This window comes from Melanotaenia boesemani, chromosome 19 (assembly GCF_017639745.1).
Source record: "Melanotaenia boesemani isolate fMelBoe1 chromosome 19, fMelBoe1.pri, whole genome shotgun sequence".
NCBI classification, from domain to species: Eukaryota; Metazoa; Chordata; class Actinopteri; order Atheriniformes; family Melanotaeniidae; genus Melanotaenia; species Melanotaenia boesemani.
In genome coordinates this window covers 1,923,723-1,988,419 of record NC_055700.1, presented here as the reverse complement: position 1 = coordinate 1,988,419, position 64,697 = coordinate 1,923,723, and the positions used below count along the sequence as shown (strand labels likewise).

The 64,697-nt window shown below is 41.1% G+C and overlaps 2 protein-coding genes across 5 annotated transcripts; one reads left to right on the top strand and one right to left on the bottom strand.

Moving 5' to 3' along the window:
• The first annotated feature begins 4,355 nt into the window (after positions 1-4,355).
• LOC121630573 (beta-1,3-galactosyl-O-glycosyl-glycoprotein beta-1,6-N-acetylglucosaminyltransferase 4-like) lies at positions 4,356-9,978 on the top strand. 4 transcript variants are annotated; one of them, XM_041970944.1, is made up of 4 exons: positions 4,356-4,811; positions 4,907-4,967; positions 5,293-5,537; positions 7,200-9,978. In XM_041970944.1, the coding sequence occupies exons 3-4, from the start codon at positions 5,485-5,487 to the stop codon at positions 8,482-8,484; spliced, it is 1,338 nt and encodes a 445-aa protein (XP_041826878.1). In that variant the 5' UTR covers positions 4,356-4,811; positions 4,907-4,967; positions 5,293-5,484; the 3' UTR covers positions 8,485-9,978. The 4 variants fall into 4 exon arrangements, with proteins under 4 accessions (XP_041826878.1, XP_041826877.1, XP_041826880.1 ...); XM_041970943.1 differs by having other exon boundaries at positions 7,197-9,978; XM_041970946.1 differs by lacking the exon at positions 5,293-5,537 and having other exon boundaries at positions 4,357-4,811; positions 7,197-9,977.
• A 27,321-nt stretch (positions 9,979-37,299) lies between these two features.
• lhx5 (LIM homeobox 5) lies at positions 37,300-51,585 on the bottom strand. The gene is made up of 5 exons (XM_041969195.1): positions 50,659-51,585; positions 48,679-48,902; positions 47,618-47,895; positions 45,157-45,322; positions 37,300-39,021 (listed from the first exon to the last, which is right to left on the bottom strand). The coding sequence occupies exons 1-5, from the start codon at positions 50,829-50,831 to the stop codon at positions 38,672-38,674; spliced, it is 1,191 nt and encodes a 396-aa protein (XP_041825129.1). The 5' UTR covers positions 50,832-51,585; the 3' UTR covers positions 37,300-38,671.
• Between the last annotated feature and the right edge of the window lie 13,112 nt (positions 51,586-64,697).

Genomic DNA, 64,697 nt, shown 5'->3' with positions numbered 1-64,697 from the left:
ATGCATCTGGACCTTCAGCTGATCCATCTGCTGTTGGCTGAAGCCTCATTAGAAATGGTCTCCATGGAAACGTGGCTGTCAAGAAGCCGTTCTTAAGGAAGGGAAACAGGGAGAAAAGGCTGAGGTAGGTCACATGACACAAGAACTGGACTGAAGATCAATGGAAACAGGTCTGATGGAGGGACGGATCCTCCCCAGAACCAGACCTCAACATTAATGGAGCTGTGTGGGATCATCTGGACAAAGAACAGAACAAAGGGCAGAAACTAAACTCAAAATTTGAACAAGAACAAACACTGAACAAGATAAACTCACTTCAGCTCATAAAACTGTTTTTTTTTTTGTTTTTTTTTTGTGATATTGTAAAGTTGAAAAAACTCAGACACAACCTTCACTGCCTATAAAACATTTCCTTTTGTTTCAGCTGAATTCCTGAAAAGGAATGACATTTTCTAAAATCTAAAATGTCTCATTAGTTCATTTTTATTTTATAGAGTTTAATGTTTTTGCTAGAATATTTTTAAGCTTTTAGAGCAAGAGTGCAGCGAGTTGAGGTGTTACCACTGAGGGCAAAAACAACTTTATTTAAACATATAACGATAAATACACAGATTAATTGTGTTTAATGTAAAAAATGTGCAGGAGGAAGTTTTCCCAGTGGATCAACCTACGCTGGACCAGCGTCTCTGTGGAGAACAGTGGTCTGTATAAAGAAGAACATAGAGAACAAGTTAGTCTGTTAAAGCTTTTTAATGTTTGCAGCTCACACAGAAACAGAACAACTCCTCATGTCCGTGGAGTTACTGACTCACTAAAGCAGAAATAAAATGTTTTATCTGTGTTGCTGTTTGCATACGTGATGTCCAGTCAAACAGCCACACAGCTGAACTTTATCTCTACGTGTCTGGAACAAAACATGTTAATCTAAGATAAACAAGCCAACACTGTTTTTATATTGATATATCTGCTTCTGCCACAAAAACTGAACATGCATTTCACCTTCCTCCCCTTTTCCAAATATTTCTTTGTAATGACTAATGACTATAATAAATACTACTAACACGGGGCAAAGTCTGCACAAGAAAGCTGTTATAAATGTAGACTGCTCTGTTTGCTGATGCATCACACACCCTCAACAGCACATTAAAATGTATTTTATCCAGCAGTTATGAGAGGTGGTGACATGTAGCCAGGTTATAATCTCATTTATCTGTGACACAGTTTTCAGCTGAGTTTTAACGTGCTTAAAAGTTCAACAAAACAGGCCATGACTTCTATTTGACACCGTAGATTCAGATTCTCAGGAACCATGAAGAATACCAAGAACTGATGTGTGCTGACTTGCTTTCATCGTGCCCATTCAAGGAATCAATATCAGCTTATTTTACTGCCTCCATGGTCAAATATAAAGACAGGCTCCCTGAATATCAATCTCGAGTTATTAACTTCCGATGTTAACAGGCACAGAGAAGCTCTTTGACTCAACTTTATGGACAAACAGGTGTAATTTACATATACGAAATTTCACGGTGTTCACTGTTAACACAGAAACTCTCCTTTGACACAAAATGTGACCATCTTGCAAGGTTTAGTTCAGGTGCCACATACAGTGCAGTTTGATCACCAGTGGGCCGAATCACCTGTGGGCCGAATCACCAGTGGACCGAATCACCTGTGGACCAGATCACCAGTGGGCCGAATCACCAGTGGACCAGATCACCAGTGGGCCGAATCACCTGTGGACCAGATCACCAGTGGGCCGAATCACCAGTGGACCAGATCACCAGTGGGCCGAATCACCTGTGGACCAGATCACCAGTGGACCGGATCACCAGTGGACCGAATCACCTGTGGACCGGATCACCAGTGGACCGGATCACCAGTGGGCCGGATCACCAGTGGACCAGATCACCAGTGGGCCGAATCACCTGTGGACCGAATCACCTGTGGACCAGATCACCAGTGGACCGGATCACCAGTGGGCCGGATCACCAGTGGACCAGATCACCAGTGGGCCGAATCACCAGTGGGCCGAATCACCTGTGGGCCGAATCACCAGTGGACCGAATCACCTGTGGACCAGATCACCAGTGGGCCGAATCACCTGTGGACCAGATCACCAGTGGGCCGAATCACCAGTGGACCGAATCACCTGTGGACCAGATCACCAGTGGACCGAATCACCTGTGGACCAGATCACCAGTGGGCCGAATCACCAGTGGACCAGATCACCAGTGGGCCGAATCACCTGTGGGCCGAATCACCAGTGGACCGAATCACCTGTGGACCAGATCACCAGTGGGCCGAATCACCAGTGGACCAGATCACCAGTGGGCCGAATCACCTGTGGACCAGATCACCAGTGGGCCGAATCACCTGTGGACCAGATCACCAGTGGGCCGGATCACCAGTGAGCCGGACATACTCAATAATCAGTATGTCTCTGACTGTTCAAATCCTTGGGGACCCTGTGTTCCCCAGAACCCCAGGTTGGGAACCTACTAGAACACTGTTTTTACATTATACTTCACATTCATATTTGCACATGTGTGAATAAATCCTGTTCCTGTTTATCTGGAAATATGTGAGAGAAATGAGGCAGCATAATGGAGTTTAGCACAGGTCCTGTTACACGGATCTTTTTTGTTTAAATATGTCCACTGATCAGTCTGGCTCCTTGGAGAGAAATGAAAAAGAAATAAATTAGTTTTGCACAGAATTACATTGAAATGGACATAAAATTATAGAAAAGTTTTATTGACAGGTATCTCAGTATAGGATGCATTGTGATCTGGTGATAAGTAACATTAAGTAGTCATATTTACAAGTGTGATTTAAAGTGTCAAAGATTTTGCAGATTGTTTAACCCTTTATAGGGCACTCATTGAAATACTTAGAAATTAAAATTTTTCATTCTGGTATTTAACAAGACCTACAATCTGCGGTTACATTGTAAAAAATAAATTTCGTTTCATGCTGAAAATTAATTGTATTCTATTCTATTCTATTCTACAGTCATTTAGCAGACGCTTTTATCCAAAGTGACTTACATTTGAGAGTAAGAACAACACAAGCATGAATTCAAACAAGATGGGACGTTATAATTAAATGATAGTCAGACTGCTTTGAGTCCAGTTGGACCAGGTGCTGTCATGTAGTGCTAGAGGCAGTGCATATAATTTTTTTTTTATTTTTTTAAGTAATTTTATTTAAATACAAGATCACGATTTCATCACACAATATCAACTTGGGCATAAGTGCACACAGCTTCTTCAGTACTTGGTTGAGCCAAAGAGCTGGACAAATCTTTATAACTCATTTAGTTAAGCTAAGTTGTTTGTGTTTGACTTCATTAAATCAGCGAAATTACAGCGTGAAAAACAAAGTGATCATATTTGATCATACGCCCTAATCAGGTAAAGGACAAAGTGACTACTTTTAGTTGGTACAGTAAGCTTTATTTACCAGATTAAAAAATTTTAACTTCAGATAATATGTCACAATCTTGCCAAATGCTTGAAGGATATTTCACAATGATTTACTGAGAAATATCACCGCTTGCAGTTATAAAGCTAAAACAGTGAATAAGATGGGTTTTAGTTTTAGTAGAGTTTTTTTTAAAACTTATTTTATATCTAATTTGCGTTATTATTCTTTAACATGATTTTATTTTATTCATGATATCATTATCAATGCTTTTCAAGTATACAGTTTATTATCGTTCATGATTATGGTTATAGTAATATAACATATTAAACATTATATCAGTATTAATATATTTATTTAACATTTCTTTTGCAGGTCTCAGTGTAATTTTTCTATGGAAAGATGAAGAAGGTTCCTGTTGTTCCAGCCCATCTGACCATCAGTGACGATGATGAAAAAGAGGAAGATGAATCAGATATGGATCCTGCCAGCATATGTTTAACGTTTTAGAATATTTTACATTTTAAGTATTTTAGGTATTTAAATGTTTTTTATTATGTACTGGATTGTTATTAAATGTTTTCTGTTCTATGATGTTTTAAACTAATGTTTATTAAACTTGTTGATGTTTTCAACATTTTCTTCCATATACACTTTTTATATTTTTTTTGACCTGAATAGGACAAGTCACTAAGTTTCGTTTAATTTTCAGCATGAAGCGATTTTTTAAATGTACCAGCAGATTGTAGGTCTTGTTAAATACCAGAATTAAAAATGTTCATTTCAAAGTATTTCAGTGAGTGCCCTAAAAGGGTTACCTGAAGCCGCTTTTCTGGGAAACTGGTTTATTTACGGCTATCATATCAGTCTTCTTCGTTTAAAAGGCTGACATCAGAGCGCTTTCCCCCCACCCCGGGCTGTCTAACCCACGCAGAGTTTCCTGGCTGTCACGGTCCTCCGGAGCTCAGATGACTTCAGCCACGGGCTTTTCATTAAAGCCACTTCCATCAGCTGCGGCTCGCGCTTACCTGTTCACGAGGAACTTGTTTCTGCACAACTTCTCACTTTTCAGTCTGAGTTTCGATGGTGTAGAAAAAGGAAATCACTACGTAGAAAAGTCTAAAAACCATTTTCTGCTCAGTAATGCAAATTTGGTTCCTGAGCCCTCCTTCCTCTTTCCGGATTATTTTCACATCTCCGCGTCGACCTCATCTTGGAGAGCCTGTCCATGTTCTACGTCTCTCTCTTTCCTTCATCCCTTCTGATAATGTGAGGAATTAAATTTCGACCAGATATGGCGCAAAGCTGACGCTGGCAGCGGCTGTGCGTTAAAAGTGGAGCAGGCGGGAACATAAATGTCTCTTCTGATATTTCCTCGGACATGGGTAAGTTCCCGCTACAGCAACCGAGTTCTCATGGCAGTTTTACCCAGTTTCATTTAAAAAAACACTGAGTAACGGAACTTTGTACCAACTTTCAGGACGAGTTGATGAGACGTTTTGAAAGGCGCTCCGTGAACCAGAACCAGAGTCTGGATCCAGGTGAGTCTAACGCTTCAACCTCTTCCCACTAACAGCAAAGATGAAAGCAGAAAGCAACCATTTACTGAATATTTTACACGTTATTTATTTGAGAATGAATAAAAATAACCACATTACAATGGTTAAAACTGAGTTAGTGTTGTGGGTTTGAAGCCTGTTGGAGTACTTATGTGTGTGTATGTGTGTGTGTATGTTGAATGTTTGTTGTCTTGGTTATTAGGACGGATTGACGCTTGTTGCTTCTATCTACTGTATCTTTGTCTCCTCATCCTCTTTTTTTGTCTAATTTCCTTTTTACTTCTTTTTTCCTGTCCCCTCCATTCAGGTCCAGCAAGATTATATAAATGTCATAATTCACCACGTGCGTGTGGTGTTCATGATAAATGATACCTGCCGTCCACGTTCTGTTTCCGGAAAGGCCTTGCTCATTTCAGCCACTTTCAAACATGCACTGTTTTCTGAAAACTACTGTAAACCATTAGTCTTGCTGGATTAAACGTGACACTTCTCTTCACACATGAGATGGAACCTTAAAGGCTGCATCAGTCTGTTAAGTGAAGTTATTTTAGCGTAAGTCCCTTTTTCTTTATCTTCCTCATGCTTCACGTAGACATGAATGTCAAAGCAGATTCTGGTTTATTTTCCAGTAAGTGCAGACACACAAGAAATTTGACTTCCTCGTCTCCTTTTGTTCCATGATAAACACAAAGACAAACAGAACTGAGCTGTAGCACTAATCTAAAAAATAATTCTTTTTCCTTACTGCTTAGTCCAATTTAGGGTTGTGGTGAAGCTGGAGCCTGTCCCAGCAATTAGCAGATGAGAGGCAGATACACCTGGACAGGTCATCTTTTTATTGCAGTAATACTAAAAAAATACAAAAAAAAAAAGAGAAGGTTTTAGATTCATGCTTGACAGATTCAGGTGTTCATCAGAGTGATGGCTGTGCAGAGCAACTGCTCTTGTGTCTGATTGTGTTGGCTCACAGCGTTCTGTAGCGCCTGCCAGAGAGGGGGGAACTAGTTGTTTCTGGGGTGTGATGCGTCAGCATGATGACTGCTCTGGAGGTGTATGAAGGGCAGTTTTGCACCAGTGATTCTCTCTTTGTTCTTTTTCAGTCTGTACATGAGCAATATTCACCATTAGTACAGTATTGGATGATAAAGTTGGGTGAACTGTAAAGAGTCACATGTCTTATAACCATCAATATTAGCGAGCTTCCTTGTGAAGAAGCTATAGTGCTGTTGCTACTCATACTTCTTACGTACTTGATTATATGGTTGCTCAGACGTCTGTTTCTGAGCAAAGATCTGGAATGGACCACCCGTTCATGCCGTCTGATTGGTCTAATTCCTGGAGGCTTTCTGAGGGTCGGAATAAGGCATGACGGTGACATGTCAACATGCACCACTCCAGTGGTTGGTTAACAACTTACTGCAGCCCTTATTGAATGGATAACCTTACAAACATGCTTCGTTTTCAGAGAGCTAACAACCACAACAAAACTACAGCAAGGTGTCTTTGCTTAATACACTCATTACCTGCAGGGTTGGCAGCATGTGCCAGGAGGTTACAGTTGTAGAAGCAACAAATAGAGACTTTTGGTTCAGTTAAAAAAAAAAATCAACACCAAGTACTTTCAGTTCCCTTTGCTGCATTTTTGCTGTCCAAATCACTGCTGACCATGAAAAGAGGGAAAGTTAGTTAGGGCTAATCACCGCGACAGCATCTAGCAGTGTTTGGGCTCAATTTTGGCTCGGTTCTGTCCAGGTGGATGCCGGCTGAACTGACTCACCTCAGTACAAATGGAAGTCACATCTGTTAGGTCAGAAAGATAAAAAAAGATAAAAACAAGTTATTCCCCTGCCTTGGAAATGTTTTCCATTTAAACATGAAAAATGAAACATGACGTGGACAAAACAGGACTTATACTAATGTTTTATATCATTTTCAAATTTACCAAATTCAACCTGCAGGCCAGAATGCACCCTCTGGCAGGCCGGTTTTGCCCCCCAGGCCTTATGTTTGACACCCCAGGTTTAAATCATTATGCTAACGGTTGCTTTCTGTTTTTAACTTTCACACAGTGCTACTGATTGCCCGGTGTAGAACTCATTCATTAGTGTTTCCTCAGTTTCATTTTTCATGATCTGATTTTTTCTTTTTTAACTTCCTTTAAACCGACTCACTTTCAGGTTCTGTGAGTCAACTCTTTTCTTTCTTTCCCAGCAGAATGAATGTGAAATGTTCCCCATTGAGACTAAGAAAGAAGTTGTTTCCATCACTGCTGTCGCTGCTGACGTTGAGTGTCCTGCTGCTGGTGAGCATCAAGTACAACCAGACCCCAGAGTCTGCAGTGCTGTCGGCCCGTCAGCCAATTTACAGGCATGATGTCAACTGTGCAGCTATCTATTCCATGGACCCCGTGGAGGTGGGTAAATCCCTCAATATCAGAAGGACAAAGACGGAGGAGAACAAAGACGAAAGTCTGATCAGCCTCACAGGAAACTGCTCCTCATTCATCAAGATCAGAGGTTATGATAAAGTGTGTGTTTCTGACGAGGAGCGTGTGTTTCCTCTTGCATATTCTTTGGTTGTCCATAAATATGCCTGGATGGTAGAGAGACTCATCAGAGCTGCATACTCACCCAATAACATCTACTGCGTCCACTATGATCAGAAGTCTTCGGCTCAGTTCATGGCAGCCATGGAGGGTTTGGCCCGTTGCTTGCCCAACGTCTTCATCGCCAGCAAGCGAGAGTCCGTCTTCTATGCAAGCATCAGCCGGCTGAAAGCTGATCTCAACTGTCTGTCTGACCTGATGGGGTCGAAGGTCAGATGGAAGTATGTCATCAACCTGTGTGGCCAGGACTTCCCCCTCAAGTCCAACATTGAGCTGGTGTCAGAACTGAAGAGGTTAAACGGCTCCAACATGTTGGAGACGAGCCGACCGTCGGAGCTGAAGAAGCAGAGATTCTCCTTCCACTACGAGCTAAAAGACGCCAGCTTCGAGTATCAGAAACTTCCGGTGAAAACGGAGAAGCAGAAGGCGCCGCCACCACATGGTATAGAGATGTTCATCGGGAATGCATACTTCGTGTTGTCAAGGGAGTTTGTTGCACACTTGTACTCGTCGCCAGTGATGAAGGATTTCATAGACTGGTCGGAGGACACCTACTCTCCAGATGAACACTTCTGGGCCACACTGGTGCGACTGCCCGGTGTTCCCGGAGAGGTGCCCAGATCCCAGGCTGATATCACAGACCTGATGAGTAAGACCAGGCTGGTGAAGTGGCATTACCTGGAGGAGAGCCTTTACCCCCCGTGCACAGGGGAGCACGTCCGTAGCGTTTGTATTTTTGGTGCAGCTGAGATGAATTGGTTACTCAACTTCGGCCACTGGTTTGCCAACAAGTTTGATCCCAAAGTGGATCCAGTTCTGATTCAGTGCCTTGAGGAGAACCTGGAGGAGAAGCGGATTTTATTCCAATCAAGAACTTCCCTGACTTGTGTTTAGGGTTAGCTGGAAGCTACAGCATGCTGTAAGGAAGTCGACTAAATAAGATGAGTTGGATTCATTTCCAGTGAAATGTGCTGTTTTATCTTATGTCTCAGCAAGATGGTTGTTTCTGAGTTTTGAACAGTTTGTTGAACAAACCAAAACGTTAAAGGCGCTCTGTCATCGTGACTCTCAAAATGTTGTGATTAATCAGCTGTTTACAGTCAGAACTGGAAATAAATACACTATTATTCCTGAATTATTGTTCCTATTTGGATGTCCACTGGAGCTGTGTGTTTTTCTTTTTTTCTGTGTGTTTCCATTCGGACAGCTTCTTCTTCTACTGAACTACAACCACTTAGCCATGTAGCCTGTTGGTCAATGCCCAGTTTACTCACCTCACACCAGTTAACGGGAACGTGTTCAATACCTTGATTTAAAGAGAAATGTAACTTTACAGTTTTCTGGCACCTCTGGAGCAAAACATTTTGATAATTAATCAATAAGATAGTTGCCAGATGAATTAACATGAGCATGATCACTACTTTGAAGGCTCGGCTCACCCATGATGAAGGCATGTTGCACTGCTCCACATCTGTGGGATGGCTAAAGGAGTAATCGGTCATTAATCAGTCTTTAGTCTTTGTTAGCCTGTTAATGCATGCAGTACAGCGGAGAAATGCCGAGGATGAGAAAGTTTAACAGAAAACAAGACATTTTGAAGAGCATAGAGCTGCGTTATCTACCCAAGCTTTAATAAGGTTACAGTGGAAAACGTTGCTCCCATCAGACTTGAAGATTTCTGTTTCCCAGATTTTTGTTCTCCAAACAAATTAAACATAATTATAAGATCTGTATAAATGTTATCTCAAGATGATTATGAAACTTCATAGAAACATTTTTTATTGGTAACTTGTTCAGAAATTGAGTTAAAGGAAGTATTCCAATTTAATAATTTAATAGAAAAGGTAAAAATTAGACTTGGATTTTTTATTACCATTAATGATGGCTGTGAATGAGCTGCATGGTTCAACAAAATTGGTCAAAATTCTTAAAATGAAAGTTTTGGAGGATGGAGGGCTGACTCCAAGAGAAGATTCAATGCAGTCCACTAGTTTCCTTAGCTATGTGTTTATTGATTATTAGAAATTGAACTATTGTGAATCATGTAATGGATGTTTCAGCTGGATTATAATTGGACTAAATCTGTAAAGGTGCTTTGAGGGGACTTTGTTGTAAATTGGTGCCACACTAATAAAGCTGAATTGAATTGAATGTCAGGAAGTCTGAAACCTTTTTTGCATATGCAAAAATGGAGGAAAAAGGAAGTGGAGGATGAGCTGAAAGGGAGAGATGGAGGAAACACAGGGACGGTTGTCCCAGCCGGGCGATTCTCCGAAATCAGTTCACTTTGTGTCCCACAGATTTACCTCAAAGTTTTTCATATAAAGTAAACCATAAAATGCATTTTAAAACAGGAAATGGAAGGATCCATGTGTCTTTGTGTTATAGCAGGCAAACATATTTTGAAAATTATGTTATAAAAATTTCATGGGTTGCTGAGGCTTAGACGTCAGCCAAATGAGCATGTCCCCACGGACCAAAGTTACTTTTTAACTGAAAATAAAACCAATAAAAAGAGCCAGTAACTGCAAGTTTTTTTGCTAATATAATCATTTGCCTGTCCACTTTCACCTAAATAAAAGAAATATGAGAAAAATACATTATTTCTAAAAAGCACCATTTAATCATGTCCCTCAGTTCTGTTCGACCCCGTAACAGCCTACCAATCCCTCTCTTTTTAAAAGTAATCGTTCAGTCCAACTTCTTCAGCACCCAGGAAGTGACATCACTGAATATTTTCCCGCTCACACTGTAAAGAGAGGTAAATGTTAGCATTACTTACTTACCTATATTTCATTGTTTCTATTGTCAGATTGACATCGTCAAGCTCAACCTTTCAACTCTGTTACATGCATGAATTATATTTACTATAGTTTGGGTAAAAGCAAACAATTGTCTTGGAAAGATATATTAATTTATTGTTTTCCTCATGCTATATGGTGCTCCATATCCTAGCTACTGTAGACATGTGGCTACTTTTAGCTAAATCTTCAACCCCGTAACAAAAAAACACTGTTACGGGGTTGAATCATTGTTACAGGGTTGAAGGTTGGACTGTTCTTAAGTCCAGCCAGCCACATTTCAAAACATGTTATTTCATGTTCATTATTCTATGTTAGTGGAACCCAAGAGCCAATCTGCTTTACCTCCATTTGCCATCGAAGCACAAGAGTCCAGCTGCCATATGGGAGCATCTGAAACCTGTACGGGACTATGTGCAGACCACACACCCAGCAGTGTCTGTTGTACACTTTTTTAGTGATGGGCCCTGTATACGCAGTACAGACAGAAAGGGAACGTTTTTCTCTTCGGTACAGAGCTTGACAAGAGAGGACTGAGAGGGACCTGGAAGTTTTTCGAGTCGAGTCATGGCAAAGGAGCACCAGGTGGTGTTGGTGCTGCATTAAAGGGATCAGCAGACAACCTCATCAGCCATGGGCGGGACATCAAAAATGCTTATGAGCTCTTCAAGGCTCTTTCTGAGACAAACTCCTCGAGCAAACTGTATTTTATCATCGATGAAGCTGTAGAGCAGGCACTGCAAAGGATGCTATCCACCATTCCACCATTCCACCAGTCTCAGGAACCATGCACATCCATCAGGTCATCACTCTTGCTCGAGGGGAGATAACATTGCGAGATGTCAGCTGCATGTGCTCCACCTATGGAAAGCTTGAATGTGGATGCTGGAATACAAAGCATTTCAGCTTTGTTAGGAAGGTCCCAGCTACTGTGCCACAAGGGCAGATACAAATCAGTTGGGATGACCCAGAGGTAAAAGGGAAGTGGTGTGTGCTCACATACAATAAAACATTGTATCCAGCAATAATCTTACCACAGACAAAAACAATTTTCAAGTCAAATGCATTCACCACGCTGGAATAACCAAAAACAGGTTCTTTTGGCCTCTACTAGACAATGTACTGTGGTATCCATTTGATGATGTGCTTGAGCTCATCCCGCCTCCTCAGCCCGTGACAGGGCGTGATTCACGTCACGTGCAAATTCAGAAAGAGATCTGGGACAGACTGTCTGACTAAAATGATGAAAGAACTTTAAACAGCAGAAACAACAGATAAACATCAGATAAGAAGAGATCATCTACAATCATTTATCATTGGCTTATAATAATTCCCAGATTTTAGAGCAGACAGCATTGCAGTGTACTTTTTTTCTGATGACCCTACAGATGATTAATTTTAAATTATTTTAATGTTAACATTTATAGTTAAGATTGTGACTGTGTTGTGATGTCAGTCACTACATTGTTAAACTGATTCCAGCGAGACAGATTTTGCATTCAGGCTCTGCTGTCGTTCTTCATAGTTTCTTCCCATAGGACAGATACGTTTAATCTAAATGTCATGTTATTTTTAAACAATGTTAAACATTACATACTTAATGATATGTTTCATTCATTGTGTTTGTTTTATTGAATTCTTTTGTCAATTTCAGTTTGATTAAATGTTGTCATTCATTCAGCCATGTTACAGTGTGTTCAGCCCTGTTACTTGATACATTCTCATGCATTTTTTAATAATATTAACAAATATTGGATAAATGTTTGTTGAACTTTATGCAAATTTTAGCGGTCAAGTACAAAATATACAAAAGCCTAACGTAATGTTTATGTCAAAGTATATTTTCATCATTTATGAAGCCCACTTGTCCATTAAGTTGTCATATCTGTCTTGACAGTCAAATTATTATTATTTAGAATCAAATAAAATATACTTACGATTAGTTGTATTACACAAGGGACAGGTTATTACCAAGGAACTGGAAGAATTTATTTTAATATGTTTTAGAATTATAACCATACAGGAGTCAGATTGTCCCGTTACAGGTTGAATTTAAAACAACGTAAGTGACAAAATTATTTCTAATAATTTTTGGGACTTCATGCCTAAGGTGGGAAAACATATTTTCTCAGAGGTTCAAATAGTCCTTCATCAGATGCAATGTTAAGAAACACAATTTTTTGTTGTATATTTTTCAGTAACCAGAGAACCCAATGTGCACCGAATTCAGAGAATCACCCAGCCTGCAAGACAAAGGGCAACACATCATCTCCAACGCTAACATGTAGCATAGCAACATGACTAGCAGACAGCAGCAATGCTAACATGTAGCATAGCAACATGACTAGCAGACAGCAGCAATGCTAACATGTAGCATAGCAACCTGACTAGCAGGAAGCAGCAACGCTAACATGTAGCATAGCAACCTGACTAGCGGGAAGCAGCAAAGCTAACATGTAGCATAGCAACATGACTAGCAGACAGCAGCAATGCTAACATGTAGCATAGCAACCTGACTAGCAGGAAGCAGCAACGCTAACATGTAGCATAGCAACCTGACTAGCGGGAAGCAGCAACGCTAACATGTAGCATAGCAACATGACTAGCAGGAAGCAGCAATGCTAACATGTAGCATAGCAACATGACTAGCAGGAAGCAGCAACGCTAACATGTAGCATAGCAACATGACTAGCAGGAAGCAGCAACGCTAACATGTAGCATAGCAACATGACTAGCAGAGAGCAGCAATGCTAACATGTAGCATAGCAACCTGACTAGCAGGAAGCAGCAATGCTAACATGTAGCACAGCAACATGACTAGCAGGAAGCAGCAACGCTAACATGTAGCACAGCAACATGACTAGCAGGAAGCAGCAACGCTAACATGTAGCACAGCAACATGACTAGCAGGAAGCAGCAACGCTAACATGTAGCACAGCAACATGACTAGCAGGAAGCAGCAATGCTAACATGTAGCACAGCAACATGACTAGCAGGAAGCAGCAACGCTAACATGTAGCACAGCAACATGACTAGCAGGAAGCAGCAACGCTAACATGTAGCACAGCAACATGACTAGCAGGAAGCAGCAACGCTAACATGTAGCATAGCAACATGACTAGCAGGAAGCAGCAACGCTAACATGTAGCACAGCAACATGACTAGCAGGAAGCAGCAACGCTAACATGTAGCATAGCAACATGACTTGCAGGAAGCAGCAACGCTAACATGTAGCATAGCAACATGACTAGCAGGAAGCAGCAACGCTAACATGTAGCACAGCAACATGACTAGCAGGAAGCAGCAACGCTAACATGTAGCATAGCAACATGACTAGTAGGAAGCAGCAACGCTAACATGTAACATAGCAACATGACTAGCAGGAAGCAGCAACGTTAACATGTAACATAGCAACATGACTAGCAGGAAGCAGCAACGCTAACATGTAACATAGCAACATGACTAGCAGGAAGCAGCAACGCTAACATGTAACATAGCAACATGACAAGCAGGAAGCAGCAACGCTAACATGTAGCATAGCAACATGACTAGCAGTAGGCAGCAACGCTAACTCAGCATAGCAACATGACTAGCAGGAAGCAGCAACGCTAACATGTAGCATAGCAACGGGAGAATCTCAGCTAAAAGACTCCACCATCCAGCATCGGCATCCAAACCAAACACAGTCCAAACTCCAAGCAGTTCTATGTGAATGTAGAAAACATGAGAACAGCTCTGTCCACTTTAGAGCTTCTGCTAATTTCTCCACACAAACCAGGAGTCACATGACAGCAGAGACTCTGCTGGTTACAAAGACGTCTGTCTCATCACTGTGGGACAGAAACTCTGGAGCTAGCAGCCAGAACCAGAATCATGTCTTACTTTTGCTGTTTGTGGAGAAAAGTTTGATTCCAGCTCTAAAAACTCTGCTAATGTGTTCTCCTATGACTCTGTCATTGGTTGACATGAACCATAAAGGTCCTGCTGGTTTCCATGGAGATGAAGGAGGTTTTATAGTGAAGGGTTCACTCTTCCTATCATAGACTGCCTTGGCCTTCACTTCTTTCTGGATCCTCATGGTGTTTCTAAGGTGAATGCCGGGTTTATCCCTGGATCCATCATCCAGAGGTGTCCATCATCATCATCATCATCATCATCATCAGCCAATAGCTTCCTGAGATATTTACCTACGTAACACCTGGAAACCTTCTCAGGTTCAGTTGTTACCTTCTGCTGTAGCACAGTTCCTCCTCAGATATTATTTTACTCATTCCTAGGACCACTTTACTCATTCTTAGGACTACTTTACTAATTCCTAGGACTACTTTACTAATTCCTGGGACTACTTTACTAATTCCTGGGACTACTTTACTTGTTCCTAGGATCAGTCTCAGACTGAGGAGCTGAAACTTGAGTATTCCTGTTGGTTTACCAGTGATCACAAACTGTCTCCTCTCTTTACTACAGAAGTTACACAACACTACACTGCAGTAACGAGGGCTTATTAAGTTCCAGTAAATTATTAATGTTATCAGATGTTTTGTTTTTGTGTGCATGTGTGAGGGTGTAAAATGACCTGGCGTGAGAACGCTACACCTGTGTGCAGCAGAGGACGTATCAGGTGTGTGATCAAGGTGAATAAGCTGCACCAAGAGTCGTATCTCCCACAAACGTAAGGCACCACACGGAGCAGGTCTACATCACTGTTCCTAACTCCTCAGTATGAAAGGTAGCTACTGGCTGTCTTAAAAGTCGCTAATTAGCATAATCAGCCTGGTACATATAGTTGTAGTGGTTGCAGCTGAAAGGCAAAAATTTATGAAAAGACAACCTAAAAATGTTTAGAACAGATAAATAAATATATAATTAAATAAATCTGTCAATATTTTCTTTATTTTTTAGTTCAGTTTTTCAAATGTATTTTGTTTTTTTAATTAGAAGTCTGGAACATGTCACAATACTTTTAACTTTTTAAATATTTTATCCACACTCTTCATTAACAGACGTTACTGTGACGGTAAACCAGCAGGATTCTCCAGCAGCAGCTTTGTACGTTTCATTTTCAGCCTGGTCATGAAACAGAGCTGAACGTCGTCTGAATGCAGCTGGGAGCTCCCCTGTGCAGGGAGGGGTCTGCACAGCACCTGCTCCTCATTGGGAAGAGTAAACTACGTTTATTCACGCCAGTCTCCAAAAGTCTCCAATAATACCAGAAAGAGTCGCTAGATTTGTCGCTAGTCGCCAGCTTAAAGGTGCATTCAGAGGACTCAGTTAAAAGTTTTATTTCTAATATGTTCCCATTTTGTCTTGCAAATAGATTAATTGTGAAATGAATCCCCATTTTATATTGGTGACGGTCCAAAGGAAAGACCGACTCAGCTGTAAATGTGGGAAAAACCCGCACCCTGATCAACCTTTCACACAGAAACTTACAGTTTCTAGTTCTGGCTGGTCATCAATGCAGAAGGTGTGGTCATTCAGAGATTCTTGGTCCTACTTGTGCACCAAAGCTAATTAAATTGTGCTTTTTGTAAATTTGTTGGGGCAATAAAATCACTCTGAGGCGTCTTTTCCAGGGTTGAGAAAATCCATAATTTTAATCAGAGAAGGAACAGAAATCCAGTTTGTTGTAATCCAGTTTAGTCAAGCCCGGACCTGTTCACTGCCGCTGTATGAACACCACTCCAGCTCATGGAAAATTTCTCTTATCAAATCTTGGCCTCAGCTGAAGCCCACGCCCTGAGCATGCTGGCAGGTGTTAATAAAGATGAAGACTTCCTGACTCAGGAATGAAAACCGGTTCAGGGTGGAGAAGACAAACACTCTAGAGACACAAAAAGGAGACAAATGGAAAGTTTAGACAAGGAAGGCTCAGATCCCTACACAGAGAGAAAATAAAGGATAAAGGATGAGGGGTGCACGATGGGAGGCCGAGCAGGACTAACAGACAGTCCAGGGTCACCTGAGCCATGTAAAAGGAAGGTTTGATCCCAATTTGAAAGACAGAGAAGCTGAAAGCCCTGATGATGTCATCGCAGCAGGTTGACCTCAATAAAACAGAAACATCACAGACGCTGCAGGAAAATTCACCAGTTTGTCTCAGACTGAGGGTGGGACGTTTGGAAGCTTCAGCAGACCCAGAACAAATAGCTGCAACTCCATCTTACATCTACAACCATGTGTTACATCACATGACCCACCCTTAGAAACAGCTTAGAAAAGTCTGAGGATCCAGGACTGAGGGATTTTTTAAAGATTTATAATCACTTCGTGGTTTTTCATGAACAGTGTGTTTTACCTCCTGTTCTCCATAACCCTCCTAAAAATGATTCAAGTTTTTTATATTATTATGTAATGAAACTCACTGTTAGTGGTACAAAGTGACCACGTGTCCTTTAATTTACCCGAAACACCTGGTTAACATGTGGAACACACTACCAGAAAACCTGGAGTCTGATCCAGACCTGGAGAGTCCTGAAAAACCTAGAATCTGATCCAGACCTGGAGGGTCCTGGAAAACCTGGAGTCTGATCCAGACCTGAGTTGTACTAAATGTGATAACTCTTTATTTGCCACTGCTTTTAGTTTAGATGATTTAAATATATTTCCTCACATATGCATAGATGATAGTGATGATGATGATGATGATGATAAAGTATTTCCTGCTGATGACGTCTGTACCTCACTCTAAGTCCTTTGGCTGTTTCTCTCTGTTCCTGCTGTATCTCTGAATGTGTGGTGATCAGCTGAGTGGCTCTTACCTGAAACGGGGTCTACAGATGACCCCTCCCTGCTTTGGACGTCTAACTCTGCTGCAGAGGCAGATGTCAGACCTGCTGAGCTCATATTTAGCCCGACATAACTCACCTTACTGCTTCATATGTCATCAGCACCAAAGCAGAGTTCGACATCTCATTCTCCTGTTTCGTTTCCCCCTCCTCCCCCCTTTTCTGTGTTTGTATGCAGCTCCTTTTCTAATCTCAGTCACACCGTTTCCTAGAATCTGTGCGGTCTTGAACCCCCAAACACTTCCTGTTTGTTTCATGTCTTAATGTATAGATCTGTGGTCTGCATTTCCTCTTTATATCTACCTTCTCTGCAGTTTTTATACTGGAATCTTCTTCTTGTTGTGCGTACAATCCTCAGCAGCGACATGGTGTTTCTGTACATTTTTAATCAATTGCTGTTGTGAAACTTTTGGCCCGTTGCTTCTGGAGAATCCTCCATGAATCCGGTTTTTATGCAGATCCATAGCAGAGTAGAGGAAAAGGTCATGCCAAAGCCTTAAATAGCTCTCCGTGGCCCCTCACCAACCACATGTCTCAGAGGTGTCAAGTTTCTACCCAGACTGCATTGCTCTGCCCTGAGCACACAAGCAATAGTAATGTTCATTGTGCTCATTGGCAGCACATATAGTATGACAGATAAAGGTTGCTGAGTTTGGCGTCGGGGTCTGAAACTGCAGCTCAGTGTTCTTTGTTCTGAAAGCAGGTTTGTCCGCATTCACACTGCTGCAGGATTCAGGACCCACAGGTGTTCCCGGGTCAGTCACGCCCCCCAAACCTCCATCAGGATCTTTTAATTATCATCTGGAGACAAATGATGGACTAACACTGGGTTTAAGACGTTAATGATGATTTCATTCTTTATTTATTCCGACTAGGAAATTCAACTATTTAACCCATCTCTAGTTGTTCTGGAGAGCTGTGGGCCGCCATGTTTCAGCGGTGGGAGGGGTCAAAGGCCCAGGTGGTTCACCTCTGCTGGCTGCTCAAACCCAGGTTCTCCAGACCCAAACTGACTCTGTAACCACTAAGCTACCAATCCCCCCAATTATAGCTTTAAATAATAATAATAATAATAAATTTGTATAAATGTATAATAACAATAATATTATTAGTAATAATAATAATAATATATTTTCATGATTATTATTATTATTATTATTATTATTATTATTATTATTATTATTATTATTAGTATTAGTATTAGTAGTAGTAGTAGTAGTAGTAGTAGTATTGTAGCCGATAAACTGAAAACTCCAACTTAAGTTATATTTTTTATATCTTAAACTAAGAAAAGTCTACATGGAAAACAGAGTTTGTAAATGAGAATTAACTGAATAAATCTATCAGAGTTAATAGAGGAATGAGCAGCTTGTGGGTTAGATGTTTCTTTTTATCTTGACCTCCTTTTCTTCAAAAATGCATAAGTACATAATTTTTATCAGTTAATATATATAAAAAAAGACTTATTGTCAGGGTTGGTGATTAAAGGAAAGAAAAAGCCAGAAAGGAGCTGCTCATGTCCTCACATTTGTCCCCACTGATAACATTTATAGTGGACAAACATCCTCCTGCATGGCTTTAAAAGGACGTGTGGGATGGAGAGGTCTCTCAGGAAGGATGTTCCGTGTTTCCTAAAGGAGACAATAAATTAAGCATTGGAGCTCTTTTCCTTAATATTTGGAGAATTAAACGCCAGAGCCGCTGCTCCAATCCTCCCAGCTCAGTTCACTCTAAGAGGAACGAGGCCTATTTGACCGGCTGGATCTCTTGTTTCCTGGGCGGCAGGGTGTGGATTTATGGATCCGTGGCTCCATCTGGTCCTTTTGGGCTTGCAGCTTCTGTACCAGCTTCCATGAGCTGCTCTAAGCAGTTTCTACTTCTTTAGTTTTGTCTAAAAAGTGTTTAACTTTCAGAAAGGATTCATTTTAAATAAAACATCATTGTTAGGTAATTTAATCATTTAGTTTAGTTGCCTAAAACCATAACGAAAAAGAGAAATAAAAAGAAAAGAAGTGGAAGCTGCTCCAGGCTGCATCCTGAGTTGGATATCTTCCATCCTGTTCAGCCTGCACACCGCTGCAAGTTTGTTGCATCACGTGCGATCCCACCGAATTTTCCAGAAACCTGAATGGCAGAGGGCCCCGAAGGCAAACTTAGCCTAACAGCGGGGCATTGTCTCAGGCAGGAAGTCCGCTGGCGTCGCTGAGCGAGTTGCCAAGGGGGTGTGCTCGGTCTGCAGCAGCGTTTAGATGGGTGGGACGTGTCAGAGTAACACCCACACGAATGCCAGCAAGGTGATCCGTTTAATTCATTTTAAATGTGGAGGCAGAAGAACCCGCAGGACTACGACACAGTGCTTAACTTTTCCTCTGCTTCTCACTGCTGTCACAGGGAGTTGCTTCAGGAAGGTGATGCTTATTTCCACATCCTCTGGTGATGGAGGTGCGCCGTCACACAAACGCTGCAGTGTTGACCTGCATCCTCTACAGTAGCACTAAATCTGCATTGCCACATCATGCATCCCCTCCTGGAGCTTAAATACATACAGGTATGGTTAAAATGGTGTTTCCCACATTATAACTAGTCTATTATGACTCATCAGTGTGTGTTTCTTACATGTAACCTACATATGTGACCCCTGCCCGTGTTTAAGAAAGACTGAAAATCTATTTTGTCAGATAGGGGTGTCAGTTGAGAAAGTTGTGATATTTATAACTGTTAAGTGTACTATGTTTTTATTCCTGTTTGTATCTCTGTCCAGCACTTTGATTGACTAGAGTTGTATAAATAAAACCAGACTGATTGAATGAAATACTAGCCATTAAATATGGGGAGCCATACAAACCATATAAAACTTGTACCCAGTACTTCCACCTTTACTATTTTCCCTTGTTTGTTATTTTTGACCAACCAAAACATGTGACAATGAAAGAAAAAACAAACAAAAAAACAAACAAACAAACAAACAAAAAAAAAAAACAATTTCTGGATCATTTGAGTGGAAGATTTCGCCGTGTTTTTAACTCATTATACGTCACAATGTAAATCTCCTCACACTCAGTCGTGCTGACCTGCGAACTGTGTGCTCCAGCACTGTACGATCCGCGCTGGTGAATACTAGATCCCTTTCAAATAAAACTTTTATTATGAATGATTTTATTACTACACACAATCTGGACTTTCTTTTAATGACTGAGACCTGGCTGAAGCCAAGTGACAACAGTGCTCTCACTGAGCTCCTCCCCCCGGCTATTCTTTCTTTAGTGCCCCCCGAGTTTCAGGTTGTGGTGGTGGTGTGGCCACAGTGTTTAAACAGAGCTTCAACTGCCATTTAATCCCTGCAGATGGCTATTCTACTTTTGAATTACAACTATTTGTAATTGACTTTGCCTCTCCTTTGTTGTGTGCTGCAATATATCGCCCCCCCTAGATATAACAAGGATTTCATATCTGAATTCTCTGAATTTTTATCAAACATTATGTGTAAATATGATAAGATACTACTCTGTGGGGACTTTAATATACATGTCTGTTGCACATCTAATGAACTGGCTAACAATGAGCTGTACAAACAAAGCCTGCGTAACTATAACAATGAGCTGTGAAGGCCAGAGAGCTGCATTTATCTGGAATGATTAACAGGAATGTCAACAATTCTCTCTGTTTGCTATGATTGAAAAACTTACTAATCCTCCTAAACAGATAAGCCCAGAGCTCCTTTCCACTGAGAAATGCAACCAATTTACCAACTTTTTTAGCCAAAAAATTAAAACAATTAGGCAAAATATTAATTCCACACAGTCAAACAAGAAAATTAGTCTGTGTCTAAAACCCGGAAATAATTCTGATGTCATGTCACAATTTAAAATGGTGAATTTAAAAGTCCTACAAGAAACAGTTTGGCATTTGAAATCAACAACATGCACTCTGGACATGATACCATCCGACTTTTTAAAAACAGTTTTTACCTCAGTAGAAAGTGATCTCCTACTGATAGTTAACAGCTCACTGGCATCAGGCATTTTTCCCAAGTCACTAAAGATGGCTGCTATTAAGCCACTCCTAAAGAAAAGGACTCTAGACGCCTCTATAATAAACAACTATAGACCGTCTCTAACCTCTTTTATTTCCAAGATTATTGAAAAAGTTGTATTTCACCAGCTTAATGACTTTTTAAATGAAAGTGGAAATCTTGATAAATTTCAGTCCGGCTTCCGACCTCATCACAGCACTGAAACAGCTCTGGTCACAGTGTTAAATGACATTAGGTTGAATACTGATTCTGGTCTAGTATCAGTCCTGGTTCTGGTCTAGTATCAGTCCTGGTTCTATTGGATCTCAGTGCTGCGTTTGATACTGTAGATCACAGAATCCTGTTTTCAGGCTGGAAAACTGGGTTGGACTTTCTGGAGCGGTTCTTAACTGGTTCAGGTCCTATTTAGAAGGCCGGAGTTATTTTGTTACGATCGGCAGCTATGAATCTGAGCAAGTGGCCATGACTTGTGGAGTCCCCCAGGGGTCAGTCCTTGGACCTCTTCTGTTCAACTTGTATCTGCTCCCTTTGGGTAAAATATTACAAAACTATAGCATTAGTTATCAAAGTTATGCAGATGATACACAACTTTATGTGTCTCTGTCACCAGATGACTGCAGTCCAATAGACTTAATGTGTCAGTGTCTGGAGCAAATAAACACCTGGATGAAGGAGAATTTCCTACAATTAAATGAAGACAAAACTGAGATTATTCTGTTTGGTAGCAAAGAGAAGAGGTTCAGCATTGGCAAACACCTGGAGACTCGGGCTCTTAAAATTACCAACCAAGTTCGTAACCTGGGAGTGTTGATAGACTCAGACCTGACTTTCAGCAGCCACATCAAAGCTTCACTAAGAAGATTTTTACCAGCTCAGAAACATCAACAGAAATAAAAGTTTAGTTTCCCAGAAAGACCAAGAGAAACTCATCCATGCATTCATCTCCAGTAGGCTGGATTACTGTAATGGTCTTTTAACAGGACTTCCTAAAAAGAGCATTAAACATCTGCAGCTCATCCAGAACGCTGCTGCTAGAGTTTTAACCAGGACTAAGAGATCTGAACACATCACACCAGTTTTAAAATCTTTACACTGGCTTCCAGTCAGTCACAGAATAGATTTTAAAACCCTTCTGCTTGTTTACAAATCCCAGAATGGTTTAGGCCCAGAATACATCTGTGATATGTTCAGAGAATATAAACCTAGCAGAGCTCTTAGATCCAAAGACTCTGGTCAACTAGTCCAGATCAGAGTCCAGACTAAACATGGAGAAGCAGCATTTAGCTGTAATGCGACAAACTGCCAGTGGAGATTAAACTTTCACCAAATGTAGACATTTTTAAATCCAGGTTAAAAACATTTCTTTTCTCATGCGCCTATGCATGAAATCTGCACGGTAACTTTTTTAACTTATCTTGCTTTTAATCATTTTAATGTAATTTATTATTTTATTGTGATTATGTGTTGATTATGACTTTTACTATTCTAAATATCTGTAATGCCTTTGTTTTATGTAAAGCACTTTGAATTGTCCTGTACATGAAATGTGCTATACAAATAAACTGGCTAACAATTTTAAACGTCTTCTGGATTCCTTTGATCTCACTCAGTCAGTGAATGGCCCCACACATCAACTGGGTGGACCTTGGACCTGGTCATTTCACATGGGCTCTCCCTGTCTGTCAAAGAAACAGCTGCTATTTGTCTCTCGGACCACCTCCCTGTCATGTTCGAATACACAGCTCCTCGTCCCACAGCCAAATCTTTAATGCCAGCCTGCTCTTGACGTACCATCACCTCCTCTACAGCAAGAGAATTTTCATCTGCCTTCCTGGACACTCACCTATCCTCCGCAGATGGGTTGGCCTCTACTCTGTGCCCTGACGACTTCATCACCTCTTTTCATTCCACCTGAAAAAGGACAGGCTGCATGTGTCTCTGGGAATTTTGAGAGACAGTTTGAAGGACTATCATAGAGCAGTGAAAGAGGCCAAGTCTCAATATTTGTCAGATATAAACACCAACAGTTGCAGTCATCCTAGAGTATTGTTCAACACAATTAACTCTGTTATAAACCCTCCCACTGTTCTGTCTAATGTTTCAGCTTCAACCTGTGAAAATTTTCTTCACTTTTTCACCAATAAGGTGGCATCTGTGAGACAGCACATTAAGAATAATATAAATGCTTGTGCTGAACTGTACACTCCTCCTGCACCGTCTGCTGTTTTGGAAAGTTTTGAGCAAGTGTCTCTGTCACTTCTCACTGAGGTGGTACAGAGTATTAAACCCCGTTACTGTCCCTTGGACATTGTACCTGCAAAGGTGCTCAAAGAAGCTTTTATTACTGTTGGGCCATGCCTTCTCTCTTTTATTAACAGCTGCCTCAGGTGTGAAATGTTTCCAGCTGCCTTTAAACACGCTGTTGTCAAGCCACTACTTAAAAAACACAACCTTGACCCATCTGTTTTATCAAATTTTAGACCTGTCTGAAATTTACCATTTTTATTGAAGGTTTTAGAAAAAGTTGTTTTTATTCAGTTGCAATCATTTTTAGAGAACAACACTGTTTTAGACAAATTTTAGTCTGGATTCAGATCACGACATAACACAGAGTCTGTGCTGTTAAAAGTGCAAAACAACATTCTTTTATCTCTTGATTCCAAGAAGTGTGTGTTGCTGGTGATGCTGGACCTCACAGCAGCTTTTGATACTGTGGACCATTCAGTCCTCATCACTCGCCTGTCCCAACAGGTCGGTCTCCGTGGGACTGTCCTGCAGTGGTTGGAATCTTATTTGACTGATAGGAGCTTTAGGGTGACAATTAACGACCTCTCGTCCTCTACGGTCCCTCTAACCACTGGTGTGCCACAGGGCTCCATCCTTGGGCCTTTGTTGTTTTCTCTTTATATGTTGCCTCTTAGCTCAGTCATCTACAAACATAACCTTTTCTTTCATTTTTATGCAGATGACCTTCAAGTATACCTACCCATTGGTCCTAACAATCCCAGTGCACTTGTGTCCATACAAAACTCTTTGGCGGATATTAAGATGTGGCTTTCTCAGAATTTTCTGCATCTAAATGAAAGCAAAACTGAGTGTATTTTGTTTGGTCCTAACTTGTTTGATGATGTACCTGATCTTGGTTCTCTTGGTCCACTCTGTAAACCACTCTGTACTTTTCTAGTAATTCAATGTGAAAGTGCCTTATGTACAGCAAAAAGAAGCATTATCGTCTAAATTTGAGGTCAAATAAAACCACTTTCTTCCATAAGTAGTCCACAAAACCTGTACTGTTGTACTAAGTGCGTCCTATACTACTTACACAAATAATAGGAAATACTTTTAGTGTGTACTTTTCTAGTAATTAAATGTGAAAGTGCCTTATGTACAGCAAAAAGAAGCATTATCGTCTAAATTTGAGGTCAAATAAAACCACTTTCTTCCATAAGTAGTCCACAAAACCTGTACTGTTGTACTAAGTGTGTCCTATACTACTTACACAAATAATAGGAAATACTTTTACTGAGTACTTTTCCAGATATTCAATGTCAAAGCGCCTTATAGATGGCAAGAAAAAGAAGCATTATCATCTAAATTTGATGTCAAATAAAATCACTTTCTTACATAAGTAGTTCACAAAAACTGTACTATTGTACTAAGTACTTCCAATATTAATTAGACAAATAATATGAAAGACTTTTACTGTGTACGTTTCAAGTAATTCAATGTCAAAATTCCTTATGGACAGCAAAAAAAGAAGCATTATCATCTAATTTTGAGGTCAAATAAAATCACTTTCTTCCATTAGTAGTTCATGAAACCTGTACTGTTGCATTAAGTACTACCTATCCTAACTACACGAATAATAGGAAATATTTTACTGTGTAGCTTTCCAGTAATATAATGCCAAAGTCCTTTACAGACAGCTAAAACAAGCATTGTCGTCTAAATTTGAAGTTGAATAAAATTAATTTCTTCCAGTCTTCTTTAATCCACAAAATGTATACTGTATTACTAAATACATCATCAAGTACTGACAAAACTACTGTGAAGATACTTTGACTGTGTAGTTTTACAGTAACTCATTGTCAAGGTCTTTATGCTAAAAGATGCATCTTCGTCTAAATTTAAAGTGGAATAACATTATCCATCCATCCATTTTCTTTCACAAATCCGAGGTCAGGTCTTAGGGGCAGCTGCCTAAGCAGGGAATCCCAGAATTCCCTCCCCCTGGCCACATTCACCAGCTTGTCCTACTCCGGGGGGATCCCAAGGCGTTCCCAGGCCAGCCAAGAGATGTAGTCCTGGCGTGTCCTGGGTCTTCCCCGGGGCCTCCTCCTAGTGGGACATGCCTGTAACACCTCACCAGGGAGGCGCCCAGGAGGCATCCTGACCAGAGCCCCAAGCCACCTCATCTGGCTCCTCTCGATGTGGAGGAGCAGTGACTCGACTCTGAGCCCTCCGAAATCACCAAGCTTTTCACCCTATCTCTAAGAGAGAGCCCGGCCACCCTGCAGAGAAAACTAATTTTGGCGATATGTATTCACGATCCCATTCTTTCAGTCACTACCCACAGCTCGTGACCACAGGTGGAGGTTGGAATGTAGATCAACAAGTCAATCAAGAGCTTTGCGTTTTGGCTCAGCTCCTTCTTCACCATGACAGACCAATGCAGAGTCCACATGACTGCAGACGCCGCACCGATCCTCCTGTCAATCCTCCCGCTCCATCCTTCCCTCAGTCGTGAACAAGACCCCGAGATACTTGAACTTCTCCAGTTGGGGCAGGACCTCATTCCCAATCCGGACAAAGCACTCCACCCTTTCTGGCTGAGGACCATGGTCTCTGATTTGGAGGTGCTGATTCTCATCCCAGCCGCTTCACACTCAGATGCGAATCGCTCCAGTGAGAGCTGAAGATCACGGCCCAATAAAGAAAACTTAACTGCATCATCCTCAAAGAGTAGACTCTTTGTGGTTTCAAGCAGCTTCACTTGGCTTTTTTGTATTTCCCTCAGTTTCCTCTGTTGCTTCAAGAAGCTGTTGAAGATCCGCAGAAGGGAATGCCAAATCAGGACTTCCAGCCTCAACCAAGCCTTGCCTCGTTTGTCCACCTGCCTGCTCGCCCTGCCTGCCGCCTGACTCAATACTCACAGACAGAGATCATTTTTAGACTTACCCCTCCACCATCAGCCACCTCGGGATCCAAGAAAGCTTCTGATTCTGTCTGCAATATCAAGAGTTTCATAAGGCTTTCGTTAATCCTCTGTCCTCTCTCAGGAGGAGTAATCTGCACCTAGACCAAGCCTCCCACAGATCCCAAGTATTAATAAAGATTTTTCACTCTCACCTTATTTCCCTCTGTGTCTTTGCATTTGGGTCCACCTCCTACCTGACCGTGACACTAGAGGAGTCACAACGCTCAAACTCCTGCACCGTGGTAAGGTGGCTGCTCAGGAGGAAGAAAAGGAATTTCTTTAAGTAGTTCACAAAACCTATAATGTTGCACTAAGTACATCATCAACTACTTGCAAAAATACTATAAAGTGCTTTTACTGTTTACTTTTGGAGTAATTAATTGTCAAAATCCCTTAGGGATGGCTTTTGTTACTGTCCATAAGATAATCTGACAATGAATTACTCCAAAAGAATAAAGTAAACGCACTTCAGAGTATTTTTATAAGTAGTTGTCTATGTACGTAGTACAGCATTAAAGGTATTGTGGAATGATTATGGAAGAAATTAATATTATTACACTTCAAATTTATATGAAAATGCTTCTTTTAGCTATCTGTAAAAATTTTGACGATTAATTCCTCCAAGAATACTGAGAAGTACTTGATAGTATTTTTGCAATAAAGTGGTAACATACTTAGTACAAAAGTATAGGTTTAGGGGACAGCTTATGGAAGAAAGTCATTTTATTTGACCTCAAATTTAGACGAAAATGCTTGTTTTAGCTGTCTGTAAAGGACTTTGGCATTATATTACTGGAAAAGTACAGAGTAAAAGTATTTCCTATTATTTGTGTTAGTAGTATAGGAAGTACTTAGTGCAACAAAACAGGTTTCATGAACTACAGATAGAAGAAAGTGATTTTATTCCACTTTAAAATTAGACAATAATGCTTTTTTTGCTATTTATAAGGTATTTTGACATTGTGCATTTATGTATTTATTTATTTATATTAATGTCACTTTGAGAATTTGCATGTTATATTTATCTGTAATCGACTTCAAGACAAGACAGAGGAAGAGAAATGTTTTATTTTGAAATCCGAAAGTATTTATTGATGGTTCTTGCGTTTACCACAAAGCTGAGAGTAAATGCGCACTTGAAATACAGTGGCGGCTGGCTTGACTGCAGTAGCTGGTCGGCGACACTCTGACCGCATCTTATAAAGATCGCCACCAGTCATTTAAGTCTCAGATTATTTTCATGTCCGCAGATTTCTAGAATGAGGGAGAGCTTTCTGTTTATCATCCCTCACTTCATGAACCCAGTTTACCAGAAGTGTTTTCACACCATTAAACCAACCCGAGACGAAGGGGAAAAGATGAAGACCTGTCAGCTGGAACACCAGGCTACACGGTGGTGAGCTGGTTTGGAGTTTTGAACGTGAGCCTGGTGGTTTGTCTCAGTGATGCACTGGTGACCATGACAGCTGGGATCGCTCCCACTTCTCCACCTCCACCCTAAATAGAACAAAGCAGGTACAGAAGATGGATGGATAGACATCACTCCTCTGTTTAAAAGGGCTTACACTTCATTTGTTTACATCCTGTTTGAAATCCGTGTTATTAGTTTATTTTCTGGAAGCTGAGTGCTCGTGTAGAATTAGGTCATTAAGCCCTGCTGACCCGTTCTCACCTCCAGGATGTTAAACACTGTTGTTTGGTTAAAGCCCATCTCTGAATAATGCCCAAAGTGTGTGTCCTTTAGGGGTGTTGCCATGACACCCAGGCTCCAATAGTGTTAGATAATAAGAGGAAATGCAGCAAAGTCAGTGCATCTGGCTTAAGAAGAAGCCACAGGACCCATAAAGAGACAGTTTCCTTCATTTTTTGTGTTTGTACCAAAGAACAGCGCTGGTTGTTGTTCGCAGGGCCTTTAGTTTGGACCCGTTTTAAATGGCTCTCAGTTTCCTGAAGGAAGACATGCACTCAGAAAGGACATGCTATCTAAAACGATCTGTGCTCCAGGTGTTTGGGTGTCTGAAGTGGCAACAAAGGTGTGACCTCTAGTGGTGATGAGAGGAACTGCACATCACCTGCAAACATTGTTCATAAAGGAAACGTTCATGTTGTAAAAATAATTCCTTTTTAACCTAAACTCGTTTTCTAACCATAACTAAGTTAAACCTTTCACAAAGTGACTCACATCTGGAATAACGTGTTGTGATTACACGTAACCAAGGCAACCAGCAAAATGGCCAAACTAGGATCATTTACTGCAGCACCCTAATTTTTTCTTTTCTTTTCTCTTTTCTTTTCTTTTCTTTTCTTTTCTTTTTTCCTTTTCTTTTCTTTTCTCTTTTCTTTTCTTTTCTCTTTTCTTTTCTTTTCTTTTCTTTTTTCCTTTTCTTTTCTTTTCTCTTTTCTTTTCTTTTCATTTCTTTTCTTTTCTTTTCTTTTTTTCCTTTTCTTTTCTTTTCTCTTTTCTTTTCTTTTCTTTTCTTTTCTTTTCTTTTCTTTTCTTTTTTCCTTTTCTTTTCTTTTCTCTTTTCTTTTCTTTTCATTTCTTTTCTTTTCTTTTCTTTTCTCTTTTCTTTTCTTTTCTCTTTTCTTTTCTTTTCTTTTCTTTTCTTTTTTCCTTTTCTTTTCTTTTCTCTTTTCTTTTCTTTTCATTTCTTTTCATTTCTTTTCTTTTCTCTTTTCTTTTCTTTTCATTTCTTTTCATTTAATTTCTTTTCTTTGCTTTTCTTTGCTTTTCTTTGCTTTTCTTTGCTTTTCTTTTTTCTTTTCTTTTCTTTTCTTTTCTCTTTTCTTTTCTTTTCATTTCTTTTCATTTCTTTTCATTTCTTTTCTTTTCTCTTTTCTTTTCTTTTCATTTCTTTTCATTTAATTTCTTTTCTTTGCTTTTCTTTGCTTTTCTTTGCTTTTCTTTTTTCTTTTCTTTTCTTTTCTTTTCTTTTCTCTTTTCTTTTCTTTTCATTTCTTTTCATTTAATTTCTTTTCTTTTCTTTTTTCTTTTCTTTTCTCTTCTCTTTTCTTTTCTTTTCTTTTCTCTTTTCTTTTCTTTGCTTTTCTCTTTTCTCTTTTCTCTTTTCTCTTTTCTTTTTTCTTTTCTTTTCATTTCTTTTCATTTAATTTCTTTTCTTTGCTTTTCTTTGCTTTTCTTTGCTTTTCTTTTTTCTTTTCTTTTCTTTTCTTTTCTTTTCTCTTTTCTTTTCTTTTCATTTCTTTTCATTTAATTTCTTTTCTTTTCTTTTTTCTTTTCTTTTCTCTTCTCTTTTCTTTTCTTTTCTTTTCTTTTCTCTTTTCTTTTCTTTGCTTTTCTCTTTTCTCTTTTCTCTTTTCTCTTTTCTCTTTTCTCTTTTCTTTTTTCTTTTCTTTTCTTTTCTTTTCATTTCTTTGCTTTTCTTTTCTTTTCTTTTCTTTTCTTTTCTTTGCTTTTCTTTTCTTTTCTTTTCTTTTCTTTTCTTTTCTTTTCTTTGCTTTTCTTTTCTTTGCTTTTCCTTTGCTTTCCTTTGCTTTTCTTTTCTTTTCTTTTCTTTTCTTTTCTTTTCTTTTCTTTTCTCTTTTCTTTTTTCTTTTCTTTTCTTTTCTTTTCATTTCTTTTCTTTTCTTTTCTTTTCTTTTCTTTTCTTTTCTTTTCTTTGCTTTTCTTTTCTTTGCTTTTCCTTTGCTTTCCTTTGCTTTTCTTTTCTTTTCTTTTCTTTTCTTTTCTTTTCTCTTTTCTTTTTTCTTTTCTTTTCTTTTCTTTTCTTTTCTTTTCATTTCTTTTATTTTCTTTGCTTTTCTTTTCTTTTCTTTGCTTTCCTTTGCTTTTCTTTTCTTTGCTTTCCTTTGCTTTTCCTTGCTTTTCAAGGACATCTTTCCCGCTCGTGGTTTTACTTCGCTGACAGAAGTAATGAAACCAAAATGAAAATTTGCACTGTGCTCAGCGAATACCAAAGGGGGGAAAGAAAGCAAACTATGTCTAAAATTTATATGTTTGTTACAGAAAAGGGACATTTCTTTGGCTGAATTCTGTGAAACAGTGCAATCCTTGAGGACCACCAATGTTGTGTGTTAACAGTGTTTCTGTGACCTCTCTGCAGAAAGGAAAATATGATGTAATATATTTTGGTATTCAGAATGTGACCTGTGGTATTAGATGAACCAAATAATTAATCTTTTATAAGAAGAATTTAAAAAATAATGTCCCACAAAGGCTGCAGGTTTGCAGCATGAATATTTTAGATCAGAGTCAGAAGGAAACGGAGAAGAAATAATCTTGTAAGTTTGTCCTTAACAATTTAAACTCTGCAGATGAAGCTTTGGTTCTTTTCTGATGTGATATGGAGGTAATTGGGAGCCATAAATCAGAGGACTGACGGAGGTCTGAAGATTTCTCTGAAGAGGAAACAACAAGATAAACGAGCAGAAACAGAAAATGTCACACTTCCTTTTCCCAGTCTGCTCCACCAGTTTCATCTGAGACTTTCTGTTTGCTTTGTTTCTCCTCAAACACAGAGCGATGAAGAGGAGCATTTGTGTGTGTGGACACACATCTGAGAACCTTTCCAGGCTGTAAAGATTAACATTGGTTTAACCGAAATAACTTAAATTTATCACACTCAGATTTATCACGTCTATTTAACTTCTACAAACTCACGTCATTCCAGTTCATTAAACTTCCTCCTTCATGAAAACTTGTTTGTTTGTTAGATTTTAAACAAACAAACAAGTTCTTTAGGAAAAAATGCTCTACTCTCCTGTTCTGCCTGGCTTGTGTTTGAAGCTTTTAGCTAACACATCTAGGCTGTAAAATGTTCATGTTCACTCCTGGTCCCTCTTTTCTCACCACTGCAGACCCTCGTGGTTTTCCCCCACGGTGATGATTAGTCACGGTCCTCCTCCACGGTGAAGATCACGGACATCGATGAGTCGGCCTGCAGGTGGACGGCTGGCTGTGTGGCGAGATGTGAACAACCTGCTCAACATGAAGTAGCTTCTGTCTCGTTACGCAGCGACACACATTTACCTCACTGCATCCATCACAATGTCAACATACAGGTCCAATCACATGACGATGGAGACGCCTGACACTGCTGGCTGGCTTACAGGGGCTGGAGAAGCTGGAGAAGAAGATGCTCTGCAACCATAAAGCCTGTACTGACTTTTCTACTTAGCGCAAGCTTCAAATGAGCCGTTCACATCATTGTGGCTCTGCCTTTATCTTGTTTCTGTATTCATTTTAACTAAATCATTTCTTGACCTTGGAGCAATCATAGGAAATCATTTAGCTACAACAGAGATGGCTCTTCAGAAATACGCAGTAGTTTTTCTTTTTTTCCTTTAGGTCTCATTGCTTTGATTTGCTGAACTGATTTTTTTTTTAACTTAAGTTTTTATGTCTCTAATTACTGTTAAAATAAGTGTGTGTGCAGGTGCGGGTGCAATGGCGGCGAGGCTCCACTGGGTGGTGCTGTGGTTGTGTGGAGGAGGTTTCTTCTTTAGAAAGAAACTGGCTCATCTTCAGCTTTCAGCCACAAGTTTGACTGTTAAAATGCTGGAAATGAAGAAAAGTTCAAGTTACTGCTGAAAAGTTGTAGCAGATTTAATCTAATCATGTAAAATAGTGTTTTTTCTCAAATAAATAAATCTTCCATTAATTTATTTTTAATAGGGGCGAGATGATTTCCAGTCAGTGCAGTATATAATCTAACCGTGAAGCGAAGATCTGTCTTGATCCACACTGTGATTTTCTTAAGGAATAAATTAATAATATTCTAATTAATGAATAGAAACAGTTGTTTGAAATCATCCTACCACATTATGAACATGACGAATCACCTCATGAATATTAATGAGGTAAATATAATCCCTTCCCTCCGGTCTGTCTACATATTTGTGTGTGTCTGCACATACAAACTCATTATTCAGCTGTCAGAATTGAATTTCTGGACTTTTATGACTTGTATGGGGCCATTTCTGTTTTGCATTTATAAAAAATAAAAAACAGCCCAAAATTTAAATTCCAAACATGCAAACGGATGCAGAAGTTTGGTGTTGATGCCCCACTGCAGCGTCCCTCTCACAGCCTTCTGTTCAGGACAGAAATGACTTGATATGTCCTAAAGTTGTCCTCCTGGGTGCATAAACACTTGGCCTGACAGCCTGGCTATGCATGGCTTGCCTCCCCTCTATTTATTTTATAGTGTGCATGTATCACTTTATGGCACCCATCTATCTGGTGAACCTTGAAAATGCTGCAGAGACTGGGAATAAATCTGAGGGCGACGCTCTGACAGTCCCTGATCTGCCTGTCCGTGTTGCCTGAAATCTCTCTCAGTGATCGTAACTTTGCTCTCTCACACTCTGACACATTCCTTGCCGAAGCAGAGGAAGTGTGAGTGTGTGTGTGTGTGTGTGTGTGTGTGTGTGTGTGTGTGTGTGTGTGTGTGTGTGTGTGTGTGTGTGTGTGTGTGTGTGTGTGTGTGAGTGTGTGTGTGTGTGTGTGTGTGTGTGTGTGTGTGTGTGTGTGTATGCTATCGGATAAAGCAGCTATGCTCTAATGTCACCTGTCAAGATGCAGCTGACAAAGAAATATCCAGAAATATGGCAGCGAGAGGCGACTCGGGTTGGAGTTTTGTCCCAGAACCAGCCACTGTGATCAGTGTGTGATCACATGAAGTTTGGCATGCACACATGTTTGTGTGTGTAAAAGAGTATGTGAGTGTAATTAATGATGTGTTCCTCCTCTTCATAGGGTAATAGGATTTCCCCACCCCAGGCGATAGAGGCAGAGGGAAGGAGGGGTGGGGAGGTCGGCTCTGCACATATGTATGTGAGAGAAAGGGAGATGGTGTTTGCTGCAGAGTCAGTGAATGGGAGCCCCATGAAGTGATGCCAAAAGAGGGTGTGTGTGTGTGTTTGTGTGTATGTGTGTGTGATAGGGGGGAGGGGGAACAAGCGAGTGATTTATAACAGCTTCTCAGGTCTCTCCTCTCTCTCCCACAGCAGCACCACAAACACATCCATTACCAAAGCACTGATGTTAATGGGATTGTTGTGTTTGTGTGTGTGTGTGTGTGTGTGAGAGTGTGTGTGTGTGTGTGTGTGTGTGTGCACAGAAGAAAGGCTACACAAGTGTGAGCGTGCACCTTTGTGTGTGTGAGTGATAACCAGATGCTACTGGGTGAAAAAAAGGTGAAGGTTAGCAGGGATGTTTGGTGGAGGGTTACTGGAGTCCGTGTGCATGCCTGTGTGAGTGTGTCGGTGTGTGTGTGCACAAGGTGGATTTGTTTGGGACTTTTATAGAGTAGGCTAATTCCAGTACATTGGCAGTTTTTCCGTGTGTTTCTATGTGAGTGTTTCTTGCTCTGCTGGAGATATGCAGCCGAGGAGATGGAGTGATAAAAAGCAGAATAGAGGAAAATACTCTGGAGAGTAAACAGAGGGAGCCAAGAAGAAATAAATAAAGAGAATGCAGAGCTCCTTGGTAATGGACTGGAGGCTGCTGAGAAACACACTCACATCTGTGTGTGAATGTATATGTATTTATATGTGTATGTAAACACTGGCACACACATCGTGTCCGTCTGTCTCCTCTCACATTACCCTTTACATTAAAACCAGTCAGGAGGAAAATTACTGCAGACCTGGGCCACCGTCTGCCCACCTGACCCCACAGAGAGAGGTGTGTGTGTGTGTGGGGCAGAGGAAGGGATAAAGAGGAGGATAAGGGGATGGGGGGTGGTGGAAGGAAGGAGGGTGGAGGGGGTCATGAGACCTAAAGAAGGACGAGGCTGCCTGAGGCACTGATCTGAAGTCAGTTTAAAGCTGCAAGATTTTGATCAACCAGTAAATAAAGCTGAAGGGATAAAGACGGAGAGCTGGGTTAGTTTCAGTAATAAATTATATAAATTTATCACGTGCATATTAACATGACAGCATCACACAGTTGGTGCAGGTTTGTCGGCTGCATCCATGATGAGAATCTCCCGTTCCACCACATCCCAAAGCTGCTCTACTGGACTGAGATCTGGTGGCTGTGGAGGCCGTTGGAGTCCAGTGAACTCATCGTCATGTTCTAGAAAGCAGGTGGAGATGATCTGAGCTTTGTGACATGGTGCATTATCCTGCTGGAAGTAGCATCAGAAGATGCTCCACTGTGGTCATAAAGGGATGGACATGGTCAGCAACAATACTCAGGTAGGCTGTGCTGGTTAAACCAGGCCACGTTGGTACTAAGGGGCCCAAAGTGGACCAATGAAATCTCCCCCCACCATTACACCAGCAGCAGCCTGTGCTGGTTAAACCAGGCCACGTTGGTACTAAGGGGCCCAAAGTGGACCAAGAAAATCTCCCCCCATCATTACACCAGCAGCAGCCTGAAGCGTTGATCCAAGGCAGGATGGATCCATGTTTTCATGATGTTTCCAGCAGATTCTGAGCCGAGCATCTGAATGTGGAGCTGAAATGGAGACTCATCAGACCAGCAACGTTTCTCCATCTTCTATTGTCCAGTGTTGGTGAGTGTGTGTGAATTGTAGCCTCAGTTTCCTGTTCTTAGCTGGCAGGAGACACCCGGTGTGTCTTCTGCTGCTGTAGTCCATCTGCTTCCAGGCTGGACGTGTTGTGTGTTCAGAGATGATGTTCTGCAGATCTTGGTAGGAACCAGTGCTGATCTGACTTCCTGTTGTCTTTCTATCATCTCCACCCAGTCTGCCCATTCTCCTCTGACCTCTGACATCAACAACTGGATGTTTTCTCTTCTTCAGACCATCTCTGGAAATCCTGGAGATGGTTGTGTGAAAATCCCAGTAAATACTCAGACCAACAACCATGCCACGTTCAAGTCACTTAAATCCTCTTTCTTCCTCGTTCTGATGCTCAGTTTGAACTTAAGCAAGTCGTCTACGTGACTACATGCTGTCGTGTGATTGGCTGGTTGGATATTTGTATTAACAGTAGCTGAACAGGTGGAAGGTGATAAAGTTGAAGGTGAGGGTATTTCGTGCTAACAAGGTCTTCAGATGATTAATGAGAACAAAAGAAAGAAAAACAGTTTTCAGTTTTTGGCCTTCTTGAGTAATTTCTGGTGTTTGGTTCTGGATGTGTTAATTTAAATTTAATTTTAGTTGGAGTTTAAAGAGGAAAGGATTGTGACCCTGACTACAAACAGCTTTTTGGAACATGTAAGCACAAAAGACCATGGAAATCAAATTGGTTCATTTTTTTTATCATGCTGTGAAAAGTACAAGAAAATAACAGAAATAACTTTAAAATAAAGTGAAAACTGAATTTGAAGGATTTCAACAGCAGCTGTAAAGAGAATCTTTACAAGGAAGCTGGAAACAAAGCTCTGAATATTCCTCCACATAAAACATGTTCCACAAAGCAGAACTTTGCAGCTGCAGGAATCAGATGTTGTAGTACACCATCACATCAAACGTAAAAGCCTGCAGATGCTGAGGATTTTAACACCAAACACCCTCTGAGTCTGTGTTGCTCTTACGCTGTCGGACATTTTCATGTTTTATTTGTTGAGAAACAAATAAAACAAAATCTGAAGGTTTTCCGTGTTTTTGTTTTGTCAAGACTTGATTATTGTAAGATCTGAACTCGGGTCGGTCCCGTCTGTCTCAGCTGTGAGCTGGCCTGACGGAGACCATATCACACCTCCTCACTCATTTCAGAATTGATTTTAAGATTTTATTGTTTGTTTTGAAGTCTTGGAGCGAGTTAACTCCCTCCAATCTCTCCACACTCCCTCTAAATCCCAGAGACCTGCACATCAGTCCCTTCTTGCTGTTCTGAGGTCCAGCTTGAAGCAAAGAGAGGAGCGTCGTCAGCTGTGGAATAACCTCGCTCTCCGCGTTAAGACCTCCCATCCAGGTGACACCTTTGAAACCCGACCAAAGAGCCTTTTTTATTCCCTTGCTGTTGGCCTTGTTCTTATTGTCTTTTATTTATGCTGCTTTTAACTTTTATTTGCATTTGGGTTTACAACTTGTGCAGAACTTTGATCAACACTCCTTTTTTTAAACTTGACAGACTTTTCATTGGCTGACTGTTAAAGCTGGGTTTTGGGGAAAAAAAGGGTTTGGATAAATGTCTCCTGAAAAGTTTGAATCTGTTGCTCGGGCTGGATTTTCATCGTTGGGAGGAGATGAGGAGCAGAAACGGAGCTGAGGGCGGAGTAAATATTCCCCCGGAACCACGACTGTGTGAATTAATGCTGCTTCACATCTGCAGCCAGATGTTTGTTCATTTTCTGAACCGATTCAAAGTTTGTGGGTTTTCATTTAGAAATAAACATTAAGTCCTCCAACAAAAACACCTGGTTCCACGTTTTTACAGAAAACTCACATTTGCATATTTTCTAAACAAGTTTAAGGAAATTTTTCTGTAATTTATTCAAAACAAAGGACTTAAAAAAAAAAACTTCAGTGTTTTCATCCAAGAGAAAAAGTGGAACAACTGGCAATCAAAATATTGAATTTATCTTTATTCTACTCTACTGGAAAAATGATGTACAAAGAACTTTTAATTAATGAGTGAATCCATAAAAACTGATTTAATCCATTTAAAAAAGGCAGAACTGGCGTTACAGCCCATTAACCTTTAATAAAATGTGCTTAATTTTAGAGTTTTTCCCACCATTTATGTGTTGGGATAAATTTAAACTGCTTCCCATCATGTCAGGTAGATTGTTTTATCATAATCCATCATATCACAGGAGCTCGTGTTTCTTTTTAAAAGCTAAAATAGGAAAGTAAATGTCAGACTGATGATGTTTGAGTTTTCCGTGCCCTGCAAAGCTGCACGACGCTGCAGAAAAACAAGGCTCCATTAAATCTGATTAAAGTGATTTTTGATGATTTGTTTTTCACAAACAGTCCAGAGTCTGAAGCTGAAGAAGAAAACCACATCTTCTAGTTGTAAGAGAGGTTTTATTACCAGCGCTATTTACATAGAAATTATACAGCCTTGCCCCCTTTTCTATTTTTCACATCCACACGCACGCACACGCATGAGCAAGCACACACACATGCACACACATTTGTATCCAGGAATATCCGGGTACATTAGAGATAAGACACATTCTTCCTAGATCTTTTACAACGTCCAAAGGAAACAAACAATATTTCAAGTAGAGCTGACTTGTGGTGGAGACAGTGTGAGGAGACGGCGCTGAAAGACCAAAAGGCTGAAACTGGGAATTAAAAGATGCAAACTCTTTAATTTCTTTCCACAAAGGCTGACTTTTGACCCTGAACTGTTTGCAAAAAGAGAAGAAAAAGTGAATTTGTCCTCTGACGCTGAGCGCAGCTCGGCCACTAGATGGCGGCGCGCGCCTCAGAGCCGACGGTGGTCATGTCACAGATGTTGTCTGCCCCCTCTTTTGTTTTGTGTCTTTAGAGGAAGGAGACCTCAGCTGCTGAAGGACGTTCTCCATTATGGGTTCAATGTTCTTTTGAAAATCATTTCCATTAAAACATGTTTTTTTAAAGGGACAGTAACAAAAGGAAGGTCAGGTGAAGCAGCGAGCGGAGCAGAACTATCAGGGCCGCCTCCATGGGCGTGAGCTGCGCACGTGCGCGTGTGTGGGAGGATACAAGTGTCGTTTTAATTGTGTTCGTGTTTTGAATGATGGTATAGACATCCTTCTTTCAAGCTATGATCAAGAACACTTTTGTGCATTAAAAGGTGTGTGTGTGTGTGTGTGTGTGTGTGGGTGTGTGTGTGTGTGTGTGTGTGTGTGTGTGTTGAGCAGCAGCCTTTTCATTTGATGTGTGTTTAAATTTTTTAAGGTGTACTGTCGGCATGGCAACAGATGTGTTTGTAAATGAAAATTAAAGCATGTGTAAATGGAAATTTAGCAACAACAAGCAACAAAGTGAGAACTAATGTTGCTCTGAAGCAACGTTTTTTAAGAATGTGGTGAGAAATAAAGAAAAACTAGACGTGTCCCCTTTGGCTTTAAACACTACGGTGTTCCAGAAGAAACCTGCCTTAACAGCAAGGGGAAGGTGAGAAGCATTTTTGCTGGATGGAGTTTTATTTTTTTAATAATTGGAGTCCTGTTATCCAGGAAGGGATCTGCTTTGGAGCGGCTACTTCATCCTGCAGACCATCCCGTCCTCCATCTGTTTTCATCTGTTTGTCCATGATTTGAAAAAGTTTTCTGTAGAAATTCAACCTGGACTTTCTGCTCCTGCTTTTTTCCCTTGGTTTGTTTTGTTTTCATCTCCTGAATGAAGTGGGCTGGCATCCTGCCCAGGAATGGTCCCTGTGGTGTGTCCTTTTACCAGGCGGTGGTTTCCCCCATCTCCTGGCCTTGGTGGGACATTGGAGCGCTGTAACTGGAGTTACTGGCCAAGGAGAAAGGAGGACTGGGTCCGCCTCCATATGCCTCCCCTGGGACGGGCTGGAGGGAGCTCGGTAAGCCCGGCTCGGGACTCGGGCTTTCCGCGTGAGAGATCATGTCCGTGAACCTTTGGTCGTCTGATGGGTGGTGACCTGATCCCTCCATGGCTCCGGGCCCAGAACCCAGAATGTAAGGGGACTCAGCAGGAGACTGAGCCTGTGAGGACGGAGGGCCGTGGGGGAAGAAGTCGTAGTTACTTCCTGGTCCATAATAGTCACCTTGGTATTCTGTGGAGGGACAGGAGAAACACAAGGTTAACCTTTTCCTCAGCTTTCCCCGGAGCAGTGTGTCTAGTTTTACACACAGTTCCTCCCCATCTAAGTGGTGAAATTGATCATGCCCAATTTCCAACCAACTGGTCTCCAACAGCCTCATTTGAGTGTATAAACAACTCCACACCTCTCCACCTCAGTTCTCTCGCCTCTTACTCAGTGCATCCATCTCCCCCTCTCATTCAGCTCGCAGCCAGGCGTGCACCGCCATGGATTCCCCTGCTCAAACTTTTGGATTTGGATGAGAAATTCCAAAATGGGATTCCAGCCTCCCCTGCAGCCCTGCCAGTTCCTCCGTCACGTCTGATGCAGCTTCCAGCACCGTCCCTCGCCTCTACCTCACTGGGCTCTGCCAGCTTCCTAAACAGTCCACTCCAGTCAATTTTCAGCCTCAGATCCTGCTGAGGCACCAGAGGATTCAACAATGACTCGTCTCATTTTATTTTTCCCTTTAACTAACAACGTCTTCTTTATCGTCATAATCTGAGAGCATGCAGATCATCTATAATATCACCAAAGATTAACACCAAATATTCCTTTCAACCCCCTCATGGCGTCACCAGCAGCTTCACCACTTTCATGGTTTACATCATGCACGTCTTAAAGAAAGCGGTGGTACAGAGCGTTTCCCTCCACACTGTCGTCATCTTTACAGCGATGCCAATGCTGCAGCATCACCAGATGAGACATGCTGCTGAAACACTGCTTATACTCTTCACTGCCTGGCCAATAAGAAGTCACCACCAAAAAAGTAAAATGAAAAGGTTGCACTCTGTTATTTGGTTGGACCTTCTTTAGCTCTGAATTCAGCAGCTTCTCTGTGGCATCGTCTCAGTAAGCTTCTACAATGTCACAAGAGTTGCTTCCATCCAGAGTTGCATCAATTTTCTCCAAGATCTGGTGTTGATGATGGACAGTCAGACCACTGCTCAAAGCCTTCTCCGGCACATCCCAAAGATTCTCCGTGGGGTTCAGGTCTGGACTCTGGGTTGGTCAATCAGTGTGTGGAAATTATGTCTCTTGTTCCCTGAACCACTCTTTCATAATCTGAGCCCCTTGAATCCTGGCACTGTGCCGTCAGGGAAGATAGAATAACCCGTTCATTCAGTGTATCCAGGTAGTCAGCTGACCTCATTCTTTGGACACATAATGTTGCTGAACCTAGAGCCGAACCTAGACCTGAACCTGGACCTGACCAGCTGCAGCAACTTCAGATCATAGACTGCCCCCACAGGCTTGTACAGCAGCACTAGGCATGATGGCTGCATCCCTTCATCCTCCTCTCTTCTTGCCCTGATGCTCCATCACTCTGGAACAGGTCAAATCTGGACTCATCAGACCACATGACCCTCTTCCATGGCTCCAGAGTCCAGTCTTTATGTTCCCTAGCAACCTGAAGCCTTTTTCTCTGGTTAGCCTCACTGGTTAATGGTTTTCTTCTGGCTCCACAGCTGTTCAGTCCCTTGAGTTCCTTCAAATTGTTCATGTGGAAATGTTCTAACTTTCACTATTAAACATGGTCCTGAGTTCTACTGCTGTTTTTCTTCCATCTGGTTCCACCAAACTTTTAAGTGATCATTGATCACCATCATTCAGGATATTTTTCTGACCACATTTCTTCCTGGAAGACGATGATTCCCCATCATCCTTCCAGCTTTTAATAATGTGTTGGACAGTTCTGAACCCAGTTCTAGTTTCTGCTTCTCCTTAGATGTTTTCTCTGCTTGATGCCGATGATCTGACCCTTCTTAAACAGATCAACATCATTTCTATGACCACGGATTTGTCTTTCCACATGCTTATTTAAGAAATGAGAAGCTGCTCAATGCATCAGCTGGAGTTAAATAACTTGTTGCAGCTGAAAGACGATCATCTATGCAGGAATCATCCAACAGGAGGCTCCCACCGGTTAGCTTAGTTATATCCAGGTTGGGACTTTTTTCTAGCCAGGCAGTGTTTGTGACAAAACCATACAAAGACTCTGGTGAAGGCACATATATGCTCACAAATACTCTGTGTTTATACTGTCACTAAATCAAATCTGTTATAAAAAAGACGAATGTTAAACCTCTCACATTCATAATAAAAAGTCTGAAAATACAAATATTGCAGCATCTTCATGTTTAAACTTTCCTCTTCGGTATTTCTGTAAACTTTGATTTATGGCTGAAAACTTCCCGACATCCAGCTCTCTTTTGGCATTCCCTTCAACAGGCTGGAGGAAAGGCTGACACGTTAATAACAGAATCCACTCAGAAATTAGTTGCTTTCAAAGAAAAAAATACCCAAAAACACAGTTGGATTAGCACCTTTTTGTAGCCAACGTTCAACACTGACTGGCATGTTTATGCCTCTGAGAGGCTTCATGGTGTTTTTCAACCTGACAGCTGAAGTCTTCAGGTTGAACGTCTGCATGTTTCTGCAGGGGGAGTTTGTTTCTGCTGCTCAGAGTGCTGGAAGTTGTCAACAGGAACTCCACATGTGCTGTCTGGGTAATTAATGAGCCTTTTCATTTTTAGGCTGAATGAAACCTACAGGACGTCCCGTGGATTCAGAGTAACAGAGAATCTGTTGCTGCTGGAATTTAACTTTTAAATAGAGATTGTTTTAGACAGTGTTGATCTCAAAAGCTCTCCTCCCCCGAAAAGAAAACCCCAAAAGTGATCTGCTAAATGAGCAAACCAAGCAAGGAATCCAGATCATAACAAAGTGATTAACACCTGAGCTTCCGAGAGAAACGAAAACCCAGTAATTAACACCATCCTCACATGTCTGATAAACGTGATGCTACACCACAGAGGCAGCTAGCTTAGCGCAACAGCTCTACCTACAGGTAAGAAAATCCACAATTAGACCATTAAAGCTCTTTTTAGGCTAGCAGACGAACACAGGAGACTCCAGGCCAAAAACATCATCAGCACGGTTTTATGTGTCATTTTTCAGTCAACATAAACAGATGAAACATGTTGATTACTGAGCAGTATTAGAGCAGGAAGGGAGCCAGGCTGTCCGTTTCTGTTTCCAGCCACCAAGATTTGTTTAACTATAGAAATCTGATCAATGATCAACACTTATTTTCTACTTCTTAACCTGAAATCTGTTCTTCTGATTCACAGGCGTCGATCTCCATAACCAAGAGGAGATGAAGTGTTCTGTTGGCTTGGAAGAAAATCCAATTAAAACCCAGATGACCCAACATACATTTGTGGCCCAGTGAGAATCTGAGTACACATGCACGCATGTCAGGCAATGCATGCACCAACATTCAATGATCTGTCTGCAGGAACCTTTCTGAGCATGAAACTGACCACATCCGTGAGGCCGATGGTGAAAACCTGTGCAGTTTCTGAAGGGTGCATGTGTGAAGTTAATTTACGGGTTTAAACTGCTTGAATTGTGTGTGTGGATTTGAACACATTGCAAGTTATAAAATGGTTTACATGTTTGTAAAGAATGCAATAGACAGTGTCTGTTTTCCCTCCATACGTCTGACATCAGGAGCACCGGCAGCTTCACCAAGCCGCTCATCAGTGGACAACCTGACACACCATGAAGTCCACCAGTCACTTTCTACCATGAGCTGCTTTCAACCAATCAGAAGAACAGAGAAAACTATGGGTCTGTTCAGACTGGGGCTTTGAATGTCAACAATGACCTCTTTTATCACACCGACTGGTCCAGATCAACGTCCACGCTGCCCTGCCAGATTCCTTTTCACATGTCTGACTTCCCAACAATGACGACACTTCACAAGACAGCTCCAAGTAAGTCCTGAATCTTGCATTGATCTTAATTTCTTGAATTTTCTAACACTACTGAAAGTAATCTGAAGCCAACGTCTAAAACAGTCACATCACAGAGGCACCACTGATACATCCGAAGGTATGTCTCCAGACTTATATTGACCTACAGGTGAAACTTGGGCTGTTTAGGTTTAATGTTCATTTTGAACCTGTTTACCTGACCCTGTGCAAAACCTTTAAGTTTCACTACCAAACTGTTAAAAATGGCACATTTTCTTTACTCTCTTCCCTCCACGGCTTCACCTTGAAGTTAATTTCACCAACACATCAGTTGTTTCTGTACCATCATGCCTACTTTCCCCTCACTTCTACTCAGCTGTGAATGAGAAGCAGTCGGGAGGTAAAAGTACATGTTTAGGTCTACATGTCACAAAAATACATTGCTGGACTGGTAAATGCATTTTTATACGAATGCCTTGTCTGCTGCAGCACTTCAGATGGGAGGGGAAATGCTCCTGTTGCAGGTTTTCTGGTGAGACTGGGCTGAAAATGCTCACTTTGGATCCATTAACAATTACAAAACCCACAAAACCCTTTGATTGAAGCCATTCTGTTTGAGCGGCACCTTCAGCTGAGATCAATGGCAGACTTCGTCCCAGAGCTCCAGATGTTGCAGGAGCATTTCCACCATATGTTCCTGTCTCTGCCATCCAGTCTGAATGGAGAGAACTGGCAACTAACAGGTTAGATATCAGGAAATCTGCTGCCTAATTACAACCTCTGCACACATTTTCTACTGCACAATTTATCAGGGGAAACAATACGAGGCGGCACGACTTTTCCAAACATGCTAATTATTTGATGCCAGACTCAGCCCAGGCTAGTTTGGCCGACCTTGAGAATAAACAAGAAGCTCGTCTCGTGGTGTGTTTATATGTGTGTGTGAGAGGGAGATGAGGGCGGGTGTTGAAGGGAGCGTTAGCCCTGCACACTATAATTACACTCACACATGCAGACACATCGTACCACACACAGACTTTCCTTCCCGAGCAGCGGCGGAGGGATGCAGCAAGCTCGGATAAAGGCGAGAAGGGAGGGAGACCAGAGACAGCAAAGGATGGAGGTTTTGTCCTCTGTTTTCTCCTCCCACTCTCTTCCTCGCAGCCTTGACGGCTCCAGTTTATTGTATCCTCAATGCCAGGGCCCCTCAGCTGAGACCACCACGCTCACAAGCTGCTGATTTATTCCTGCAGTCCAGCATCTCTATGTCCACCTTTGTCTCAAAATAACCCTACCTTCACGCTGGACACTAATGTTTTGTAAAGTTTCATTTCTCAGATGTTGATTTAAATGGGCTGATTGGCGTTTCTGTGTTCACGTGGTTAGAGGCAGAAAACTGTATGTAAGCTTTGCAATTTAACATTTCAATGTCTTTGCAAAGGAAAAAGATAATAAAATACTTTTTCCTTTGAAAAGCAAATCCAGCAGAACTTTAACTTGAACCAAGTATCTAACAGGAAAAGTTTCTGTCTTCACGTGAACCCTCAAATCTGAATTCTGATATTTGAGGGAAAAACTTGCGGAATCTGTGACAGCTGAGCAATCAGCTGATCAATATTCTGCATTATTAACATTATCTCATTAAATAAGGACATCACCACAGAATTCTCTGTGTGGTTTCACCACATTAAAACAAGCCAGAAAATATAGTTTTAGCTACTATACCCTGCTCCACGCACCACCGTATGTTTAATGACAACGTCCTCATCTTTTTCTTTAATATTTGTTGTATTTTGAGAAGAAATGAACCACTGGGGGTAACATGATGTAACATGTACTGCTTCATGAATAGTATTCAAGGGAAACATGAAATTTGACTGAATGAACGAGTGCGACCTGCAGCCGTTGGTGGAAATGAGGCTTTAAACACACTTAAAGGTTTTCATTCAGACTACAAGAAAAAACTAATAAATGAAAATAGTATTTTATGACTCTGCATACACAGCACACTAACCCAACAATAGCTTCTCTTTTTTCCTGAGGTTACAGTCACAAGAAAAAAAACATCTTCCATCTATTATTTCCATAGCTGCAGCACGAATAAAATAACCTTTATGCGACGGCTTTTAGCCTCATCTTGTTCCCTCCAAAGAACGTCCTTAACGCTGGGAATGATATGTTCAAAACTTAAGCTTTGTCCTTGAACAGGAAGTAGTTTTCAGGGAAAACAGAAACAACTGTCCTGATCTAGGAGCAGCGGGTCTATTTAGCACAAAAGACCTCAACTCATCAGCACAATGTGATATCTGAGGTGAGAGGGAGATATGTTGTAGAAAAACGTCCTTACCTCCGTAGTAACCGTAAGCCCCGGGTCCTAAGATGTCTGCATCCTCCAGCCTGCCTCCCAGAGGCCTCATCCTCCTCGGGCCCCTGAAGAAGGCGTGGCGCCGCGCTCCCAGAGCACTCAGCTGCTTCATTCGCCGCTCTTTGGATCTTCTGTTCTGAAACCAGACCTGCAGCAGACAGCAGCTTTCAGACTCGGATCACGTTCACTACGACGTTCGGCTGCAGAAAACTGACTCTGCTCATTGTTTGAGTCCGTTTGGCTCACCTGTCTCATTCATGCTCTTTTACAGAGTTTATGCTAAAAACTGTGATTCACATCAGCCTTGAAACGATGACAGCAAGTCAAGTTTTGATCTTTTAAAAGGCTCTTTTTAAAAAAACTGATGAGAATGACTGATTCTCCATCACAATTTACACATGAAACGCCCCGACCACCTCACGGTTTTAGATGCAAATAAGCAGAAACATTTAAAAAATAACTTAGTCTGATAACTTTTTCTAGCATAAGTCATTAGGATGATCAGATTAATATTTCCACACTAATGGTACCACCTCCAGTCAGTTTGTGTCGTAGGAAGACAGTTTAGAGTCTTCAGAAGAAGAGCAGAAATGCAGACCTGACAGAATAATAAGATAAGACACGTTTCAGTCATGAAGGCTTTTCCTGCCACACAATTAAACTGAGGAGCAGAGAAACACAACGGAGCACCCGAACGCACCCTAATGCACCTCGCTGCACGTTAAAATAAACGATTGAAGCCGTAAATCAGAATATGATTAAATAAACTTTCTTTGAAGAGGAACAAAGGCGGGTTTCACATTTGTGAAACTACACACCATATGGAGGAATGTCTTTGCATTATAAGCACATAACACATTGTGTTTTGCCTTTGCATCACTGCTGCATAATGATGTGTGTTCACACCATGCTAGGCTACACCAGAGGCAGAATCCCACTGTGCTGCAGATTAACAAAAACACACACACACAAAATACACCCAAAACCACTTAGGCTCTGCTCTCTGTGCTCCAGCGGCAAAGGCAACACCTGCTTATGGAGAACAATCGTCTAACTGTAGGGTACATTTTTATGGAAATGCTCTCGCTTCCCATGAGAGAGCGTTGCTTAGGGATTACATCCACATGCTGGAGAAGCAGCGTGGCTCACAGGGCTCCCCGCGTTGAGAGCGCTGGTATTTAACACACACTGAACGAGGAGGAAGATGACGAAATAGAGCCTCCATTTTGGCTCCAAGCAAAACTCAAGGAGGTGGAGGGATGGACTGACTGACTGACTTATTGACTGTCTTGCTGACCGACTGAATGATTGAGCTCACACACACATGAAATTGCCTGCGGTGTGTGATCCAGACGAGGCCGTGGAGATGCAGTGGAAACAGGCTGGAAGTGAGTAAGAGCGGAGAGGTGGGAAAGGGGAGGGTGGTATGTAAATCTGTGAAATCAGCGATAATTACAGTGAGTGCACAAAAAGCCACATCACAGTTGGCAGAGATGGTGCTAATCATCCTGACACAGTCTGCACCCAGACACCCAGCTCATATGTGTGTGTGTTTGAGGATAAAAAGAGACAGAAAGCAGTGTGTGTGCTTTTGTTATGTTGCACATGTTTGTGTCTGGGATTTTTTTCTTACCAATGGCAAAAAACAACCTTTCTCTATTTTCACGGCTCTGCAATGTGCATCATTTCCTTAATAAACTGCAGCTTTTTAGTAAACAAGATTTTTATTGGCATCAATGCATCACTAAAGTGGAATATCTTTAAGTTACAGAATAAATAAATGCATTAAAGCTGCAGGAAAAAAGAAAATGTGCATTAATTAAAACTATCTGTTATATTTGTACCTATTTATACAATCTGTTTTAATTCTTTAGCACGGATTTTGTGCACATTTTTACACTCACACACACACACACACACACACACACACACACACACACACACACATATATATATGTATGTATGTATGTTTGTATGTATGTATATATATATATATATATATATATATATATATATATATATATATATATATATATATGTATATATAAAAGACATTTTTTTCCTAAAATCATATATATTTATATATATATGATTTTAGGAGAAAAATGTCTTTATATAAGATGAAAGAAGCCATTTAAATGCAAACAGGCTTTCACTGCTTCCATGATTTTATCATTATTAGCTAAGTCCAGAATATTTCGACCTAAAAGAAACATTTCGCTCGTGCAGTGCGTCTGTGGGTTCGGATCTATCCTTGTTAATGGTCCACATCATGTTTTGACATTTCTCTGACAGATAATGAGGCTTTCAATTAAATGCCCGGCGCGTTTCAGTAAAATTAAAAGGTAATTTCACTGATTTATAATCCGTCATTTGTCTCTAATTTGTCTTTGTCTCGTGGATCCTCCTCCATCTGCGTACTAAGCTTTAAAAAAAATCATACCTGGATGACCCGCATGTTGAGTCCGGTTTCCTGGGCCAGCTGTTCTCGGATGTGCCGGGTCGGTTTCGGCGTGGCTACAAACGCCGCCTTTAACGTTTCCAGCTGCTTGGCCTTGATGGTGGTCCGGGGGCCCCGCCTTTTGGCCCCCGAGTTCTGCTCCTCATTCTCAATATTGTTCGTTTCCTTATCAGAAGACGTTGAATTGTCCGTCTCCTTTATGTCGTCCTGTGTCGGGTCCTGCAGATCCGGCGATAAACTCCTGTCCGTGCACGACGACACTGGGGACCGGGAAGGAAAACAAACAGGAGGGAAGGTCACGATCCGGGGCGGAGGGGGGGAGGAAGGGGTGCTGCTTTAATTAGGCCTGGAGATGCAGCGCCACTCATTACACCTCAGAAACATGAGAATTAAAAATATTTAGATCCAAAAAAAAAAAAAAAAAGATCTGGGAGAGATTTTTCTTCTTATTATAAAATATTTATTCTGTTTAAAAACAACTATATTTATTTTTGGCCATTTACACGTTTTATAATAAAATAATCTAAAATAGCTCCATCTAAAAGTTTAAACTGGAGCATCGCTTTTGTTATTAAATACGGAAATAAACCAATAAATTATTATAAATGCAGGTGTGTGTGAATATTAAATGTAAATTGCGCGTCTATAAGACACCTTCAGTACAATGTCTGTGCGTGTGCGCGTCCTCCTGAGCGTATTTCTTTTTAAGCATGACCAGACAAACACACCCATCCATCCCCTGTGGACTCTGACGTCCAACAACAGAAAGCTATTGTTCTGTGGAGGTAAATATTGGAAGAGTTCAGCTCAGCAGCTTGTTTGGAGATGCTCTCCGCGGACAGGAACGCCCACCTCCTCAAAACACCTCCATCTTTATCTTTATTTTACAACGCAAAAGGCAGACTATTAATTATTAGATACGCATTTTAATAATAATAATTATTATTATATAAATCTAAAAGTATGATCACAAATAATAAAATGTTTTGCTTTATTTAACAACAAGAAACACACACATCCAGGCCTGTTGCCTTTTCGCTCACCTGAGTTCAGGTTGACCTCTTTAATGGCTCCAGAGCTCAAATAATCTTCTTTGCACACAAACTTGTTTTCGTCTATCACATAGAGTTCCTCTCCCGTGGACAGCTGCTTGTTACACACCATGCAGGTGAAGCAGTTCAGGTGGAAAACCTTGCTGCGAGCCTTGCGGACCAGGTCGCTTGGAGAGATTCCCTGCAGACAGCCCGCGCATTTTGTGCCAAACCGCCTGGATAAAAGACAAAAAGGAAAGTCAGATTTTCTTCTTCTACTCCAGCAAAGACGAGATCACAAATCTCAAACTCTGTTTTTAACAAAATCCTTCATTTAATTTAAATAATTATTTCAGCTTTTATATTCAGTTTCCATTTTTTTTATGTTGTATTTTACAGCCTGCCCCTTTAATCAGAGGCTTTTAATGAAGGCTAAATGTTTTGGTAAAATAAAACCTTAAAAGGTCGAAAATAAAATATAAATAGACTTAAAAAAAAAAAAAAAAAAAAAAAAAAAAAAAAATGTTTGAACAAAGTAAAATATTAGTTTAAATAAAGTGATGTCTCACTTCTTTATTTTCCTGACTGGGAGGATTAATATAAACGGGTGGGAGCGTTGAAATAAAAAGAAAGAAAGAAAGAAAGAAAGAAAGAAAGAAAGAAAGAAAGAAAGAAAGAAAGAAAGAAAGAAAGAAAGAAAGAGAAAGAAAAGAATAAATCCTAATTTTGATGGCGGCGCTGTGACAATAACCCCACGCAAAACGCATTAGTGACAATCAACACATTGTAGCTGAGGAGATATTATGGGATTAAGCAGAGCAGGGGCATCTTAGCGTGGAAATCTTCTCTTAATCCATATTCACCCGCTTAAATACTGGAAAGACTCATCAGTTTGATACACAAATAGCCCAAATAAATTTAGCAGTAGTCTCCTCCTGCATGTCTGACAGGATGATGCGGTGATAAATAAAGAGGAGGAAGAGGAGGAAGAGGAGCTGCAAGCTTCTTTTTGTAATTCGCGTTGAAAGAAGTGACATTTGATTGGAGTTTTCAGGTGTTTGTAGATGCAAAGAGCGGCAGCAGATGCGTGAGGCTCACACTGGGCCTCCTCTACCTGGATTCTCCGCCTGTCGGGGGTGCTTAAGCCTTTGGGTGAGAGCAAGCCTCTGTTTTGTGGAGCATTGTTTTCCCTCTAATGTAGGCTTGTCTCTCGGTATCGCTCCACTGTCCGCTTTTCACATGCAGGGACCAGCCTCCCCCCAGAGAAAGGGCGCAACTCTACTTACACAACAAATGGACACATTAGGGTGATTACTGTTTCGCCCCGCTAATGGCTTCCCATTTAAATCCGCGGCTTGATGGGGACCTGCGGTAATATGACGGCCAAGGCCGCGCGAGGCCAATAACAGCCCGTCCCAACAAAGGCTGGCCTGTCTTACATGTCATTAGACAATTTGGGAGAATATGACACACAAACACAGATGAAAGTGATGCTAAGAGAGAGAAAAAAGGCTTCACTTATCACCCAATTACCTGGAACACTTTTTAGGAATTGTGAAGCTGTTAATGGCCTGATGGATGTTTGGAAAATGTTGACTGGAGCTGGAAAGGCATTCTAAAAATAGATTTATTGTAAATATTAGAAATAATTTTTTTAAAATATATTTGCTTTATTAAAAGGCCAGTCAGTCCACATGGTAATTATATAAAAATATATTTATAAAAATACAGGGATGAAGTAAAGATATGGGTTTTAAATATAATACGGATTTTAAAGAGATGATTAATTATATTTATATATTTGTTCTGCGTTTTTTTCCAAGTCAGAATTGTCAGATTGTGTTTGGACCTGTGACCGGACTCCTTTTTGTTTATTTGTATACATCCATATTTACCACACAGACACGTTCCTCTGAAATTGTTCCCCTTTTTTGCTCTAAAGAGAGAAATCAGAGCAAATTTGGGAAGAACCATCAGTCCTCATTCGGTTACCTGAAAAAGTCCATTTTGCAATAGAGCTTTCCGTCCCGGGAGAAGCACTTCTCGGTCAGGTTGCAGTTACAGTCGCAGCACTGGACGCACTTGGCGTGCCAGGCTCGGTCCAGCACGTTGAGGAGGAAGCGGTCCAGGATGGGCCGCTCGCACCCGGCGCAAAGGACCATCATACTGCCGGCCTGCAGGACGCCGAGTGCCGACCTTCCCACACGGACTGCGCTGCTCGGACTGGGGCAACCCGGGTCTACGCGGAACAACGTCTTGGCTCCGGGTGGTGTGCTGTCCGGCGGAAACTGGAGGACCCCCCTCGACAATCCCGGGAAGTGTTTTTAGTCCTGGTTCTGCTGGACGCTGTCCTGCTTGTCACAATCCACAACCCAGAGCAGAGGAGAGACTTCAGCTGCGCCTGGTGGATAAACCAGCCATCTTTCCTCTCAAACTCACAGTTAAACCATCATCTTTCAGACGGTTTTTGGGGAAAATAGTTCCTCTCTGGCTGCTGTTTTGTTTTGGCTCCTGTAATTTCCTCCGGGCTCACCTCACGTTGCTACTTTCACATCACTGTGTCTCCGTTATCACGAGGTTTTGCCAGCGCGGAGCGCATTCTGAGCTCAGATTGGATGATGTCCTTGTTAATTCCCGTGCCAGATGAGCCAATCAGAGCGCAGTTGTTATGGTTACACGTTCATAGCTGTAGCCTCCGAGCAGGACCTGAAGCACAGAAATACCTGGGCCGTGGATACGGGCTGTTTCCACAGACGCTCACTGGGGTTTCAGGTTGGGTCACGGAGACCCCGCCGGTTTTATGGGGGGAGGACGGATCATCTGCAGGTCGGACTGAAACACTCAGACTCACTCTGCAAAAAACGTAAAGGACCGGAAGTATAAAAGTCCAGTAAAATAAATCAGGTCGCTGAAAGAGCAGAGCGCTGCTCTGACTCTGAAACCAGTCTGAATAAAAGTGTTGGAGAAGCTGAAGGGATGAAAAGCTCACCGCGGCCTGGTGACAGAGCGCGCGTGCATCACCGTGCCTGTGCTGGGCCAGGAGGAGGAGGAGGGGCCGCGGGCCTTTTCTCATGCACAAAGCTATTTACAGGGAAATGCGATGGATTATCTGCAGCTCATCAGCAGGGAGAGCCTTTAACGGAGGGGCCTCCAATCCAAGAGAATTTCAATATTTACCAACAGCCTCGTTTTGTTAGTTGCAGTTAAGCAAACATGCAACGTGCTAATTCGTGTTAGTGGACCAGCGAGACTGCTTTAAGCTTTTCCACCTCCCTGTTAATGGGGATTCATTTGAATGACATTAGGTGTGAATTTTGACGCATTTAGGCGATTTAGGCCTTTCAAGACAATATTTGGAGAAGAAGTAACAACGAGCTTTTACTTCTGTCTGTCAGGAGGATTATCTTTGATTTTTTTAAATTATATTATATTATATTATATTATATTATATTATATTATATTATATTATATTATATTATATTATATTATATTATATTATATTGGATTTATCCTGCAGGTGGCTTCAGTTTAATTTAGAAATAAGGCCAAATGATTTTCTCTAATTAACCCAATCTCCAAACACAGCAACCTTTAGAAAGACATGGACAGAAGACAACATGGAAAAAAAAACAAAACAAAACAAACAAACAAAAAAAAACAAAAACATGTGAGTCAAATGCATCAGCCTGTCTGAATGTAGCTGCATTGCATTGTGCAGTGGGAGAAAAAGGCCTGGTTGCCTGCTTTGTTCTGCTCTGCTGTGCACACCAAGCATCACCTTCAAGCAGGGACCTCACCTGTGGAGAAGAATGGAGGAGCTGTCCCTGGTGCTGAACACGGCAAGCACCAAGGACAGCATCAGGCTTTCTTCTCTCCTCTGACAAACACATTCAGTTTATTCTCTGTTCTGCAACAACAATAAATTTAGGTTGTGTCTGTTGAAGTCATCGTCATCATCTTGTTGATTATTAGCTAATAATAAAACACATATTTATAATTTATTTCACATAAACCTAAAAGGCAATCCTGCGTTGTTTACATTAAAACATTGCAATAACACATCCAGAATTATCAGAATATGAGGAATTCCACAGTGAGACGTGCTACTTAGGCCCTGAAATTAATTATATGTTTCACCATGAAGCTCGATGGTCTGAGATCCTGCTTTTTCATCCCAGACAAATACACTGGAGCAAATAAAGATGAAAAGAGGACTCATAACAGAATCCAAAGCAAGAATTCAAACATTTTGATGAAGCATTTATTTGCTCATGAGTTTGTTTTTGAGGGATGGGGTCTTTGCATTTGTTTGTAAGTGCAAACAGCCTATCCCTTTGAATTCTCAAGGACTAACACATGAAGTGGTTTGAGGATTGCTTCTTTTTTATCAGGTCTGTATGAAAGGTCTGCAGCACATGTGGCTTTCTTTTTTTTTAAATGAATGATGCAGAGTAAATAAAAGCAGAAATCTAAACAGCACAAGTAATATCAGCTGAAGCTGAACATACTCTTACAGAACATTCAGACCGGCAGAAATAGGAGGGGATATATGAAATAATTTAGTTTTTTAATGTTTATTTTATCACAAGTAAACACTTTCTGCAGCTGAGGTTCGTTAATCTGTGTTTATTCAGTGAGCTGAAATCAAGCTTAAAAGAGTAAAAGGAAGCTTTAGATGAGTAAAGAAAGGTTTGTAGATGAATGTGGGACGTGAAAGAGGAAAATAACTGCCCCCACACCCAAATGCACCCCCATCTCTGGTGCAGTCCCCTCCACTCTGCACCGTGACAGCCCAGACACCTGAACAGACCGGCTCTTCCCCTCTCCCGCTATCCCCCCTGCAGCCTCCATGCCATGTCACCCCAACCCCGGAGGCACGCACATACACAAGTACACACACACACACATGTTAGACCACCTCCAGGGCCCCTCTTTGGCAGGGCCAGTCCCAAGGGAGAGGTTAGTATGATGGATGTCTGATTGGTAGCCCTCCCTTAGGGCCTCCCTCTCCGTCACCTCTCTGCGCTCTGAATTAAAAGGCCGTTTGTCTCCTCTGAGTCCTCAGCTGTAGAGCGCTGGCCTGCAATTTCACAGCACTCAGAGAGAGAGGGAGACCATTACAGAGGAGGTTGTCAGGGGAGCCATCAGAGCCCGGACACGCCTGAGGGACTCTTTCTTTCCCCTATATCTTCCTGGCTCCCGTCTCCTGCTCAGCTCCACCAACACCTCTATCACACTGCAGGCAGCCAACCTTACACTCAAAATATATAAATATTCAAGGCCTGCTTACAGTCAAGAATGCATAGATCTACATGCATATAACACATCACACACATCATTCAGGCCTTTTTAAATCCTCCTCTTCTTAGTGGAGCCTAAATAAATGAGCACATTTAATAATATAAATTAAAATGTTGACAAAGAAGAAGAATCACTTTTCTTCTTGGAAGCAGGAATGTAAAGACAATAAAAATGACTAAATTCATTCAACACACTAAATAAATTAGCCCTGGAAAACTTATTTATTTATTTATTTATTTATGTACGTATGTGTGTATGTGTGTATGCATATATGTGTGTATGTATGTATGTGTGTGTGTATGTATGTTGTTTTGACCAGTTTGGCCAGTTGTTAGATATGACCATTTAACTTACAGCAGTCTGTTTCCTTTTGTTTGTATTTATTCAAGCAACAATACAAAAACAGTACACATGATGTGTACAAAATAAGTACACGTACAGTGCATGTAAAGATTGAATCTGAACATGTGAATAAATAAATTTTAACCACAGACGACACACAGTCAGTCAGGGTGTTTATCACCATGTTGTCAGGGATGAAGTCACCATCCTGCAGAGGCAGCAGTATGTTTAGAATTTAAACACCTTCATTCCTGATGCACTGCAGACATGAATATGCTCTGATGCAGCATCCAGACTCAGAGAAACATTAAGGAACATTTGTGGTGGACAGAGGCCACCAGCTTCCAGTTAAATTTCCAGATCTACCAGCAGGCAAACCATCAAGAATTCTTCCAGGAAGAGTTAACAAGCCACGATGAAGCTAGACCTGAGAGGGCAGCCTGCTGATTAAACCTTTGATGCACAGTGTGCACTACAGTGGACACCTATTTAAGGATGTTTTCTACATTATGCATGGGTGTGGATGGTATATTTGCAATATAGCCAATTTAATGGGCATTAGAGAGTCATCCAATACACTACCACTTGCTGAAGAATAGATAAATATATTGTCAAATTTAATGTATTTATACTATTCATCCATTATCTGTACCGCTTCATCCAGCTAAGGGAAGCTGGAACCCATCCCAGCAATTAGCAGGTGAGAAGCAGGTACCTGGACAGGTCGCCGGCAGCCGCAGGGCCATGTACATATACACACATTTTAATTATCAAGTTTAATAAAATGGACAAAAAGACATCTATAATTTTATAGACTATTTGTAGTCTATATTATCTTAAGTAAAAAGTAAAAAGATATTAAAACCATGTCTGGAGAAGTAAAATATTGTGTGTGAAAACACGTGCATCAGAAGCTTAAAGATGGCTGAAGTGGCCTGAAACATGTAACACCGAGCATGGAACCTCAGGACTCCTTTCTCCCTGGATCCATGACATCATGGCATGTCATTAACGTGTCATTTTCCTGCAGCTGTGTGTATCTTTCTGCAGGCATCTTTATCTGTGACTTTCCAGCCAACCTGTCTGGTATTTATTGTTCTTTGTTCTTTTCTTGCTTTCCTTTCTCTCCTCAGCCCGAGTCCAAGCCGTCCTCCTTGAGTCCCGTCCTGTCTGATCTCTTCTCGTTAACAGGACATTTTTCTCTGAAGGATCTGTTGACTCGTTGGGTTTGTCTTTTTTTTTTTGTTGTAAACCCCCATTGTGCACATTAAATTTAGTTTAATTACCCACGTTTGAGTCACTATTTACACAATTAAAACATCTTTTTAACAAAAGTGGGCAAGTTTAGTCTGGGACACATAAAAAGTTGTGTAAATACCAGAAAGAAGCAGCCAGGTTCCACCTGCGCAAACCTGTAGAGACGTTTATGTGCTGCAGATATGCAGTTTAAAAAATTGCCATTCAGGTGTTTAGAGTTTCTAATAAGATTTCTCAAAGTGAATAAAGACTTCATTCTAGTCCAGCAGTATGAGATTAGACTAGATGTACAAGGAAAAGTGATAATTATGTCACATTTTCCTAAAAACATCGTTTACCATCATTTCCTTCACTGGACACACTCTCAAACACACTCTTAGACTCTGCGAGACGTAGACGTGGTTCATATATTGTAATTTCTACAGGTTTAACGTTTGTTTTCAACACATTATCGTCTCTAACGTCTCATATTCTGGCCAGGCTGACATCAGGTTTTACTGGGCTGCTGTTTTTCTTTCTTTCTTTTATTGGCCCATCACCACCACCTCGTCTCTTTGGAGGACAACTTTTTTAAATTAAATATTAATATTTCATTGGATATTAGCAGTTTAAAATTAAACTTGTTCATGCACGGGGATGAAAAATGGGGTTTCCAGCAGAAATATGCAGGATGTGGAGCAAACCACACAGAGAGCAGACGGAAAAGCAGACAGAACGATGGACAGCAGGACAGACAGGATTTGGCATGAACATGATCAGATGACCTAAACATGATATTTTGAGCTAAGCTTGACTTCAGGTAGTTATGGTAATTATGGTGTTTGCATGTGTGTGTGAATTTAGGAAAGTTAAACATGCTTCCAGGTCTCCATGCTTCTTTTTCTGAGCTCTGTTCTTTTTCCATTGCAATACATCCAGAAATGACAGGAATCCAGCGACTGATGTGATATCAGTTCCTTGTTTTCCAGTTTTTAGAAAACAAACAAATGCACCTTCGTCTGCATCCCCCTGTCTGTAACTGATGATGATGAAGAAATTGTGAGACGGTAATGTTTTTCCTGCCTGTTGTTTCGTACAGGGAAGTTAACCATGTCTTCTGCGGTAATAATGTCTTTTTTATGTGTAGCCATGGTCTAACTGCAAAGTAGAAATGAGAAAAGTTGCTGTAGCACCATCAACCCCACCTCCATTTCACTTGATACCTGTTTTCTAATATTTAATCATTCTTTAAATTGCATTTCTGATTATATTTGTGAGGGATACCAGACATGTTTCTTTTGGACCTCTGACAATGTGAAGGCAGGTTAGAATTATAAATCCAGACACAGTCAATGTGTTTGTTGCCCAGAAACTGCAGTTATTTTACATGTTTTCAGTCTAAACCACGACGCTGCTGCAGTTTGCCCTCTGGACCAACAAAGCTCCTCTACGATCTGGAATGAGACTACACGTTTAGTCGCCTGCTGGCAAAAACTCTGCATATACAACATAAATCATTCAATTACAAACTGAGGGGATTTTTAGTGTCATATCATCACATAAGATTATCAGGTTTGGGTAGAAATTTGTCATTAGAAGCAGCGCAGCGTTGCTTAAAATGTGAAAAAGATTTGTTTGTGCACATGTTCAAAATGTAGAAGTGTCTTAATTCAGGCTTAAAAATGATGACTGCAGCAGTAAATATTAAAACATGCTAACCATTTCCATGTTTCCAAACCAAACCATATGCTACTAGTTAATGAAGTAGAGAAGTGAAAGGTCTTCAGAAAACATGGTTTCCTGCTTTCATTGTATGCCATGTTCAACTGTATGTCATCATGGAGCAACACCCTGCAGGTGAACATCCTCATGTTATGACAATCTGGGTGGAGGCTGAATGCATAAGTTGCAGCTCTGTGTAGAAAAATAGAAGTTAGTGCAGAAAATGTCATGGAACCGTTTCTTTGTGAAGCTGCATCGTGAGATGTGGTTGTGAAGGGAAGGTTCCTGGTCTGGCTGGAGTCTTTCTGTGTGGTGTTTGCATGCTCTGTCCATGCATGCATGGGTCCTCTGCAGGTGTTAGGACTTCCTCTCACAGTCCAAACACAGGCTTGTTGGATTAACTGTTTTCTCCAAATTCTGTGTGCGTGACCCCGCACTGGAATAAGCCTGCTCAGCCTGTAGGGTTGCTACCGCAGTGGTCCGCCTTGTTTGGGTGGTCGGTGGGGTCCTGCACTGCATCCTCATGGTTGTGGCGTGGGACTCGGCTGGTTCCTGTGGTGGCGGCTTTTCTGTGAAGATGGATCCCCAAGACATGGCTTCCTGCTAGAAGCATCAAGCCTGATCTTAGGGACTGGAGTTTGTCTCAGGAAAATGGGTTTGGGGTGGGTGGGAGGCTTTGTGTGTTTTATCTGTATGAGTGTGTAAGAGATAATAAATTATTCTGTTTTTAATTGGGTTAGGTTATATACTTGGGTAAGTGAAGGTTTATTTTTTATTTTTAATTTGGTATTTAATCATTGCTGTTATTATGTAAGGCACTTTGTGCTGCTTTTTGGTATGAAAAGTGCTATATAAATAAAATTTGATTAGATTAGATCAGTCTGCAGTGCCATTTATTCGCTCTGTATTATGAAAAGTATTTTGTGATTAAACTTCTGCACCTTCAGCTCCTCACGCTGAAATGTTTTTGAAATGAAAAGATGCGCGTGTCTCTGCTGCTGTGAGAAGAGGTTTTCTGCTCGCGTTCTGATGGGAAATCATCAAGGAAAACAAACATCGCTGGAATCTCAACCTTCTCAATTACCCAGAATAAAGAAATAATTCAAACAAGCAGACTCACCTTCTGCCCTGTAACCACTAAATGTGTCTCTGCATGCAAACGCGGCGCACACACATCCACGCGCTGCATCCTGTGCAGCATGTGTGAATAGATAATTGGAGCTTTATTCACTGAGTCACAGGTTGGTGTGTGTAGCTGTTCATCAGGTTGAATCTCCCTCCTGCAGCCCGCCGGTGTGTAAAGTGGTGTGACTTTATGTGGAGCGGTGTAAAAGGACAGGTGGCTGGGATCTGGGCATGTGTGGAGGGTAAAAACCTGACTGTATGGCTCACACTGTGCTGAGTTCAGCCCCCTTCATTGAGATATAATGAGGGAGATCACCTTTCACTGTGGGCCATCCTAATGAGGTAATGAATGGGGGTGTGCTCTGCACCTTTGCCTTCACCTACTCTATTAATCAGAGTAGGGTCACACATAGCCGCCAGGACCCATCCTCCCCCATCTGGCAGCACTAATGGACCAAGCGGTGGATTGAAGGTGATTTTAGTTAAAGAGGAAAAGAGAAAGGAGGAAAGAGGGATGGGGAAAAACCAGAAGAAATCCAGAAGTAGAAGCTACAGGCTGGAAGAATATTCGACCTCCAAGGTAGAAGCAGAAAGGAGTATGCCTGACAAAGACCTTTGGCCTTGTTTCATCTACCTCAAGGAAACATCAGGAGGGTCAAAAGCTGCACCAGACTGCACGGAGCAGGACCAGGAACTGGCATTTACAGTATTTTTATTGGTTTATATCTCACAGAACGAGCTTACATTCTTCTTTGTGGTCCATTTGTGGAAAAGCTTCATCCCAAACACAAAGAATCAAAATATTTTGCCCCAACATCTGTACATAACACCATGCAAAACATTTTCCCCCATTAAGATATTTTCTTTCCTAACGTTAGCAAGGTTTCACTTTCTAAATGCAACCAGGTAGCTTTGGATGAAAACAACTGAATTATAAAAGCAAAACATGTTGGTTTACGAACCTCCCAGAGCCCTCAGGCTGTTGGGGGCTGGTCTCTGGTTTATTCCTAAAGCAGGAACTAAAACACACGGATGAGCATCTTTACTTTTATGGAGGTCGCTTGTGGAACAGCCTTCCAGGTGACCCGAGGGCAGCTGGGAGCGGTGATTTTTAAAATAAAGTAAATGAAGACGTACTTTCTTAGTAAAGCTTTTAATGGAATATTTTTGTAGACTTTAATTCACAAGTTTTATTTTATTTTATTTTATTTTATTTTATTTCAGCTCAGCACATCTTATTGAAACTTCCGATGCTTTTGTTTCTGCAGCGCGGCTGGTGAGGGTAAGATGGTGCTTTTAGAGACATTGTTTTATGTGTGTGTGTTTATGAGTGTGTGTGTCGTGGGTTTGTGGTCTGGGAAACTTGATGGGTTTTTTGTTCATTATGTTTTTAATGCGAAATACTTTGCTTTGCATTTGTTTACATGAAAAGGTTTTTATAAATAAAGGTTGATTGAAAAAAATGTGAGAATGATTCCCTGTTAAACACAACATATGTCCCAGTAAGACCCTGTTTCCTGTCTTATGTTCACACATCACCCCAAAGTTATTCATACAATTATTGCTCCTAATTATAGTGTTAGTATAACTAAAACTGTAACTCTTTTAAAATACATGTTAACATGTCAGTCTGACTGAAATCATATGAAATCAAAACTTTTAAAGTCCAGAAAATCCAGATAAAAAGATCTGGAGTTAGATATCTCCAGCATGTAGATTTAAATCTGCCTGGGTGGTCTGAGCATGCTCCATAGTTCCCATCACAGTCTTTGAAACAGCAACATAAGGAGGTACACGAAGAAGAAGAAGCTGGTGACAACAGAGAGTGATCACAGCAGATAGCATGTGCCTTGTTTTTATTATAGAAAAGTAAAGTGTGCGGCGATGAAACCGTCCTCTTCTCTGCTCTGCCTGCTACTAAAGCGCTGTCAGAGAAACTGTTCTAAAATCTAAAACCAGATAAAAGAGGTGCAGCTGAGATGGACATATTTCAGTCAATAAATTGATTCCCCTCTAGTACTTGTACACTGGGACAAGGAAAATACTCCATTTATGACCTATTCAACCTGCAGCTCAGCTGTGCTTGGAAACGTATTAAACTGTGCACATGCACATGTTGTAGTATCAAGACTGAGATCAGGTGACGTCTTGACCTGGAGTTATTTTCAGAAATGTACTTGTTTCAGTTTCTGTTAAAACAGTTTCATAACTGCTCGTGCTCTTATTGGTTAGTGGACTGGAACACGATCTAGCGCTGCCTAAATTTAGCTTAAGTCTGATTCTTTAGTTTGATTTAATGAGGTGTGCAAAGATCTCAAGTGTATTTGATGTGCAGGAGGACGGACACGATTGGTTTTAAACTGCTGTAATGCTGCATTTTATTAGGACATCTCCTGCAGCATGCCTCAGTCACAGAAAACCAGCAGATGCAAATGATTTGACATTGTCTTTATTTTGATGCCAGTGGCAGAAACCCAGTATATTGCTGTAAACAAGCTCTATTTGATATTTTTGTCATCTCATGAAGCTGTTATTCTAACCTGTAACTCACCCGATATGTAACCTGTGCAGCCATGACAGTAGGTGAATAGACCTGCTAGCCAGTGCTTAGACTGGGCTCCAAACAGCTCAAACATGGATGGAAATATCCTTTATATGGTAAAGAAAGCTATACACAACACCAAGCTCATAATGAAGTAAAGAACAGCCTCCAAAGGGCAAGCCTTCAGTTTTCTAAGTCTAGATAAAGAGGAAACTCCACAATGATATATGAGCTATCTCTAATGGCTAAACAAGACTGTAGGGTCAAAGAGAATCGTTGTAATTTATGATTCTGATTGTGTTCTGCTGTAACTCTAACAGCATGTTTGTATCTGATAAGAACAATTTTCCTATTTAGAAAAACGTATAAAGTATAACAAGTTTTTCAAGACAGATTTTCCTCCTAATAAAATAAAAGATATTACGTCGTAGTGAATCATACTGTATGATATTATATAGTACCATATCTTGCTGTTTCACATCGTATTGGGCCATTTATATATATATTTATGTACAGTATCATGTCATACAGCATGGTATGACATCATCTTGTACCGTTTTATATTGTATGATGTCACATTGGTTCATATTGCTTGATGTTGTATTTTGCTGTATTTTAATGGGTCGTTTTGTATTGTTTTGTACCACAATACAGTACGATAGTATTGTATTGAATCATACCGTATCATATTACATGATATCATATCTTGTGATATTGTATTGTCGGGTGCTTCATTATTATTGTTTGATATTATATTGCATTGATGTGTCTTGATCAGATGTGGAAAAATTGTCTTTCAGGCAAAAACGTCTCTGGACGCTGACTTGAATAATAAAAAGAAGTTTATTACAAAAGTTCAGACATCAAAACAGATTTCTGCAGCAAAATCTGGAGGTCCCAAAGCCAGAACGAAGACCTAAAGACTTGATGTGTCCTTCTGTCTTATATAGGGTTTAAACAAAGAAAATTCCTCAGTCCTGTGTCCTCCAATCATAGAGTTTGTCTATAGGATGCTCATTTGCATGGAATGCATGTTCTTGTGTCAATCCAGTCTGTGGGACAGAGAACCTTATATGGTAAAGTCTTAAGTGTGTACCATACAAATGCTATGCTTAGATACCTCAGCATCATACCATATTGTATGTGCAGTATCCTATTGCATGGTAGAGTATGATGTCATGTGGTATCATTTTAACACACAACAAGGTAAAAACATTGAAAACCCTCAGAACAGAAAGGCCAGGTTAGATATTACCATAATCTAAGCCAGTTTCAAACAGCTTCAAACTTTTTTGGGCAGATTAATCTGTGACAGAAATAGGTGAAGAAAAATATGTGGAAAAGACGTGAAATGTCTGTTTGCCTGATGCACACAACATCACACACATGCAGGCAGTGCGAGGGCATGGCTTCCAGAGGGATTGGATCTCAAGAGATTATTGATGATGTGACAGAAGGCAGAAGCACGCGGATGAATTCTGAAGTGTAAAGAAATATACTGCCTGCTCAGATTCAGCCAAATGCAGCAAAGCTGATTGGGTGGTGCTTCATAATACAGATGTGCAATGACCCAAAACCTACTGCAAAAGCAACTCAGGAGTTGTTGAAGGTAAAGAAGTGGAATACTTTGCAAAGGCCAAGCCGATGTGGATAAAACTGAAGACAAATGGTCAGAAATGCAGAGAGTTGCAGCAAAAGCCTGAAAAAAAGTCTCTGCTTTATCAGAAAAACTTAAAAACGAATGTTTATTCATCAACTTAGAATCTGGACTCAGCTGTGACTGTTGGGGCTTAATGAAAATAACAGGATATATTTAGTTTTTCCTGTAAGACTCGGCTGGACGGATCGAATGACTCAGATCTAAACATACTGACATTATTAAATTATTGCCATCAAATCTTTCAAATATCCATTATAATAAATAATACATTCATTTCTTGGAGTACAAGCGTCCCCACTGGTCAATGCAGAGAGGTGAAGAAGATTTGTGAATTCGACTGGACTCAGCATGACCACGTGGGAAGGTTGGGGAGGAAAAGAGAGGGGGAGGCAGACGGGATGGAGCAATAATCTCAGCAGTGTATGTGTTCTCAGCATCCCGTCCTCCCCTGGCTAACCGCACCAGCGGCCACTTGAATTAGCAGCAGAGGATTATGGGCAGAGAGCCTCATTAATCTGGGCAACAAACAGTGGCCAGTGTGAATATTTGCACCCAGAAATTGAAAAGATTAAGTCCTATTTGACAATGACTGGCAGGCTCTGCGCTGCAAGAGGCTACTGTTAAATATTCATATCCTGGAGTTGTTCTCTTCCTCCGTCCGTGTGCCACATGCATCTGTTTGTGTGCTTGTGTGTAAATGAAAGTGGTGTGCAAAGACAACAAGTGAGGCTTGTGTTGCTCATTATGAGCAATCAGGGCCTCCAGATTGAGCATTCTTTGATAGCAAATGACAGAAGTTTAAATAAAATGCTTTGGACATACAGAACACACACACGCCTACATACACATTAATGACCAGAGAAGGGGTCTGCTTTAACAGCCCATCATCCTGCCCGCCTCGTCAGCCTGGCAGGAGATTCCCTCCTGCAAACGCTCAGCAAATACACCTGCTATTCATTTCCTACAAGGCAGAGAAGGCTCGCCAGACCTGACAAAGCTATTTACCCACCTCCAGCCCAGCCTGTGCAGACGCTATCACTAATGTTTTCCCTTCTGCAGGAGATCAATATGTTTGGAAGCAGACAAACAACCCTGCTCTGCCAGGCAGGCTCTTCCTGTTTAGTGGGCCACCAGTGGGGGCCTCTGACAGCAGATGTACACAAGCGAATCAACAAGCAAGTCAACACTGGACACAATCAACAGAGCAGGATCTACAGTGCTAAGACTGAACACTGCAGCCCATATGTGACATACAAAGGATGGACTCTCGTCCTCGCTCACATGCCAAGTCATGACGGCTGCCAGGAAGCAAACCACAGAAAAATATTGATTCAAGCACAAACCAGGGGAATCACTGAAATGTGGAGCTGCTGGAGGGATCATAAACCTGGATACTCAGCTGGAGAGCTGGACAGGGGGCATCCCTGAAATGCTTTCAACAGATGAGAGGAGACAGAAATCCACCACAAAAACAGTAGAAAGCAGACTAGACCACCACCTAGGTCCCACGATCTGGTCCTCATCCTTCCTTTCCTCCTTCTCCTTGTTTCCTCCCCATGCATTTCCTCTCATGTACTTGTTTTGTTTCCTCTTTTTAACTCATATCCTCTCATTTCTCCCCTTCTTGTTTCCCATCTTCTCTTTTATTCTTTTCATTCTGTATCCTTCTGCACCTCTCCTCCCCATCCCTCCATCAGAGTTAGTCTTTTCTATTTCAACATGTGACTGTAAAGAAGCTGTTACACCATCTCAGCACCGTTGCTTCATGCCTCGGTGGATTGTAGGTAAATGAGGAGAGGGTGTGTGTGTGTGTGTGTGTGTGCACGGCAGCTCTGCTGTGATCTAGAGATAAACAGAATGAGTCAATGTCAAATTCATTTAAATATTCTTTTAGACGCGAAGCAGCTGAGTGCAAATGTGGGTGTGCTGACGGTGGTCACAGGGGTTGATTCCTGGTGTTTTACATGTGTGGGTGTGCGTGGGCGTGCATGTGGGTGGGAGCAGCAGGGTGAGTGTATTAAATTGTTCTGTGTTGCGGAGATAACACCAGATCCTTATCAGCTGCATCAGGGGGCTTAGGACCCCAATGGGCGTGAGGGAAGA

Excerpts from the sequence above, each read along its gene's own strand:
- LOC121630573 (XM_041970943.1), top strand. The coding sequence starts at position 5,485 with ATGAGATGGAACCTTAAAGGCTGCATCAGTCTGTTAAGTGAAGTTATT. Across the intron at positions 5,538-7,196 it reads TTAAGTGAAGTTATTTTAGC|CAGAATGAATGTGAAATGTT; the intron begins GTAAGTCCCTTT and ends TTTCTTTCCCAG.
- lhx5 (XM_041969195.1), bottom strand. The coding sequence starts at position 50,831 with ATGATGGTCCTTTGCGCCGGGTGCGAGCGGCCCATCCTGGACCGCTTC. Across the intron at positions 48,903-50,658 it reads TGCAAAATGGACTTTTTCAG|GCGGTTTGGCACAAAATGCG; the intron begins GTAACCGAATGA and ends TCTTTTATCCAG. Across the intron at positions 47,896-48,678 it reads AGAGGTCAACCTGAACTCAG|TGTCGTCGTGCACGGACAGG; the intron begins GTGAGCGAAAAG and ends CCCGGTCCCCAG.